The sequence below is a fragment of the Salvelinus fontinalis genome, chromosome 35 (assembly GCF_029448725.1).
Source record: "Salvelinus fontinalis isolate EN_2023a chromosome 35, ASM2944872v1, whole genome shotgun sequence".
Taxonomy (NCBI): Eukaryota; Metazoa; Chordata; class Actinopteri; order Salmoniformes; family Salmonidae; genus Salvelinus; species Salvelinus fontinalis.
In genome coordinates this window covers 41987399-42059487 of record NC_074699.1, presented here as the reverse complement: position 1 = coordinate 42059487, position 72089 = coordinate 41987399, and the positions used below count along the sequence as shown (strand labels likewise).

Sequence of the window (72089 nt, the reverse complement as noted above, 5' to 3'; positions counted from 1 at the left end):
ATGTTATCATATGCAGATGTTATCATATGCAGGCGTTATCATATGCAGATGTTATTATATGTAGATGTTATCATATGCAGATGTTATCATATGTAGGATGTCCTGCAGTATCAAACTATTTGTCACATGTGCCGAATACAGCAGGTGTAGTAGACCTTACCGTGAAATGCTTACTTACAAGCCCTTAACCAACAGTGCAGTTCAAGAAATAGAGTTAAGAAAATATTTACTAAATAAACAAAAGTACATTTTTAAAATAAAAAGTAACAATAACGAGGCTATATACAGGGGGTACCGGTACCCATTCAATGTGCGGGGTACAGGTTAGTCGAGCTAATTTGTACATGTAGGTAGGGGGAAAAGTGACAATGCATAGATAATAAACAGCGAGTAGCAGCAGTGTAAATACAAAGTCCGGGTGGCCATATGATTAATTGTTCAGCAGTCTTAAAACTTGGGGTTAGAAGCTGTTAAGGAGCCTTTTGGACCTAGACTTGGCGCTCTGGTACCACTTGCCGTGCGGTAGCAGAGAGAACAGTCTATGACTTGGGTGACTGGAGTCTTTGACAATTTTTGGGGCCTTCCTCTGACACCGCCTAGTATATACAGTAGGTCCTGGATGTCAGGAAGCTTTGCCCAAGCGATGTATTGGGTCGTATTCACTACTCTCTGTAGCGCTTTAAGGTTAGATGCCGAGCAATTGCCATACCAAGCGGGGATGCAACCGGTCAGGATGCTCTCGATGGTGCAGCTGTAGAACTTTTTGAGGATCTGGGGACCTATGCCAAGCTCCTCTGCAAGCTCCCCGCAGTTGCCGTGCTAGAGTTGGCATTCAGCCAGGAGGGATTGTGCCGGCTCAGCGCTCCTGGTCTCCGATGCGTCTCTTCTGCCCGGGTTATCCTGCGCCAGCTCTACGCACGGTATCCCCAGTTCGCCAGGAGAACCCAGTGCGGCCTGTTCCAGCTTCCCGCACGTGCCGGGCTAAAGTGGGCAATCAACCAAAAGGAGAGGTGCACGTGTTAAGCACCAGATCTCCAGTGCTCCCCCACAGCCCGGTTCATCCTGTGCCTGCTCTCAGAACCAGGCCTCCTGTATGTCTCCCCAGCCTGGTGGGCCCTGTGGCAGCCCCACGCACCAGGCTGTCTATACGTCTCCTCCCATCAGTGAGGATCCACAGTCCGGGGCCCGCAGCGAGGATGCCCAGTCCGGGGCCCGCAGCGAGGGTGCCCAGTCCGGGGCCCGCAACGAGGGTGCCCAGTCCGGGGCCCGCAACGAGGGTGCCCAGTCCAGGGCCCGCAACGAGGGTCCCCAGTCCGGGCCTGCTACGAGGGTCCCCAGTCCGGAGCCCGCAACGAGGGTCCCCAGTCCAGGGCCCGCAGCGATGGTGCCCAGTCCAGGGCCCGCAGCGAGGGTGCCCAGTCCAGGGCCCGCAACGAGGGTCGCCAGTCCGGGGCCCGCTATGAGGGTCCCCAGTCCGGGGCCTGCAACGAGGGTCTCCAGTCCAGGGTCGGCGACGGGGGTCCCCGCACCAGAGGCGCCACCAAAGTGGGGTGAGCCAGAGGTGGAGCGGGGTCTACGTCCCGCACCAGAGCCGCCACCGCGGATAGATGCCCACCCAGACCCTCCCCTATAGGTTCAGGTTTTGCAGCCGGAGTCCGCACCTTTGGGGGGGGGGTACTGTCATGCACTGACCTTAGAGAGCTTTTTATCTCTCTATTTTGGTTCGGTCATGGTGTGATTTGGGTGGGCATTCTATGTTCTATTTTCTATGTTTTTGTATTTCTTTGTTTTTGGCTGGGTATTGTTCATGTCTGGGCTTCCCTTTGTAGTCTATAATAGTTTGCAAGCCCTGTCACGTCTGACGAGCGTCAGAGCCGATGTAGTAGGATTCAATATTAGTCCTGTATTGACGCTTTGCCTGTTTGATGGTTCGTCTGAGGGGATAGCGGGATTTTTTATAAGCGTCCGGATTAGTGTCCAGCTCCTGGAAAGCGGCAGCTGTAGCCTTTAGCTCAGTTCGGATGTTGGCTGTAATCCATGGCTTCTGGTTGGGATATGGGCGTACGGTCACTGTGGGGACAACGTCATCGATGCACTTATTGATGAAGCCGGTGACTGAGGTGGTATACTCCTCAATGCCATTGGATGAATCACGGAACATATTCCAGTCTGTACTAGCAAAACAGTCCTGTAGTGTCTGACCACTTCCGAGTTGAGCGAGTCACTGGTACTTCCTGCTTTAGTTTTTGCTTGTAAGCAGGAATCAGGAGGACAGAATTATAGTCAGATTTGCCAAATGGAGGGCGAGGGAGAGCTTTGTATGCGTCACTGTGTGTGGAGTAAAGGTGGTCTAGAGTTTTTTTTCTCCTCTGGTTGCACATGTGCCATGCTGGTAGAAATTAGGTAAAATGTTCCACGACCTTCTCCCTCTGTATCTCCGCCTTTTCTTCATGCGAATGACAGGGATTTGTCCCTGGTCTCCGGAAAGCAGTATATCCTCTGCGTCAGACTCATTAAAGAAAAAATCTTCGTCCACCTTACGGTAAACCTCCCAATGACAGATGAATGAGATGGAATAACTCTTATGACATAATCTCTATTTCTCCATTTGCCTCATCTATGTGTAATTTCAAATGACAAATGAGAATGTATCCATCCATAAAAAAAGAAAGAATGAATCATGGGTCCTAAGAACAGAAAAGACTGCAGTATTTTGAAGAGCATCCCCACTCCATCGGTACTGTGGAAAGCATCAGCTGTTCAGTTACTCTGATTACCTTTTAATGTCTAAAATGAAGAGGATGAAGATGAAAACGTAGGTCCTCCTGCGTCAACAAAATATTTGACATTGTTTTCCCATTTGAACTTTTCTGTGCTTTTAAATGGTTGAAAGTGCAGTGGTAGACATTTGGGTGACAACTAAATTTAAAAGAAATCTGACATTGTTTTTCCACTGGAATTTGGTATGTTTTTAGATGGTTGAAAGCATAGTGATAACACATTGGAAATTCAACTAACTTTTGTCTGTCTTTTTGAGTAGGTGAATTTAAGTTATAATCTCATTTATCAACGTCTCAACCAAATATTTCCCCAGTTATCCACATTGAAATGACGTTCTGTACCCAGTGGGCTGTGACATCCAGGAGGATTTTCAACACCTAACTCCAACATTTCTCAACGTTGTCACCATCACTGTAAAGCCCTAGTGATTGTGTCGATTTGACAGTCACTTCTGAAGGCTATTATTTATTTCATGTGATTAGTGATTCACTTTAAGAAAATAAAAGAAACGGTCCCTCATTTTAAAGGTAGCGTGAACTGAACTCTCTGTTTAAAATAGTAAAACTATTATTTTTTTAAATATATTTTTCTAAAGAAACATTGAACATCTAATCAGTCAAATCACAGTGTAAAACAAGTGAGATGCTTTTTGGCCATCTTTTGGTGGAAAACTGAGCGGGTCGAGCACAATATGTCAACCCTGTTACCCAACACGTCAACCCTGTTACCCAACACGTCAACCCTGTTACCCAACACGTCAACCCTGTTACCCAAGACGTCAACCCTGTTACCCAACACGTCAACCCTGTTATCCAACACGTCGACCCTGTTACCCAACACGTCAACACTGTTACCCAACACGTCGACCCTGTTACCCAACAAGGCAACCCTGTTACTCCTCACGTCAACCCTGTTACCCAACACTCAAACCCTGTTACCCAACACGTCAACCCTGTTACCCAACACGTCAACACGTCAACCCTGTTACCCAACACTCAAACACTGTTACCCAACACGTCGACCCTGTTACCCAACACGTCAACACTGTTACCCAACACGTCGACCCTGTTACCCAACAAGGCAACCCTGTTACTCCTCACGTCAACCCTGTTACCCAACACGTCAACCCTGTTACCCAACACACAAACCCTGTTACTCAACACGTCAACCCTGTTACCCAACACGTCAACTCTGTTATCCAACACGTCAACCCTGTTACCCAACACGTCAACTCTGTTATCCAACACGTCAACTCTGTTACTAAACACGTTAACCCTGTTACTCAACACGTCAACTCTGTTACCCAACACGTCAACTCTGTTACCCAACATGTCAAACCTGTTACTCCTCACGTCAACCCTGTTACCCAACACGTCACCTCTGTTACTCAACACGTCAACCCTGTTACCCAACACGTCAACTCTGTTACCCAACAATCAAACCCTGTTACTCCTCATGTCAACTCTGTTACCCAACACGTCAAACCTGTTACTCCACACGTCAACCCTGTTACCCAACACGTCAACTCTGTTACCCAACACACAAACCCTGTTACCCAACACGTCAACCCTGTTACTCCTCACGTCAACCCTGTTACCCAACACACAAACCCTGTTACTCCTCACGCCAACCCTGTTACCCAACACGTCAACCCTGTTACCCAACACGTCAACCCTGTTACCCAACACACAAACCCTGTTACTCCTCACGCCAACCCTGTTACCCAACACGTCAACCCTGTTACCCAACACACAAACCCTGTTACTCAACACGTCAACTCTGTTACCCAACACGTCAACCCTGTTACCCAACACGTCAACCCTGTTACTCCTCACGTCAACCTTGTTACCCAACACGTCAACCCTGTTACCCAACACTCAAACCCTGTTACTCCTCACGTCAACTCTGTTACCCATAACTAGACAGGCTAGAAATGTTTTAACAATTATCGTCATTTTGTTTGTGAAGCTTGCATTCAATTGCCCCTCCCTGTTCCACACAACAAGCTTCCATTTCTATTGTCAAAATGGGAATCATGGCTGATTTAAGATGAAATGTTCAAACCTGTTACCGTCAACCCTGTTACTTTATTTGGCACTTAACAGGCACATACTATAGTCATTTTTTTTATTCAACCCACTTGAGATGGAAAACGTAGTTTTTTATTCAGTTTAACATTATTTTTGACCGAATGATAAAATGAGGGGAAATCAATAGTTCCACATCTCAAAGGGCACCTAATTGTTGGAACGCCCCACCTCTCTTCTCCCAATGTGTGTCTGTCTGTGGGCGAGGGACTCCAGGGCAGAACGCACATTGATCATGTTTACAATAGGATGATAGCCACACAACAAAAAGCCCCACGCCATCACCTTTTTGTGAGCACATATTCCATGCTAAAAGACCCATTGTTCTGATTCAACACATAAGGAATAGAGATAATGTAAGGTCATTCTGAGGTGGAAATACATGGCAAACCTTAAATAAACAATAATTGCCAACATTAAAACAAGAAGAAACTAAACGGCATAAAACACAGAGAATGACAGACGTTACCACTGCATCAGAATGGTTTACAAAGTGTAACATTGGTAAGAAGTGGAGTTCTCAGATCATGATGGGGAGGTCAATGACTGACTAGAATAAGAAAATGCATCAGGTCCACCCCTGACTGGAATAATAACAGTCATCAGGTCCACCAGACGTCCCTGTAGACGCACGCACGCACGCACGCACGCACGCACGCACACACACACACACACACACAAAACCTATTCTGTGAAAGTATATTGTTCCATTTCCTGTCTGACTAGCTGAATGTATTGACGTTGGTTTCCTGTCTGACTAGTTGAATGTATTGACGTTGGTTTCCTGTCTGACTAGCTGAATGTACTGACGTTGGTTTCCTGTCTGACTAGCTGAATGTATTGACGTTGGTTTCCTGTCTGACTAGTTGAATGTATTGACGTTGGTTTCCTGTCTGACTAGCTGAATGTACTGACGTTGGTTTCCTGTCTGACTAGTTGAATGTATTGACGTTGGTTTCCTGTCTGACTAGTTGAATGTATTGACGTTGGTTTCCTGTCTGACTAGTTGAATGTATTGACGTTGGTTTCCTGTCTGACTAGTTGAATGTACTGACGTTGGTTTCCTGTCTGACTAGCTGAATGTACTGACGTTGGTTTCCTGTCTGACTAGCTGAATGTATTGACGTTGGTTTCCTGTCTGACTAGCTGAATGTACTGACGTTGGTTTCCTGTCTGTTTAGCTGAATGTACTGACGTTGGTTTCCTGTCTGACTAGCTGAATGTACTGACGTTGGTTTCCTGTCTGACTAGTTGAATGTATTGACGTTGGTTTCCTGTCTGACTAGCTGAATGTACTGACGTTGGTTTCCTGTCTGACTAGTTGAATGTACTGACGTTGGTTTCCTGTCTGACTAGTTGAATGTATTGACGTTGGTTTCCTGTCTGACTAGTTGAATGTATTGCTCTGGACCTAGTTTTGTCCCATGGAATAAATGTTGTAGATCTTAATGTTTTTCCACATAATCCTGGACTATCGGACCACCATTTTATTACGTTTGCAATCGCAACAAGTAATCTGCTCAGACCCCAACCAAGGAGCATCAAAAGTCGTGCTATAAATTCTCAGACAACACAAAAATTCCTTGATGCCCTTCCAGACTCCTTCTGCCTACCCAAGGACGTCAGAGGACAAAAATCAGTTAACCACTTAACTGAGGAACTCAATTTAACCTTGCGCAATACCCTAGATGCAGTTGCACCCCTAAAAACGAAAAACATTTGTCATAAGAAACTAGCTCCTTGGTATACATAAAATACCCGAGCTTTGAAGCAAGCTTCCAGGAAATTGGAACGGAAATGGCGCCACACCAAACTGGAAGTCTTCCGACTAGCTTGGAAAGACAGTACCGTGCAGTACCGAAGAGCCCTCATTGCTGCTCGATCATCCTACTTTTCCAACTTAATCGAGGAAAATAAGAACAATCCCAAATTTCTTTTTGATACTGTTGCAAAACTATCTAAAAAGCAGCATTCCCCAAGAGAGGATGGCTTTCACTTCAGCAGTAATAAATTCATGAACTTCTTTGAGGAAAAGATCATGACCATTAGAAAGCAAATTACGGACTCCTCTTTGAATCTGCGTATTCCTCCAGGGCTTAGCTGTCCTGGATCTGCACAGCTCTGCGAGGGCCTGGGATCGGGAGAGACACTTAAGTGTTTTAGTACTATATCTCTTGACACAATGATGAAAATAATCATGGCCTCTAAACCTTCATGCTGCATACTGGATCCTATTCCTACTAAACTGCTGAAGGAGCTGCTTCCTGTGCTTGGCCCTCCTATGTTGAACATAATAAACAGCTCTCTATCCACAGGATGTGTACCAAACTCACTAAAAGTGGCAGTGATAAAGCCTCTCTTGAAAAAGCCAAACCTTGACCCGGAAAATATAAAAAACTATCGGCCTATATCGAATCTTCCATTCCTCTCAAAAATTTTAGAAAAAGCTGTTGCGCAGCAACTCACTGCCTTTCTGAAGACAAACAATGTATACGAAATGCTTCAGTCTGGTTTTAGACCCCATCATAGCACTGAGACTGCACTTGTGAAGGTGGTAAATGACCTTTTAATGGCGTCAGACCGAGGCTCTGCATCTGTCCTCGTGCTACTAGACCTTAGTGCTGCCTTTGACACCATCGATCACCACATTCTTTTGGAGAGACTGGAACCCAAATTGGTCTACACGGACAAGTTCTGGCCTGGTTTAGATCTTACCTGTCGGAAAGATATCAGTTTGTCTCTGTGAATGGTCTGTCCTCTGACAAATAAACTGTACATTTCGGTGTTCCTCAAGGTTCCATTTTAGGACCACTATTGTTTTCACTATATATTTTACCTCTTGGGGATGTTATTCGAAAACATAATGTTAACTTTCACTGCTATGCGGATGACACACAGCTGTACATTTCAATGAAACATGGTGAAGCCCCAAAATTGCCCTCGCTAGAAGCCTGTGTTTCAGACATAAGGAAGTGGATGGCTGAAAACTTTCTACTTTTAAACTCGGACAAAACAGAGATGCTTGTTCTAGGTCCCAAGAAACAAAGAGATCTTCTGTTAAATCTGACAATTCATCTTGATGGTTGTAAAGTCGTCTCAAATAAAACTGTGAAGGACCTCGGCGTTACTCTTGACCCTGATCTCTCTTTTGACGAACATATCAAGACTGTTTCAAGGACAGCTTTTTTCCATCTACGTAACATTGCAAAAATCAGAAATGTTCTGTCCAAAAATTATGCAGAAAAATTAATCCATGCATTTGTTACTTCTAGGTTAGACTACTGCAATGCTCTACTTTCCGGCTACCCGGATAAAGCACTAAATAAACTTCAGTTAGTGCTAAATACGGCTGCTAGAATCCTGACTAGAACCAAGAAATTTGATCATATTACTCCAGTGCTAGCTTCCCTACACTGGCTTCCCGTTAAGGCAAGGGCTGATTTCAAGGTTTTACTGTTAACCTATAAAGCGTTACATGGGCTTGCTCCTACCTATCTTTCCGAGTTGGTCCTGCCGTACATACCTACACGTACGCTACGGTCACAAGACGCAGGCCTCCTAATTGTCCCTAAAATTTCTAAGCAAACAGCTGGAGGCAGGGCTTTCTCCTATAGATCTCCATTTTTATGGAACAGTCTGCCTACCCATGTGAGAGACGCAGACTCGGTCTCAACCTTTAAGTCTTTACTGAAGACTTATCTCTTCAGTAGGTCATATGATTGAGTGTAGTCTGGCCCAGGAGTGTGAAGGTGAACGGAAAGGCTCTGGAGCAACGAACCGCCCTTGCTGTCTCTGCCAGGCCGGTTCCCCTCTCTCAACTGGGATTCTCTGCCTCTAACCCTGTTACAGGGGCTGAGTCACTGGCTTGCTGGTGCTCTTTCATGCCGTCCCTAGGAGGGGTGCGTCACTTGAGTGGGTTGAGTTACTGACGTGATCTTCCTGTCTGGGTTGGCGCCCCCCCTTGGTTTGTGCTGTGGTGGAGACCTTTGTGGGCTATACTCGGCCTTGTCTCAGGATTGTAAGTTGGTGGTTGAGGATTTCCCTCTAGTGGTGCGGGGGGGGGCCACAGTGTCTCCTGACCGCTCCTGTCTCAGCCTCCAGTATTTATGCTGCAGTAGTTTGTGTCGGGGGGCTAGGGTCAGTTGGTTATACCTGGAGTACTTCTCCTGTCTTATCCAGTGACCTGTGTGAATTTAAGTATGCTCTCTCTAATTCTCTCGTTCTCTCTTTCTCTCTGAGAACCTGAGCCCTAGGACCATACGTCAGGACTACCGGGCATGCTGACACCTTGCTGTCCCCAGTCCGCCTGGCCTTGCTGCTATTCCAGTTTCAACTGTTCTGCCTGCGGTTACGAAACCCCTACCTGTCCCAGACCTGCTGTTTTCAACTCTTAATGATCGGCTATGAAAAGCCAACTGAGATTTATTCCTGATTATTATTTGACCATGCTTGTCATTTATAAACATTTTGAAAATCTTGGCTCTCTCTAATTTTCTCCTTCTCTCTTCCTTTCTCTCGGAGGACCTGGGCCCTGGGACCATGCGTCGGGACTGCCGCCCGTGGTGACTCCTTGCTGTCCCCAATCCGCCTGGCCTTGCTGCTATTCCAGTTTCAGCTGTTCTGCCTGCGGTTATGGAACCGCCACCTGTCCCAGACCTGTTGTTTTTCAACTCTTAATGATCAGCTATGAAAAGCCAACTGAAAATTATTCATGATTATTATTTGACCATGCTTGTCACTTATGAACATTTTTGAACATCTTGGCATAGTTCTGTTATAATCTCCACCCGGCACAGCCAGAAGAGGACTGGCCACCCCTCATAGCCTGGTTCCTCTCTAGGTTTCTTCCTAGGTTTTGGCCTTTCTAGGGAGTTTTTCCTAGCCACCGTGCTTCTACACCTGCATTACTAGCTGTTTGGGGTTTTAGGCTGGGTTTCTGTACAGCACTTCGAGATATTAGCTGATGTACGAAGGGCTATATAAAATAAAATTGATTGATTGATATTGACGTTGGTTTCCTGTCTGACTAGTTGAATGTACTGACATTGGTTTCCTGTCTGACTAGCTGAATGTATTGACGTTGGTTTCCTGTCTGACTGGTTGAATGTATTGACGTTGGTTTCCTGTCTGACTAGCTGAATGTATTGACGTTGGTTTCCTGTCTGACTAGCTGAATGTACTGACGTTGGTTTCCTGTCTGACTAGCTGAATGTATTGACGTTGGTTTCCTGTCTGACTGGTTGAATGTATTGACGTTGGTTTCCTGTCTGACTAGCTGAATGTATTGACGTTGGTTTCCTGTCTGACGAGCTGAATGTACTGACGTTGGTTTGGTTTCGCTCACATCTGTGATATTTGAGTTGTATGATGGTTTCAAAACAAACAAGGTGAAACATTACAGAATGGAGACCAAACACTGAATCAAAGGTCTTTGTCACACCTGTCTATTTCACTGGCTGAGGATACCATGGGCCCGTTCTAAGTGGCCCCCTATTCCCTATGGCCTCTGGGCAAAAGTAGTACACACTAGTAGGGAATAGGGTGCCATTTGAGGCACCGTCCATATGTATAACACTGCCACAAGCCCAGGCACCAGCTGCACTGTTCCCACCATTCCCATCCTCTGACATTTAAACACTGTGAAATACACACTCCCTCTCATTCATTTCTCTAGGGAGGTCATTGACGGGACAGAAACCAATCCATTATACAAATATACACAGCGAACAGGGTACAGATTAGTATTTAAAGGCAGGAAGACATATTTCAGAAGGTTATGGATTACAGGTGCATTCTGTAAGTACAATTTCAGGTCAAAGTGAGAAAAAAATCGTCATAACACGCACTGCCTCTCTCAAGTCTACACCCATCAGGAAAATTATTATCGTCATTGAGAAAGTTTGAATATCAGCTGACTTCCTTTAATGAATTGTAATAGAATTGACCAACACCACTTTGTTAACACATCCAGTATTCTGAACCTGTAGGATCTCAGCCAGCTGGTCGTTGACGTTGTCGAGGGCGAGTTTACAGAACTTGCTGGTAGCGTGGATGTCCACTGGATCAGCAGGTCCACCACCTCTCTGTCGCCGTGCTGCACAGCCCAGCGGAGAGCACTCATCTTCAGCATGTCTTTAGTATTCACATCAGCCCTGTGCTGGAACACAGAGGAGAGAGATAGCGGGGGGGCAGTCAATCTATTGATCCATCAAATTGATCTCGATCAATCGAATCAAACTTGATCAATTGATCTCGATGAATAAATCAATTGTTCGAACGAAGGAGCAGAAGTCTTCTCACTCACTCATTCATTAATTTATCAATATAAACAATTAACAAAAAAAAAACATCAACATATAGCATTACTGTCCCAGACAGTTGGGACATTCATTATGCAGTAAAGAATGTCCCCTGTACAGCAGGCCTGGTCATTGACGTCAGCGGATCCCATGCTACATGCTACAGCAGAGCAGAGAGAATCAATGGGGCCATTGTCCTGTACTCCCTCTTCCCTACAGGGGCCCTTACAGTCCCTGAGAATGTCCCAAATGGCACCCTATTCCCTACATAGTGCACTACTTTTGCCCAGGGCCCTACTAGAGATCAGTCATTCTACTATTCTACCCTATGGTTCCTGGTTAAAAAGTAGTGCACTATATAGGGAAAAGGGTGGCATTATGAACGCATCCCCTATGACAGTGGATGAGTGTGTAGTTAATAACGGCATTAGCTCGGTGGCCCTGTAACAGCCGTTATTAATGGCATTAGCTCGGTGGCCCTGTGACAGTGGACGACTGTTGCTTATGGCAGGAGATCACAGGGGGATGGGTCTGTAATGGTAGAATGACTACTGATCTTCTGTAATGGAGGTCTGAACAGAGCCAGGAGTTTGAGAAGCAACATCAAAGTCCCTCCGGGTGAATCTGAATCGTGATATCTCACAGTCCTTTCTTCCATTCATAACATCATCAATTCATTTTTGAACGTCATGTTGTTTTATGAATGAATTAAACAACGTTGTTATTTTGTGAATAATTTCTGTGACATTTTATTCATATGTAAAGTTAAACATATATATTAATTAAGAGCATTATAAGCCACTAACTATGTTGTTACGCAATGCCATCGGGGGTATGACAAATAAAAACGTGATTCACATTTTATTTTTTTCAATCTTCACATTTTCAAACAGTCCCTTTATTAATTTTCCAACGGGGCTATACATTTGGGTGAGGTCTTTTTCTCACCTGAGTAGACTCGTTTCACTACCCAAAATAAAATGAAACCATCTACTGTCCAGGGAAATAACAACACAATGTCAAATATAGGTAGCCTTGTCAAATAATTAACATCCAATCACATTAACCGGTACTCTCTCGCGGGAATTCCACTAACGGTCCGTATGTAGTCAAACGTAGCTGCTGCTCATTCCGTTTATTTGAAAATTGATAAATGGTTAAAAGAAGTAAGGCTTGCGTCCATAGAGACACATACCAGCTCTACTGGTAGTACTGCTACTACCAGCAGTACTACACCTGCACCTGTCGACTACACAAGTTGTTCTGCTTCCATGAGCACATCCAAAGCTAGCATCAGTAATTCTACATTTGTTGTTAGCCCAGCTAGCATGGACACTGACCGTTGTGAATCTGATGCAGCCGAAGAGTTATACTGCCCCCTTACCCGGGAAAGCACCGAACACCAGCGAAGAGGCGCAAATATGATGAGAACTACATTGATTTGGGGTTCACTTATATTGGGAGTAGTGCCTTTCCTCAGCCACGGTGTGTTATGTGTGCAAAAGTACTATCTCACAACTCGATGAAACCTTCACTCTTGAGCAGACATCTAGAAACAAAACATGCCAATTTGAAAAATAATCCACAGGAGTTCTTTGAGTGAGAAGTAAGACGACTTTTGAGTAGTAAGACATGTATAAAAGCAACAGATACCATTAATAAGAAGGGTCTAGAAGCGTCTTATATGGTGAGCTACCGAGTGGCTAGGACAGGCAAGCCCCATACTATTGTGGAGGACTAAATTCTTCCTGCTGCCGTGAATATGGCTGGGACAATGCTGGGGGAAAAGGCCAAAAAAACTATTAAGACAATGCTTTCATCAAACAACACTGTTTCACGACGCATCAGTAACTTGGCAGGAGATGTTTTGAAACAATTACTGCTTCGCATACAAGCCAGTGAATTCTATGCGTTACAGCTGGATGAGTCAACAGAGGTGGCGGGCCTGACACAACTCCTGGTATATGTCCGTTCCGTTTATATGGGGTCAATTAAAGAAAACATCCTCTTCTGCAAACCACTGGAAACCAGGCCAACGGGAGAGGATATTTTTTAAGTACTGGACAGCTTTGTGTCATCAAATGGACTTTGGTGTTCAAGATGTGTTGGTATCTGTACTGATGGTGCAAAATCTATGACAGGGAGACGTAGTTGAGTGGTAACGCACGTGCAAGCAGTTGCTCCTGACACCACTTCGGTACACTGCAGCGTCCACCGAGAGGCTCTTGCTGCCAAGGGAATGCCTGACAGCTTGAAAGGCGTTTTGGACACTACAGTGAAAATGGTTAACTTTGTTAAAGCTCTGAACTTTGTTATAGCCCTGATCTCTCGTGTATTTTCTGCACTATGCAATGATATGGGCAACGACCATGTAACACTTTTAAAACATACAGAAGTGAGCTGGTTATCAAGGGGCAAAGTATTGACACGTTTTTTTGAATTGAGAGATGAGCTTAAAGTTTTCTTTGTCTGACAGCTTGCGTGATGACGAGTTTCTCACACCACTGGCCTATCTGGGTGCTGTTTTTTCCCGCCTGATCTAATTATAGGATTGCAGGGACTCTCCGCAACTATATTCAATGTGCGAGACAACGCACAGGCCTTTCCATCATTGTATGATGTATCCTGCTTTGGCAAATCGCGCTGTTAAGACACTGATGCCCTTTGCAACCATGTACCTATGTGAGAGTGGATTCTCGGCCCTCACTAGCATGAAAACTAAATACAGGCACAGACTGTGTGTGGGAAATGATTTAAGACTGAGACTTTCCAATACAACCCAACATTACAGAGTTATGTGCATCCTTTCAAACACACCGTTCTCATTAACCTGTGGTGAGTTATTCACAATTTCGATGAACAAATAAGGTTTTATATGTAAGATTGTTAAAAAAAGAGCAAAATTATTGATTATTATTATTTGTGCCCATACAAAAACTCACACTCATTCTTATGTTTAATAATTGCATAGTGTGTGTGTGGCAGGCTTACAATGATGGCAAAAAGCAACATTTGAGAGTGCGCTGACCCTGGTGCTAGAGTGGGTACGCAGCTTGAGGTTGAATGTTTGACGGTGTACGGGACTATAAAAAGTTTGGGAACCACTGGTTTAGAGTAACACTATTTTTGTGTGGGTGAAACTTGTGTAACTGTTTGCTGATTCTCTCGGTCAGGGCTCCCTTGAAAAAAATCATTGAAATCTAAATAGGACTCACCTGGTTAAATAGACAGTCAGCCATGTGGAGGGAGGTTGTACCTGGAGCAGGACCTCTACGATGCCTGTCCCTGCTGGAGCAGCCATGTGGAGGGAGGCTGTACCTGGAGCAGGACCTCTATGATGCCTGTCCCTGCTGGAGCAGCCATGTGGAGGGAGGCTGTACCTGGAGCAGGACCTCTACAATACCTGTCCCTGCTGGAGCAGCCATGTGGAGGGAGGCTGTACCTGGAGCAGGACCTCTACGATGCCTGTCCCTGCTGGAGCAGCCATGTGGAGGGAGGCTGTACCTGGAGCAGGACCTCTATGATGCCTGTCCCTGCAGGAGCAGCCATGTGGAGGGAGGCTGTACCTGGAGCAGGACCTCTACGATGCCTGTCCCTGCAGGAGCAGCCATGTGGAGGGAGGCTGTACCTGGAGCAGGACCTCTACGATGCCTGTCCCTGCAGGAGCAGCCATGTGGAGGGAGGCTGTACCTGGAGCAGGACCTCTACGATGCCTGTCCCTGCAGGAGCAGCCATGTGGAGGGAGGCTGTACCTGGAGCAGGACCTCTACGATGCCTGTCCCTGCAGGAGCAGCCATGTGGAGGGAGGCTGTACCTGGAGCAGGACCTCTACGATGCCTGTCCCTGCAGGAGCAGCCATGTGGAGGGAGGCTGTACCTGGAGCAGGACCTCTACGATGCCTGTCCCTGCAGGAGCAGCCATGTGGAGGGAGGCTGTACCTGGAGCAGGACCTCTACGATGCCTGTCCCTGCTGGAGCAGCCATGTGGAGGGAGGTTGTACCTGGAGCAGGACCTCTAAGATGCCTGTCCCTGCTGGAGCAGCCATGTGGAGGGTGGTGTGGTCCACCATGGTCCGGGCATCATGGCTGACCCCTGGCCTAAGTAGAACCTCCGTTGGGGAGTACTGATCGTACTGGGCAGACAGGTGGAGGGGGACGTCCCCAGCTACACTCACAGGTAGAGTAGAGAGATCTCAGTCAGTCAGGCAATCGATCAATCAGTTAATCATCCAAATGTAAAAGTTTGTCCAGTAACCCGACCCGCCTGTCCATGTAATCTCAATAGTAATTATTTAAATGGTCAAACTGATCCAAGATCAGCACTTCTAATCTGAGATGCTTTGCTGCGTACCGAATGGTCCTGGTCCAATGTAGTGCACTAAATAGGGAATAGGGTGCCATTTGAGAGGCTGGTTTTATGAATAGGGGCCCTGGTGAGACTTGGCTGTTCCACTAGCTTCCTTCACAGGTCCCCTAGAGACATCTAGTGGTGAGAGGAGAGCATTACAACACACAACACAGCACATGTTATCATCACCACCTAACCCAAACTCTGTCTCAGGCCTTATGCCTGACCCTTTATCTCAGGTCCACCAGAGACATCTAGTGGTGGAAGGAGAGCATTAAAACACATCAGCGTCAAACTGAAAACCGGATGTGGGAACTCCACTCAGGCGTTTCTTTCATGCCTGTTAAATTAGGTTAAGGGGAAGGTGTTGTGGGAGATGAGTGGGTGGTAGATTTAGCCTATTAAGCCAATGACTATGTGCTTTTCCAGGTCTTCCTGCATTGTCTGACCTGTTGGTGCACCAGACTCTTGGCACATTTGGGCAGAAGTGTCTAGGAAAGAGATGAACCTAACCCTAACCCTGGCTCTGGCCCTAACCCTTACCGTTTATACCAGGTCCAAATGTCTAAATTTCAAATTTTATTTGTCACATGCACCAGTAGGCCTCCAGTGCTTAACTTGCCAGCCCTACTCAACAGCAGTATTCAATATCAAAATAGTCAAATAAAAACATGAGAAATAAGAACTAAGAGAGGAAGCTATATACAGGGTCAGGGCATGTAGCACATTTACAATGTGCAGGGATACTGGAGTATTGAGGTAGATATATACATGTAGGCAGGGATACTGGAGTATTGAGGTAGATATGTACATGTAGAAAGGGCTACTGGAGTATTGAGGTAGATATGTACATGTAGGCAGGGATACTGGAGTATTGAGGTAGATATGTACATGTAGGCAGGGATACTGGAGTATTGAGGTAGATATGTACATGTAGGCAGGGCTACTGGAGTATTGAGGTAGATATGTACATGTAGAAAGGGCTACTGGAGTATTGAGGTAGATATATACATGTAGGCAGGGATACTGGAGTATTGAGGTAGATATGTACATGTAGGCAGGGATACTGGAGTATTGAGGTAGATATATACATGTAGGCAGGAATACTGGAGTATTGAGGTAGATATGTACATGTAGGCAGTGCTACTGGAGTATTGAGGTAGATATATACATGTAGGCAGGGATACTGGAGTATTGAGGTAGATATGTACATGTAGGCAGGGATACTGGAGTATTGAGGTAGATATGTACATGTAGGCAGGGATACTAGAGTATTGAGGTAGATATGTACATGTAGGCAGGGATACTGGAGTATTGAAGTAGATATGTACATGTAGGCAGGGATTAGGAGAAAGTGACTGGTATTTATCACACATGGGCTGGAAATCCCCACGACCAGTTTAAGCACCGCCTTTGCCCAATCCTGATTCGTCCAAATAACCAGTGAGGAAGACCCAAGCACAGGAACTAATGCTGCTGATTATCTCACACATCCCATAGCCTGATGACAGACCTGCGGTACCATTTACCCTCCTTGTGTCTCTAAAACTCTGTAGAATTATAAGTTCAGTCAGCAACAGTAAACACAACACATTTTTTGTCAGAAAAACCCACGAGAATAAGTTATTTTGTTTCCCTTTCTGTTTTATTATCATACCGATATATACACACATACATACATACTGTAGCTTCCAAAGCAAGATAATATACGAAAACACACAGATTATGAACTGCAAATACATTAGTTAAATATTTGATTATATAGACTATAACATCACAACACAGGTAAAATGAGACCTCTAAATATGTAGAGGTTGTTAAAATATGAATTTCACACCACTCATTGTTTCTCACCAAGGGTCGGGTCAATTGGAATTGAAGGCTGTTAATTCGTTAAATAAACTGAAATTCGAATTCAATATCTATTTTCAATGATTTTTCAATGAACTGAATAATAAAATATATTAATTTCAAATGTTTTTCAATTTTAGTTTAAAAAAAAAATCAAATCACTTCCTGAATTGAGTCCAATTTGAATTGACCCCAACCCTGCTTGGTATGTTTCATTTTGGAATATTGTTATGATGTGTTAAAATAGATCCTAATAAACAAACACATTTAACTTTATTATTTATATTGGAAATAAAGATGACATTTTAAATGTTATTAAAAAAAATGACAATTTATTTAAAACAATACATTTACATTACATTTAAGTCATTTAGCAGACGCTCTTATCCAGAGCGACTTACAAATTGGTGCATTCACCTTATGACATCCAATACGTTATTTAATTAGCAGTCAAGCTTGCTATCCTATTCCATCATAAGAATTTTACTAATCAATGATAGTGAATTACCAAATCACTTGTAACAGAGGAAGTTCCTCATCTCCTCACAGTCCCTGGTTCCCCAAAGCTCTCCCCCTCTGGGCAGGGTCCCACAGCGGAGGTGTTGGGCGGGGCAGTGGGGCAGCCTCCCCCCGGTCCAGGCCTGGTACTCTAGGGGGTCTCCATTCACCCACAACCAGAAACCACTGAAAAAGCGTAGACCGGTCCACACATGGTCTGTCTGGGCCCCCTTTGAATTCATCATTCTCTGCACCTGGAGCTGCTCATTCTCAGACAGCAGGCTGGTGAGGTCAGTGTAGTGCTTCCTGCAGTGATCCAGAGCCTCCTCCCACGTCTTCTTCTCCTTCACCAGGACCACGTTCAGATCAAAGCACCAGAAAGGGTTTCTTTGTTGGCACAGGCCGTCAGCCATCTCACCCTTTATCACACCGACACAGTCCAGGTTGACAACACTGTCCAGGTTTGGCAGGCCTGTACTCCAGAACCTGAATGTCGAGTTCCACCCTCCAGACCACTTCCACTCTGTTGAGTCATTGGTATCTCTGTACAGACCGATCCAAGTCAAACCAATCCAGTTGAATTCAGAAGCTAAGATTTTGGAGAACAGCTCTGCTTCCTCCTGGTCGGTGATGAAGGCCAGGTCAATGTATTTCTCTCTGCAGTACTGCTGAGCTTCTTGCCAGGTCAGTGTTTTATCCACATAGTAGAACTGTTTGGTAAGACCAGAGACCACTGCAAACAGAGCAGTGATGAGGAGCCCAGTGGAGCTGCTCTTCCTCTGCATGATGTCCCAGTACTCAGTCAGTGTGGAGTGGAGCTGAGCCTGCTGCTGCTCTTATGACCACCAATTATTACCTGGCGCTTCCTTGGCTCACCTCTACACACAAAGCAAACCAATCAGAGGCTTCATTACCTCACCTGTACACCCCACCAATGAGAACACTTCCCTAACTCACCTGTAGACACTGGCCCTTCTGCTGTCACTACCCACATTGCTCTCTCTCTCTCTCTCTCTCTCTCCCCCTCTCTCTCTCTCACTCAATCATTCATCCTCTACCCCTTTGCTCTATGTCTCACTCTCACTTATTCACTCAATCATTCACTTTCTCCCCCTTCTCTCTCACTCTGTCTCTTTCTCTCCCTTCCTCTCTTACTGGGTGGAAGGCTCATTTGATTTCCATCATTGGGTGTCCCCCCAATAGAAATGCCCACTGTGGACGATGCAAAACGAGCGTGCTCACTCACCCCCTACCCCCTTCTCTTTCTTTCTCTCTCTCTCTCTGTGTCACTTCCCATCCCTCTACAGTCCTTCGTTAGGTAAATCTCCTCACTGCCTTTCAGTCAAATGTTTCCAGCCATGCAAAGACCCTGGGTTGATCTAGGTAGGTCTGGGTTGGGCAAGGATGGTCTGTGTTGGGTTGGTCTAGATTGGTCTGGGTTGGGGTTGTCTGGGGTGGGCTGGGTTGGTCTGGTTAGGGTTGGGCTTGGTTGGTCTGGATTGGACTGGTCTGCGTTGGGCTGGTCTGGGTTGAGGTTGTCTAGGTTGGTCTGGGTTGGGCAGCAGAAGAGCAGAGAGGATGGTCCCCAGTTAAATCCCCCAGGTCATGGATCAGAGTGACTGTATTGTTTGGTTTGAGCTCACCTGTAAACCCAGCCCACCAATCAGAGAGACTTCCTCAGCTCACTTATACACCCAGCCCACATGTCAGAGAGGCTTTCTTTAACAGTGACGAGTCTTCATTGATCCCAAAGGAAAACATTTCCACAAAAAAATACAAAAACATAAAAGAATGTATCTTTCGTCTCTCTGTGCTTCATCATTTTCCTTCAATTTGCAAGAGGCTGAATGTATCTCATCATAGAAAGCATCTGAGCGAGTAAAACAGCTCCCCATCTCTGTCTGTCTGTGTAGCGCATCTGTCTGATGCTTTGTGGTCCAAAAATAGTATGATAATGTTGGAGCATTGATTGCAAGGGAAGCCAGTGAGCATTTGGCCTCCCTTGATAAAAAAAAAAAAGAATACAATAATAGCCAATCAGTGTTGAGCTAAACTGAGTGAGCTCAACTGTGAATGGTCCTGGTACACCAAAACAAAGTGTCAGACCGATCACATCACATCAAGCCAAACGTCATTGACAGAAAACAAATGGAATTGTTACATCTCGTCGTGTTGTTGTCCTCCAGTGGCTAGCTAGCTAATAAAATTATCCCTTCCGTGGACAGAGATAAGGATTTGGACATGTGGTTTTACCTAATTATCAATACTGGCCTGAGAAGATGAAAGTTCAATATGTAGTTAGATGCATTTTAGCCAGGTAGCCATGGACAACAAAAAGTAAAACCGTGTACCGGTACTGTATGACAGAGTGATAGACCATTTCAGCAACATGAAAGAGAGGAGGATGGCATTTATTTACAAGTAGGGTGAGTCAATATGCTTTGAGCAGTCCACTGGACAGATGTTGCCCTTCGGTTTTGTGATGAAACAAAGGTGTGTTTGAATATATACTTCTTATGGTCTTGGCCTTAGGCCTATACAGTATATGACAGTGGCAAGGCATATGAACTAACAGTTTATAGAGCAAAACAACACAATTATCACAGCTTTTTTACCTTGACTTCGCTTCCCCAGTGATTTTACTCACGCACCACTACTGCTTCCTCAGCTCACCTGTACACCCAGCCCACCAATCAGAGAGGCTTCCTAAGCTCACCTGTACACCCAGCCCACCAATCAGAGAGGCTTCCTGAGCTCACCTGTACACCCAGCCTACCAATTAGAAAGTCTTCTTAGCTCACCTGTACACCCAGTCTAATATTAATAATATTAACAGTAACTTCAACAATATTCTATCAGATTCTCCCCACATAACACCCTGTAGACACACCCTCTGGCTCCTGCTACCCAAATACTGTAACCCAACTAAACTCAGCAAATAAAGAAACATCTTCTCACTGTCAACTGCGTTTATTTTCAGCAAACTAAACATGTGTAAATATTTGTATGAACATAAGATTCAACAACTGAGACATACACTGAACAAGATCCACAGACATGTGACTAACATAAATGGAATAATGTGTCCCTGAACAAAGGGGGGGTCAAAATCAAAAGTAACAGTCAGTATCTGGTGTGGCCACCAGCTGCATTAAGTACTGCAGTGCATCTCCACCAGATTTGCCAATTCTTGCTGTGAGATGTTACCCCACTCTTCCAACAAGGCACATGCAAGTTCCCGGACATTTCTGGGGGGAATGGCCCTAGCCCTCAACTTCCGATCCAACAGGTCCCAGACGTGCTCAATGGGATTGCGATCCGGGCTTTTCACCTACAAAGGCAGAACACTGACATTCCTGTCTTGCAGGAAATCATGCACAGAACAAGCAGTATGGCTGGTGGCATTGTGATGCTGGAGGGTCATGTCAGGATGAGCCTGCAGGAAGGGTACCACATGAGGGAGGATGATGTCTTCCCTGTAACGCACAGCGTTGAGATTGCCTGCAATGACAACAAGCTCAGTCCGATGATTCTGTGACACACTGGCCCAGACCATGACGAACCCTCCACCTCCAAATCGATCCCGCTCCAGAGTGCAGGCCTCGATGTAATGCTCAATCCTTTGATGATGAAGGCGAATCCGCCCATCACCCGTGGTGAGACAAAACCGCGACTCGTCAGTGAAGAGCTGTCTGGTCCAGCGACGGTGGGTTTGTGCCCATAGGCGACGTTGTTGCCGGTGATATCTGGTGAGGACCTGCCTTTCAACAGGCATACAGGCCCTCAGTCCAGCCTATTGCGGACAGTCTGAGCACTGATGGAGGGATTGTGCATTCCTGGTTCGGATGTACCGATCCTGTGCAGGTGTTGTTACACGTGGTCTGCCACTGCGAGGACCATCAGCTGTCTGTCCTGTTTCCCTGTAGCGCTGTCTTAGGCGTCTCACAGTACGGACATTGCAATTTATTGCCCTGGCCACATCTGCAGTCCTCATGCCTCCTTGCAGCATGCCTAAGGCACGTTCACGCAGATGAGCAGGGAGCCGGGGCATCTTTCTTTTGGTGTTTTTCAGGGTCAGTAGAAAGGCCTCTTTAGTGTCCTAAGTTTTCATAACTATGACCTTAATTGCCTACCGTCTGTAAGCTATTACTGTCTTAACGACCGTCCCACAGGTGCATGTTCATTAATTGTTTATGGTTCATTGAACAAGCATGGGTAACAGTGTTTAAACCCTTTACAATGAAGATCTGTGAAGTTATTTGGATTTTTACAAAGTCTTTTTGAAAGACAGGGTCCTGAAAAAGGGATGTATCTTTTTTTGCTGAGATTACATTACTGACAGATCAAGTAAACACAATACGACAACATGCCTGAAGAATAAAGACAATGATCCATGACCTTGGGGAATTAACTAGGGGACATCCTCCCTGCTGTACTGCTGCCCAACCCAGGCTTGGCTGAAGAGGTCTGAAGGGTTTTTACATGGCTGAAAAACATTTGACTGAGAGGCAGAGAGGTGATTTACCTAACAAAGAAATGTAGAGGGAAGGGAAGTGACCCTTGATGAAAATGTCTCAGTTTGTCACTTTCACAAGGTTGGAGTAATAACATGTTCAACTATTTAAGACATTGTCTCCAATCATCTATGCTGAACAAAAATATAAACGCAACATGCAACAATTTCAACGATTTTACCGAGTTACAGTTCATTTAAGGAATTCTTCTTATGGTGTTTCCTTTGACATATTGCTGCAGCTGGCTTCTGGGTTAAGCTAGCAGTGTGGCTTGGCTGTGTTTCGGAGGACGCATTGCGCTCTTCCTTCGACTCTCCCGTACGGGAGTTGCAGCGATGGGACAAGACTGTAACTACCAATTGGGGAGAAAAAGGGGTTTAAAAAATAATAATTTCAACTGCAAAATCATTATACAAAGACATAGCTAGCGCCTTAGCACTCGTCAGTAGTTTTGAAAAACTGGAAAAACAGGAAATCATAAGATTGACCTTCCGGGGGAAGTGGAAAGAGATCCAACTTCCACATGCAGTGGGGCAAAATAAAGTACCCTACTCTCTATTTTTTTATTTATTTAATCTTTATATAACTAGGCAACTCAGTTAAAAACAAACTTTTATTTACAATGACGGCCTAGGAACAGTGGGTTAACTGCCTTGTTCAGGGCCAGAACGACAGATTTTTACCTTGTCAGCTCGGGGATTCAGATCTAGCAACCTTTCGGTTACTGGCCCAACGCTCTAACCACTAGGCTACCTGCCACTCTACTTCTTGCATATTTTCCCAATTTTTTTTCGGTCCTATGGCATTAAAGCTATTTAAGGAGGGAACCGATGACTTTGCAGCCTTAATGGAGGATGTTTTATTTATGAGTGGGGAAATGAGTGTAGTACTGGCTGTGCAGCTTAAAGCGATACGTTTGAGATGTTGGCAATGAGGCTCTTTATCTACTTCCCCAGAGTCAGATGAACTCGTGGATATCATTTGTGTCTGTGTCCAGTAAGAAGGAAGTTAGAGGTAGCCATAGCATATGTGATAGCCTTAATGGTACTGCCCATGCTATCTCCATTTGAAAGTAGTCAAATGTCTTCAATGGCTGATTGCTCCAATTTATAGGAATCCCTACCCAGTTCAATATTTCAATGGCGCCAGCAATGTCCATGCTAAAACGGGTTAGTCCTCTATCTGTATCTTATTAAGAAAACAAGCACAACTAGACTTTTACAAAGTGGCGGAAATGTCGTCCACTTATGTTAGTACCCTAACGACCCTGAGTTTATAAACGCGGATATCGACTCTGCCGCTCGAGCATGCTTTTGCGGCAGTCAATAGCGCGCTGGACTTCGGGCTATAATGTCCACGGTTCGAGACCTGCTCCCTGCTGTTTCAGTACAGTGAATTCATAACAACCTAACTATTACGAAACTTCTAATCGATCAAATAAGCCTCACGTAGCAACTGTTGTTGTTTAGAAAAATCGGGTTGATTCTAGCAGCGGTGCATTCTACATTGTTGGTAAAGCTTTGCCATTTTGAACAAATACGCCCCCTTGAGTTCTTCCGGGAATCAGGAGTCAGCTGACTAAGGGTCGTCACTAGTTACCACAGTCATAAACCCCGACTGTTTCAAAAATATATCTTCTTCAAATGTGATTATAAACCTAACCGTAACCACACTCATAAACCTAACCCTAAATTAATCCCCAAAAGCACATTTTTGTTTTTATAAAATGTTATGATATAGCCAATTTTGACTTTGTGGCTGTGGTAACTAGCGGAAAACACTGTCTAGAAAAAACTGATCAAGACAACAGTGCAACGTTATGGTAAGTTGTATTATTTCCTCTTTTCAAACGTATTCACTTGCTATCTCATCATTGCAATAACTGTTGGAGGTTATTCGCCGTTATAGTTACGGTTATAACGTCTTCGTCGTTACCTAGCTAAACATCCATGAGCTGACAGAGCCTGTTCGAGTAAACAACTACAGTGAAAGCTAGCTAAGCTAGTTTAGCTAATAAGCTAGCTATCCTGCTAACAAACTAACTTGACAGATGGGGGGTAGGCTAGCTACTGCACTTCCTGGTTAAATATTACTTAGGAAGCTACCTGGCTTGCTAACTTAAAGTTTTGCGAACGTACTAGCTAGTAGCAAGTCCAATGTCACATATATTATATTTACACTTTCGTCAAAGAAATTGTCTGTGGTTTCGTTCTAAGGAAGCCTTGCTAAATGCACAGTTCATGTTTACATCTTGCTTGGATGCATTACTCCATGCAGAACTGCTGAAGATAATCATACGTAACGTTACACTGGAAATTGACCAGCAGGAATACAAATCACAATACAATACTTTGCTTGGCCATTCAGAGAACAACCGCTTACTAACAAAAACGTCAAAAACCTATTGGACATGGTTCTACACTGAACAAAAATATAAACGCAACATGCAACTTTTTGTATTTTTACGAGTTACAGTTCATATAGTGAAATCAGTCAATTTCAAGAAATAAATTAGGACCTAATCTATGGATTTCACATGACTGGGAATACAGATATGCATTTGTTGGTCACAGATACCTCTAAAAACACATAAAGGTAGGGGTGTGAATAAGAACCAGTCAGTATCTGGTGTGACCACCATTTATTTGCCTCATGCAGCACGACACATCTCCACATCTCCTTTGCATAGATTTGATCGGGCTGTTGATTTGTGGCCTGTGGAATGTTGTCCCACTCCTCTTTAATGGTTGTGCGAAGTTGCTGGATATTGGCTGGGAACTGGAACACGGTGTCATACACGTCGATCCAGAGAATCCCAAACATGCTCAATGAGTGACATGTCTGGTGAGTATGCAGGCCATGGAAGAACTGGGACATTTTCAGCTTCCAGGAATTGTGTAGAGATTCTTGTGACATGGGGCCGTCCATTATCAAAAATCTTTGTCGACCGAGAGTCGTCTGTTCTTTCGACCAATCGATTGGTCAAAATTTTAAGACATGTATTTTTCCAACATCCTATGTGTTTTAAATCAACTATATGCACTGAGCTTGTCTGATGCTTTAAGCGCACTGTTTGATGAAATAATTAAGACACACGAATGACTAGATGGAGTCTGACCGCAATTGATTTGATTGTGCTCAGACTTGCTGTGTTAAAAAAATGACAGCGAGTGACTGTGTGACTAGCACCATTGTCTCTCTCTCCTCCCTGCTGCGGTGACCACCACAGAACATCAACAGTCTTTATCGCGCTGTCCATGTTGCTGAAGCTGTAACATAATTACAGCCATTTCTGACTGAAAAGTTCTGTTACCAAAATCCTTCATTTGTTTAGGAAAAACATTCCCGATTCCCTCAACCCTTGCTCTTTTTACTTGACACATGTATGCATAGCATGCACGTGAACAATAGGGAATGATCTATAGCATATCATAATCACATCAACAAATTGGTTATAACAAACGGCGAACACATGTGACAGCAAAATGGATGCAGAGGACGTGACAAATGAACTCGATGGCGGGTCATGTTTTGGAGGACGAATGACTCGACCTTCGCCTCCCGAGCCGTTGGGGAGTTCCAGCGATGACACAAGATCCAAACTGGGGAGAAAAATTAAAGCAGGATCAGTGTTCTGTAGATATGGAGGATTTATAAAGTCTGGCACATTTAGGCTATTGATTATAGACCTAATTAAGTTGGTTTCCTCGCTCCTCACTTTCCTTAGACAATTAAGGCAAGTGCTGTTTCCTCGTCTCCTCACTCCACTGCTGTCTCCGCCACATTGTTCTCAACACCAATATGCTGGTTAACTCTGCTATCATCCACATAGCAACATGGTCTAGGAAAAGGCTCCAATTCAACATGATGATGTTGATGTTTCAGAACTCTGGACAGTGACCGGTAACCAATACGGGAGAAAGCGTATTGGATAAAATACAATTTTTATTAGTGTTGCACCATTGTTCTTATGTAATGTAACCAGATAGAATTTCAGTAGCACATGTCTTAGTGATGGACTGTTCCATCCCCACGGCCTCCACAATGGATCAGTCCAATCAGACAGGCGGCAATCAGACCGGTTTCTTGTACACCATAAAATTAATTTTTTTGCTACTGCTCGACTAAATAAATCTTGGTCGACCAACAGCCTATCAACCAAACAATTGACCAGTCGACTAAATGGGGTCAGCCCTAATTATCATCCGGAAACATTAGGTGTTGGCGGTGGATTAATGGCATGACAATGGGCCTCAGGATCTCATCACGCTATCTCTGTGCATTCAAATTTCCATTGATAAAATGCAATTGTGCTCGTCTGTAGCTTATGCCAGCCTTGCCCATACCATAACCCCACTACCACCATGGAGCACTCGGTTCACAACGTTGAAATCAGAAAACCGCTCGCCCTCACGACACCATACACGCTGTCTGCCATCTGTCCTGGACAATTGAAACCGCTATTCACTTTTCCAGCGTCCCAGTGGCCATCAAACGTAAGCATTTTCCCACTGAAGTTGGTCACAACGCTGAACTGTAGTCAGGCAAGGCCCTGGTGAGGACAATGAGCAGTTGAGCTTTCCTGAGACGGATTTTGACGGTTTGTACAGAAATGATTCGGTTGCGCAAACCCACAGTTTCATCAGCTAGCAGGGTGGCTGGTCTCAGACCATCCCACAGGTGAAGAAACCAGATGTAGAGGTCCTTGGCTGGCGTGGTTACACGTGATCTGCGGTTCTGAGGCCGGTTGGACGTACTGACAAATTCTCAAAAATGACATTGTGGGCAGCTTATGGTAGAGAAATGAACATTCAATTCTCTGGCAACAGCTCTGGTGGACATTCCTGCAGTCTGCATGCCAATTGCACGCTCCCTCAACTTGAGACATCTGTCATTGGGTTGTGGGACAAAACTGCACATTTTAGAGTGGCCTTTTATTGTCCCCTGCACAAGGTGCACCTGTGTAATAGTCATGCTGTTTAATCAGCTTCTTGATATTCCATACCTGTCAGATGGATGGATTATCTGGGCAAAGGAGAAATACTAACTAACCGGGATGTAAACAAATTTGTGCATAAAATTTGAGAGAAATAAGCTTTTTTGTGCATATGGAAAATTTCTGTGATCTTTTATTTCAGCTCATGAAACATGGGACCAACACTTTATAGTATAATATGACTAACTAATCTGTTTTGCTCTACGACCCCCACAAGCCTCTTGGGACTCGTCTGAAGTCGGTACCGCCGATCTGCCTACTTCTGTCTGTAGCGTCTGAACAGTTTAGGGTACACACACATATGATCCCTCCATCGAAACGCGACTCACTAGACGTGTCTGTAGGCAGCCCGGTACCAGCCTGACTAGACGTGTCTGTAGGCAGCCTGGTACCAGCCTCACTAGACGTGTCTGTAGGCAGCCCGGTACCAGCCTCACTAGACGTGTCTGTAGGCAGCCCGGTACCATCCTCACTAGACGTGTCTGTAGGCAGCCCGGTACCAGCCTCACTAGACGTGTCTGTAAGCAGCCCAGTACCAGCCTCACTAGACGTGTCTGTAAGCAGCCCGGTACCAGCCTCACTAGACGTGTCTAGACGTGTCTGTAGGCAGCCTGGTGCCAGCCTGACTAGACGTGTCTGTAGGCAGCCCGGTACCAGCCTGACTAGACGTGTCTGTAAGCAGCCCGGTGCCAGCCTGACTAGACGTGTCTGTAAGCAGCCCGGTACCAGCCTGACTAGACGTGTCTGTAGGCAGCCCGGTACCAGCCTCACTAGACGTGTCTGTAAGCAGCCCGGTACCAGCCTCACTAGACGTGTCTGTAAGCAGCCCGGTACCAGCCTCACTAGACGTGTCTAGACGTGTCTGTAGGCAGTCTGGTACCAGCCTGACTAGACGTGTCTGTAAGCAGCCCGGTACCAGCCTCACTAGACGTGTCTGTAAGCAGCCCGGTACCAGCCTGACTAGACGTGTCTGTAAGCAGCCCGGTACCAGCCTGACTAGACGTGTCTGTAGGCAGCCCGGTACCAGCCTCACTAGACGTGTCTGTAAGCAGCCCGGTACCAGCCTCACTAGACGTGTCTGTAAGCAGCCCGGTACCAGCCTCACTAGACGTGTCTGTAAGCAGCCCGGTACCAGCCTCACTAGACGTGTCTGTAAGCAGCCCGGTACCAGCCTCACTAGACGTGTCTGTAAGCAGCCCGGTACCAGCCTCACTAGACGTGTCTGTAGGCAGCCTGGTGCCAGCCTGACTAGACGTGTCTGTAGGCAGCCTGGTACCAGCCTCACTAGACGTGTCTGTAAGCAGCCCGGTACCAGCCTGACTAGACGTGTCTGTAGGCAGCCCGGTACCAGCCTCACTAGACGTGTCTGTAGGCAGCCTGGTACCAGCCTGACTAGACGTGTCTGTAAGCAGCCTGGTACCAGCCTGACTAGACGTGTCTGTAGGCAGCCTGGTACCAGCCTGACTAGACGTGTCTGTAGGCAGCCTGGTACCAGGCTGACTAGACGTGTCTGTAGGCAGCCTGGTGCCAGCCTGACTAGACGTGTCTGTAGGCAGCCTGGTACCAGCCTGACTAGACGTGTCTGTAGGCAGCCTGGTGCCAGCCTGACTAGACGTGTCTGTAGGCAGCCTGGTGCCAGCCTGACTAGACGTGTCTGTAGGCAGCCCGGTGCCAGCCTGACTAGACGTGTCTGTAGGCAGCCCGGTACCAGCCTCACTAGACGTGTCTGTAAGCAGCCCGGTACCAGCCTCACTAGACGTGTCTGTAAGCATCCCGGTACCAGCCTCACTAGACGTGTCTGTAAGCAGCCCAGTACCAGCCTCACTAGACGTGTCTGTAAGCAGCCCGGTACCAGCCTCACTAGACGTGTCTGTAGGCAGCCCGGTACCAGCCTGACTAGACGTGTCTGTAAGCAGCCCAGTACCAGCCTCACTAGACGTGTCTGTAAGCAGCCCAGTACCAGCCTCACTAGACGTGTCTGTAAGCAGCCCGGTACCAGCCTGACTAGACGTGTCTGTAGGCAGCCTGGTGCCAGCCTGACTAGACGTGTCTGTAGGCAGCCTGGTACCAGCCTGACTAGACGTGTCTGCAAAAAATAAAATAAATAAGTGGTTAAATATTTGTTAAACAAATCCTAAAAAGTCCTCATCTGTCTTATTTCTCTCAGATATAGGACAGCCACTTCAAAACATACGTCCATTTGATTACCCCACACCGGCTTTATCACAGTTGCAACTGACAGTATTTTTCAGTTCCGAACCATTTCTGGCGGCCTTCCTCAAGTTTCCAAAAACGTACCAGAAGCGATGCATGTTAAAGTTCAGTCCGAACGTCTGGGCTCTTAAAAAAAAGTCCCCCTGGAAGAAGATGCCTCATCAATCGGTGCTAAAGGTCGTTGACCTCTATGAATGGGGCAGGCAAGGGGTTTACTAATAATAATAAAAGCTATTTGATTCAATTGTTTTTGTCTTTCCAGAGAGGTGAGGACTGGAATATGTGAACATTGTACAGTGCTGGTGATCTTTTTGATATATAACCCACCATTGAAGATGCCTGCGGTGTCCAGTGGGGTGAAGGACTTGTACCTCTCTACTAACCTGGGGGACCTCAACAAGAAAGCTGAAGTCAAGTCTGACAAAGTCAACACCAAGAGGTAAGCTATAGTTCTGGCATGGATGTCATTCAAATGGCACTTTTAAAATAATCACCTGAAAATTGGTGGTCTAAGTAAGGGTTTCCCTCACTTGATCCTGCCCCCCCCCCCCAGCACCACTCAGCAGATTCATATAATCAAAGCTTGGTGATGAGTTGGTTATTTGAATCAGCTGTGTAGCGATAAGGCAAAAACCAGGCCTGTTGTGAGCAGCCAGTGTCTGTATGGTCCTGGTAACAGGCCTGTTGTGAGCAGCCAGTGTCTGTATGGTCCTGGTAACAGGCCTGTTGTGGACAGCCAGTGTCTGTATGGTCCTGGTAACAGGCTGTTGTGAGCAGCCAGTGTCTGTATGGTCCTGGTAACAGGCTGTTGTGAGCAGCCAGTGTCTGTATGGTCCTGGTAACAGGCCTGTTGTGAGCAGCCAGTGTCTGTATGGTCCTGGTAACAGGCCTGTTGTGGACAGCCAGTGTATGTATGGTCCTGGTAACAGGCCTGTTGTGGACAGCCAGTGTATGTATGGTCCTGGTAACAGGCTAGTCTAGTGTTCAATTCTCCAGCTATGTCCAAGAGTGTACGGTAAATGTTCTATTGTGTTTTTGCAGCTATGTCCAGAGTGCCTGTAAGATCTTCAAGGCTGCGGAGGAGTGTCGTCTGGATGGAGACGAGGAGAGGGCCTATGTTCTCTACATGAAATACCTAACGGTTTATAATCTCATCAAGAAGAGGCCCGACTTCAAGCAGCAACAGGTACCAACCGTGGTCCATTAGTTCCCCCCCGTACCAAGATGTAGCCTTGTCGACAACAAGTGTTTCTTTATATGGACACGTTCAGGTTATAAACCCTCCCTGTTCTTCCATATGGTCCCTAGTGAATACGACACATGTTTTGCTACTCAAACCACAGAGAGGGTTCAAGCCATACGATATGTCTTAAAGGAGACTGGGAGCTCCCATCTCCCCATGTATTTTTCAGACTGTAGGAATGTAATGGGGAGACGTAGCATGTAGAGGGGAGAAGTAGTGGGTGAAGAGGGATTCAACCCCATGCCGACATGGGCTATGTGCTTGTAGACTGCAGAACTAGTGATGAGCCACACTCCCACACAGGACTGTTATGATACTGGCCATAGTGAGGGTTCCTACCGTGATGGCACGGTCTATTGATTTTCCGATTGGTTATAGAATAGTACTGTCTTAGTCGAAGTGGATGCTGCAGGTGTCACGTTAACCATCCATACTAAAGGTACTTTATTTTCGGTGACTTGTGAAATGTCATTCTGTTTGTCAAATGACACAGTGTATTGATTTTGGCTAGCTGTTTCTTCTGTTGTTGAGACCTCTGTCATCTGAAGCAGCTTTCCTCTCTGTTGTTCCAGGAGTTTTTCCTGTCCCTGCTGGGGCCCAACAGCTTTAAAAAAGCCATAGAAGAAGCCGAGAAGCTCTCTGAAAGCCTTAAACTCAGGTGGGTGCCCTGGCTTCTATGTTGTCGTCGGCATTTATTCACAGACATTACGTTCACTTTGTGCACTTTGTACTGGATGTTACTAAATCAACTGGTATTCTGTTGGCATAGGTTTTAGCTGCACTTCAATAGCCCTGAATGGTTGAAGGAGACCATTGACTTTGCCAAAGACGGAGATACGTTGATTTGAAGCTATAGAATCTCAGTCTAATGTTTCTACAGGTTACTGTTTCTGTTTTCCTGTGTGTGTGTTTAGATACGAGGAAGTCGAGGTTCGCAAAAAACTTGAGGAGAAAGAGAGACAAGAGGAGAAGAAGAAGAGGGGGGATAAGACAGAGAAAGATGGAGGGAGGGCATCTCCAAAAGGAGGGAAAGAGATCAAGAAGGTAGGTTCCTAAATGACGACGAGGACACAACAGCTCTGACGAAGGCTGTAAGGTCGATACGTAAACTCAGATAAGCAAGTGGTGCTGGAAAAGGACACGTCTGGGTTTGTCTTTTCTGTTAGGTCGTGATATAATCATTCCCACGAACATGAAACGAGTATGTTCACACATCTGAGTGTTTTTCCTGTGCAGATGAAAGTGGATCAATTTATTAATTTAAAAACAAAGTTTGGACCCAAAGGTTAATGTTTATTACACTGTAATAAATAGATTGTAATCCGCTTGAATTAACTCCAGGAATGTGTTCAATTGTTAACTTCTTACGGCTGATATCGGCTGGGATTCCCTTAACGGGATCGACTTGACAACAGCCAGTGAAGTGCAGGGCGCCAAATTCAAACAACAGAAATCTCATAATTAACATTCCTCAAACATACAAGTATTTTACACCATTTTAAAGATAAACTTGTTGTTAATCCCACCACAGTGTCCGATTTCAAAAAAGTTTTACGACGAAAGCACACGATCTGATTATGTTAGGTCAGTACCTAGTCACAGAAAAACAGCCATCACAAAAAGCAGAAATAGAGAAAATTAATCACTAACCTTTGATGCTCTTCATCAGATGACACTCATAGGACTTCGTGTTACACAATACATGTATGTTTTGTTCGATAAAGTTCATATTTATATCCAAAAATCTTATTTTACATTGGCGCGTTATGGTCAGTAATGCTTTGCCTCCAAAACATCCGGTGATTTTGCAGAGAGCCACATCAATTTACAGAAATACTCATCATAAACTTTGATAAAAGATACAAGTGTTATGCACAGAATTAAATATATACTTTTCCTTAATGCAACCGCTGTGTCAGATTTCTTAAAAAACTTTACGGAAAAAGCACACCATGCAATAATCTGAGTATTGCGCTCAGACACAAAAACAAGCCATACAGGTACCCACCATGTTGTGGAGTCAACAGAAGTCAGAAATAGCATTATAAATATTCACTTACCTTTGATGATCTTCATCAGAATGCCCTCCCAGGAATCCCAGTTCCACAATAAATGTTTGTTTTGTTCGAGAAAGTCCATCATTTATGTCCAAATATCTCCTTTTTGTTCACGCGTTTAGTTCAAAAATCCAAATTCATGACGAGCAGGCCAGATGAAAAGTCTAAAAATTCCATTACAGTTCGTAGAAACATGTCAAACGATGTATAGAATCAATCTTTAGGATGTTTTTAACATAAATCTTCAATAATGTTTCAACTTTAGAAACGAAAAGGAACGCAGCTACGTCTCACGGGGGCGCGCCTGAGAGAGCTCATGGCACTCTGCCAGACACCTGGTTGAAAGAGCTTTCATTCCCTCATCCTTCACAGTAGAAGCCTGAAACAAGGTTCTAAAGACTGTTGACATCTAGTGGAAGCCTTAGGAAGTGCAATATGACCCCATAGACACTTTATATTGGATAGGCAAACATACAAACCTCAGATTTCCCACTTCCTGGTTGGATTTTTTCTCAGGTTTTTGCCTGCCATATGAATTCTATTATACTCACAGACATCATTCAAACAGTTTTAGAAACTTCAGAGTGTTTTCTATCCAAATCTACTAATAATATGCATATCTTAGCTTCTGGGCCTGAGTAGCAGGCAGTTTACTCTGGGCACCTTATTCATCCAAGCTACTCAATTCTGCCCCCAGCCATAAGAAGTTAAATATAAATGCATATGATATTAACACCTGAAGGACGCCTTAACAAATCAGAGTTTAGTGAAAGCCTGGTGAAGCATGTTTCTGTTCTGTGTGTTATTGAGGTGAACGTTTACATCCTCCTGTCAGCACCAGTTGTGGTGGACACCAGTTGTCGACACCACCCCTGTCGACACCACCCCTGTCAGCACCAGTTGTGGTTTACACCAGTTGTCGACACTGCCCCTGTCGACACCACCCCTGTTAGCACCAGTTGTCGACACCACCCCTGTCAACACCACCCCTGTCAGCACCAGTTGTTGTGGTTGAGAGTTGGTCCTTTAAGATGGGGGGGTCTCAGTTGTAATGTTCTGTGTTCTAGGTAAAAGAGCAGAAGGAGTTGAAAAATGGACCTTCAAAAGGTAAGGATGGTGACCAGCAAACTGACTCAAACGCTTTTTTTTTAAAGTTTAAGAATTTGAGGTTAAACTCCCTCCCTCCCTCCGTACCTACCTACCTCCCTCCCTCCCTCCGTACCTACCTCCCTCCCTCCCTCCCTCCGTACCTACCTCCCTCCCTCCCTCCCTCCGTACCTACCTCCCTCCCTCCCTCCCTCCGTACCTACCTCCCTCCCTCCGTACCTACCTACCTCCCTCCCTCCCTCCGTACCTACCTACCTCCCTCCCTATCTCTGTACCTCCCTCCCTACCTCCCTCTGTACCTCCCTCCCTCCGTACCTACCTCCCTAGCTGCGGTGCCAGCAGGAGGGATAACAGCAGAGGGGTTGTTCAAGATGATGAGGGACCAGGCCATTACGGTCATTGTGATGGACGCTCGCTGCCTCCGAGACTTCCAGGACTCACAGATCCAGGTCCCCACCCAGACTGTCATCAGTGTCCCAGAGGAGGCTATCAACCCTGGGTACGGAGGGAGCAATGGATGGAGGGTTGTTACATGTATGGTTGATCCAGGTCTCCACTCTGAGCATACCCAAATAAATGTATTAAAAAAATACTAAAAATCACTACGGGCTACAAGCTGTCTTCTCTGGGGCCACATTCAGCCCGTGGGCCGTGTGTTGTGCACCCCTGCTCAAGGGTAACGGGTCATTATTCTGTTCCCACAGCATCACAGTGAACCAGATAGAGGCCAATCTACCTGCTGCATCCAGAGAGACGTGGAAGAGACGGGGGTTCGTAGATTACATCGTCCTACTGGACTGGTTCAGCTCTGTTACTGACCTCAAACTGGGAACCACCTTACAAAGCCTCAAAGATGCTCTCTACAAGGTAACATAACATAGGAATGTGTGTTCCCTGCAATGCTTCCTCAGTCAGTGTGTTTCCATTGAGGTAGTGTGTGTTTCCTCAGTCAGTGTGTTTCCATTGATGTAATGTGTGTTTCCTCAGTCAGTGTGTTTCCATTGAGGTAATGTGTGTTTCCTCAGTCAGTGTGTTTCATTGAGGTAATGTGTGTTTCCATTGAGGTAATGTGTGTTTCCATTGAGGTAATGTGTGTTTCCTCAGTCAGTGTGTTTCCTCAGTCAGTGTGTTTCCATTGAGGTAATGTGTGTTTCCTCAGTCAGTGTGTTTCCATTGAGGTAGTGTGTGTTTCCTCAGTCAGTGTGTTTCCATTGAGGTAGTGTGTGTTTCCTCAGTCAGTGTGTTTCATTGAGGTAATGTGTGTTTCCTCAGTCAGTGTGTTTCCATTGAGGTAGTGTGTGTTTCCTCAGTCAGTGTGTTTCATTGAGGTAATGTGTGTTTCCTCAGTCAGTGTGTTTCCATTGAGGTAGTGTGTGTTTCCTCAGTCAGTGTGTTTCCATTGAGGTAATGTGTGTTTCCATTGAGGTAGTGTGTGTTTCCTCAGTCAGTGTGTTTCCATTGAGGTAATGTGTGTTTCCATTGAGGTAATGTGTGTTTCCTCAGTCACTGTGTTTCATTGAGGTAATGTGTGTTTCCATTGAGGTAATGTGTTTCCTCAGTCAGTGTGTTTCATTGAGGTAATGTGTGTTTCCTCAGTCAGTGTGTTTCATTGAGGTAATGTGTGTTTCCATTGAGGTAATGTGTGTTTCCATTGAGGTAATGTGTGTTTCCATTCAGGTAATGTGTTTCCTCAGTCAGTGTGTTTCATTGAGGTAATGTGTGTTTCCATTGAGGTAATGTGTTTCCTCAGTCAGTGTGTTTCATTGAGGTAATGTGTGTTTCCATTGAGGTAATGTGTGTTTCCATTGAGGTAATGCGTTTCCTCAGTCAGTGTGTTTCATTGAGGTAATGTGTGTTTCCATTGAGGTAATGCGTTTCCTCAGTCAGTGTGTTTCATTGAGGTAATGTGTGCTTCACAGTGGGACAGTACCACTATCCTGCGTAGTGAGCCCATGGTCCTGGAGGGAGGCTATGAGAGCTGGCTCCTCTTCTACCCCATGTACACATCCAACGCCAAAGTCAGACCGCCCCGAACACACAGCTACAGCACCCTTCCACAGCGTGAGTACCCCTAACCTTAACCCTCACCCTAACCCCCCGAACACACAGCTACAGCACCCTCCCACAGCGTGAGTACCCCTAACCTTAACCCTCACCCTAACCCCCCGAACACACAGCTACAGCACCCTTCCACACGGTGAGTACCCCTAACCTTAACCCTCACCCTAACCCCCCGAACACACAGCTACAGCACCCTTCCACAGCGTGAGTACCCCTAACCTTAACCCTCACCCTAACCCCCCGAACACACAGCTACAGCACCCTCCCACAGCGTGAGTACCCCTAACCTTAACCCTCACACTAACCCCCCGAACACACAGCTACAGCACCCTCCCACAGCGTGAGTACCCCTAACCTTAACCTTAACCCTCACCCTAACCCCCCCGAACACACAGCTACAGCACCCTCCCACAGCGTGAGGACCCCTAACCTTGACCCTCACCCTAACCCCCCGAACACACAACTACAGCACCCTCCCACAGCGTGAGTACCCCTAACCTGACCCTCACCCTAACCCCCCGAACACACAACTATAACACCCTCCCACAGCGTGAGTACCCCTAACCTTGACCTTCACCCTAACCCCCTCGAACACACAACTATAACACCCTCCCACAGCGGACCACATTCACACATTTCTGTCTGTACCCGAAACACACCACAGCACTGAGCTATTCGCCGTTCAAGCAAGAAATACAGCCGGTAGGACTCTGCCTGCAGAAAAACAGCCGGTATGACTCTGCCTGCAGAAATACAGCCGGTATGACTCTGCCTGCAGAAATACAGCCGGTATGACTCTGCCTTCAGAAATACAGCCGGTAGGACTCTGCAGAAATACAGCCGGTATGACTCTGCCTGCAGAAATACAGCCGGTATGACTCTGCAGAAATACAGCCGGTAGGACTCTGCAGAAATACAGCCGGTAGGACTCTGCAGAAATACAGCCGGTAGGACTCTGCCTTCAGAAATACAGCCGGTAGGACTCTGCCTTCAGAAATACAGCCGGTAGGACTCTGCAGAAATACAGCCGGTATGACTCTGCCTGCAGAAATACAGCCGGTATGACTCTGCCTGCAGAAATACAGCCGGTAGGACTCTGCCTGCAGAAATACAGCCGGTATGACTCTGCCTGCAGAAATACAGCCGGTAGGACTCTGCCTGCAGAAATACAGCCGGTAGGACTCTGCCTGCAGAAATACAGCCGGTAGGACTCTGCCTGCAGAAATACAGCCGGTAGGACTCTGCCTGCAGAAATACAGCCGGTAGGACTCTGCCTGCAGAAATACAGCCGGTAGGACTCTGCCTGCAGAAATACAGCCGGTAGGACTCTGCCTTCAGAAATACAGCCGGTAGGACTCTGCCTTCAGAAATACAGCCGGTAGGACTCTGCCTGCAGAAATACAGCCGGTAGGACTCTGCCTGCAGAAATACAGCCGGTATGACTCTGCCTGCAGAAATACAGCCGGTAGGACTCTGCCTTCAGAAATACAGCCGGTAGGACTCTGCCTTCAGAAATACAGCCGGTAGGACTCTGCCTTCAGAAATACAGCCGGTAGGACTCTGCAGAAATACAGCCGGTAGGACTCTGCCTTCAGAAATACAGCCGGTAGGACTCTGCCTTCAGAAATACAGCCGGTAGGACTCTGCAGAAATACAGCCGGTATGACTCTGCCTGCAGAAATACAGCCGGTAGGACTCTGCAGAAGTACAGCCGGTATGACTCTGCAGAAGTACAGCCGGTATGACTCTGCAGAAATACAGCCGGTATGACTCTGCCTGCAGAAGTACAGCCGGTATGACTCTGCCTGCAGAAATACAGCCGGTATGACTCTGCCTGCAGAAATACAGCCGGTATGACTCTGCCTGCAGAAATACAGCCGGTATGACTCTGCCTGCAGAAATACAGCCGGTATGACTCTGCCTGCAGAAATACAGCCGGTATGACGCTGCCTGCAGAAATACAGCCGTTAGGACTCTGCCTGCAGAAATACAGCCGGTAGGACTCTGCCTGCAGAAATACAGCCGGTATGACTCTGCCTGCAGAAATACAGCCGGTAGGACTCTGCAGAAATACAGCCGGTAGGACTCTGCAGAAATACAGCCGGTAGGACTCTGCCTGCAGAAATACAGCCGGTAGGACTCTGCCTGCAGAAATACAGCCGGTAGGACTCTGCCTGCAGAAATACAGCCGGTAGGACTCTGCCTGCAGAAATACAGCCGGTAGGACTCTGCCTGCAGAAATACAGCCGGTAGGACTCTGCCTGCAGAAATACAGCCGGTAGGACTCTGCCTGCAGAAATACAGCCGGTATGACTCTGCCTGCAGAAATACAGCCGGTATGACTCTGCAGAAATACAGCCGGTATGACTCTGCCTGCAGAAATACAGCCGGTATGACTCTGCAGAAATGCAGCCGGTAGGACTCTGCCTGCAGAAATACAGCCGGTATGACGCTGCCTGCAGAAATACAGCCGGTATGACTCTGCCTGCAGAAGTACAGCCGGTATGACGCTGCCTGCAGAAATACAGCCGGTATGACTCTGCCTTCAGAAGTACAGCCGGTATGACGCTGCCTGCAGAAGTACAGCCGGTATGACGCTGCCTGCAGAAATACAGCCGGTAGGACTCTGCCTGCAGAAGTACAGCCGGTATGACTCTGCAGAAATACAGCCGGTATGACTCTGCAGAAATACAGCCGGTATGACGCTGCCTGCAGAAATACAGCCGGTATGACTCTGCAGAAATACAGCCGGTATGACTCTGCAGAAGTACAGCCGGTATGACGCTGCCTGCAGAAGTACAGCCGGTATGACTCTGCAGAAATACAGCCGGTATGACTCTGCAGAAGTACAGCCGGTATGACGCTGCCTGCAGAAATACAGCCGGTATGACTCTGCAGAAATACAGCCGGTATGACTCTGCAGAAATACAGCCGGTATGACGCTGCCTGCAGAAATACAGCCGGTATGACTCTGCAGAAATACAGCCGGTATGACGCTGCCTGCAGAAATACAGCCGGTATGACTCTGCAGAAATACAGCCGGTATGACTCTGCCTGCAGAAGTACAGCCGGTATGACTCTGCAGAAATACAGCCGGTATGACGCTGCCTGCAGAAGTACAGCCGGTATGACGCTGCCTGCAGAAATACAGCCGGTAGGACTCTGCCTGCAGAAATACAGCCGGTAGGACTCTGCCTGCAGAAATACAGCCGGTAGGACTCTGCCTGCAGAAATACAGCCGGTATGACTCTGCCTGCAGAAATACAGCCGGTATGACTCTGCAGAAATACAGCCGGTAGGACTCTGCCTGCAGAAGTACAGCCGGTATGACTCTGCAGAAATACAGCCGGTATGACTCTGCCTGCAGAAATACAGCCGGTATGACTCTGCAGAAATACAGCCAGTATGACTCTGCAGAAATACAGCCGGTAGGACTCTGCCTGCAGAAATACAGGCGGTATGACTCTGCAGAAATACAGCCGGTATGACGCTGCCTGCAGAAGTACAGCCGGTATGACTCTGCAGAAATACAGCCAGTATGACTCTGCAGAAATACAGCCGGTAGGACTCTGCCTGTAGAAATACAGCCGGTATGACTCTGCAGAAATACAGCCGGTAGGACTCTGCAGAAATACAGCCGGTAGGACTCTGCAGAAATACAGCCGGTAGGACTCTGCCTGCAGAAATACAGCCGGTAGGACTCTGCCTGCAGAAATACAGCCGGTATGACTCTGCCTGCAGAAATACAGCCGGTAGGACTCTGCAGAAATACAGCCGGTAGGACTCTGCAGAAATACAGCCGGTATGACTGCAGAAATACAGCCGGTAGGACTCTGCCTGCAGAAATACAGCCGGTAGGACTCTGCAGAAATACAGCCGGTAGGACTCTGCCTGCAGAAATACAGCCGGTAGGACTCTGCCTGCAGAAATACAGCCGGTAGGACTCTGCCTGCAGAAATACAGCCGGTAGGACTCTGCCTGCAGAAATACAGCCGGTATGACTCTGCCTGCAGAAATACAGCCGGTAGGACTCTGCAGAAATACAGCCGGTATGACTCTGCAGAAATACAGCCGGTAGGACTCTGCCTGCAGAAATACAGCCGGTAGGACTCTGCCTGCAGAAATACAGCCGGTAGGACTCTGCCTGCAGAAATACAGCCGGTAGGACTCTGCCTGCAGAAATACAGCCGGTATGACTCTGCCTGCAGAAATACAGCCGGTATGACTCTGCCTGCAGAAATACAGCCGGTATGACTCTGCCTGCAGAAATACAGCCGGTATGACTCTGCCTGCAGAAATACAGCCGGTATGACTCTGCAGAAATACAGCCGGTATGACTCTGCCTGCAGAAATACAGCCGGTATGACTCTGCCTGCAGAAATACAGCCGGTATGACTCTGCCTGCAGAAATACAGCCGGTATGACTCTGCCTGCAGAAATACAGCCGGTATGACTCTGCAGAAATACAGCCGGTATGACTCTGCCTGCAGAAATACAGCCGGTATGACTCTGCAGAAATGCAGCCGGTAGGACTCTGCCTGCAGAAATACAGCCGGTAGGACTCTGCCTGCAGAAATACAGCCGGTATGACTCTGCCTGCAGAAATACAGCCGGTATGACTCTGCCTGAAGAAATACAGCCGGTATGACTCTGCCTGCAGAAATACAGCCGGTATGACTCTGCCTGCAGAAATACAGCCGGTATGACTGCAGAAATACAGCCGGTATGACTCTGCAGAAATACAGCCGGTATGACTCTGCCTGCTTGAACGGTGACTAGCTCAGAGACACATGAAACCATGACATGACCCCAGGAATCGATAGAACAGCAGTCATAGATTCCCAAATAGGATGTAACATTCAAAATGAGTCAATCGTTCCTTTTTAAGTGTCTGTGCTACTTCAGCATGGTTCCATGTAGTGTTGATGAGTTGATCCCACATTGTGTCAGTTAGATCCGTCTTAACATGGTGTTCAACTTTGAGATCTCATTCACCCAGGGTAGGGTAGTAGTGTGTGTGTGTGTGTGTGTGTGTGTGTGTGTGTGTGTGTGTGTGTGTGTGTGTGTGTGTGTGTGTGTGTGTGTGTGTGTGTGTGTGTGTGTGTGTGTGTGTGTGTGTGTGTGTGTGTGTGTACAGGGGGAAGAAAGAGTATGTGAACCCTTTGGAAAACCTGGATTTCTGCTTAAATTGGTCATATAATTTGAACTGATCTTCATCTGAGTCACAACAAATAGACAAACACAGTGTGCTTAAACTAATAACACACAAATTCATGTCATTTTCATGCCATTTCCAGCTACAATAGTCATTTACAACATTGACAATGTCTACACTGTATTTCCGATCAATTTGATGTTATTTTAATGGACAAAAAGTAGCTTTTCTTCCAAAAACAAGGACATTTCTAAGTGACATCAAACTTTTGAACGATAGTGTACATATTCTCATTCACCCCTTTAGATTGTGTATTAGGTAGTTGTTGTGGAATTGTTAGATGACTTGTTAGATATTACTGCACTGTCGGAACTCGAAGCACAAGCATTTCGCTACACTCGCATTAACATCTGTTAACCATGTGTATGTGACCATTAACATCTGTTAACCATGTGTATGTGACCATTAACATCTGTTAACCATGTGTCTGTGACCATTAGCATCTGCTAACCATGTGACCAATAACATCTGCTAACCATGTGTATGTGACAAATAACATCTGTTAACCATGTGTCTGTGACCAATAACATCTGTTAACCATGTGTCTGTGACCAATAACATCTGTTAACCATGTGTATGTGACCAATAACATCTGTTAACCATGTGTATGTGACCAATAACATCTGTTAACCATGTGTATGTGACCAATAACATCTGTTAACCATGTGTCTGTGACCAATAACATCTGTTAACCATGTGTATGTGACCAATAACATCTGTTAACCATGTGTATGTGACCAATAACATCTGTTAACCATGTGTATGTGACCAATAACATCTGTTAACCATGTGTCTGTGACCAATAACATCTGTTAACCATGTGTATGTGACCAATAACATCTGCTGACCATGTGTATGTGACCAATAACATGTGATTTAGTTGAGACCTCTGTTGGATTAGTTAGTGAGCCATGACTTCAGTAACTACTTCAGCTACTTATTGTAGCATTACTTGTTCATGTTTTCTGTTGAGCAGTGAACTTCAACTACCCGTCACTGGAGGAGCCCAAACCTCCAACCCCCCCTCCCCTCGAGCCGGACCCTGAACCCCAGGCTGCCCCTGCATCCCTGGGTAGTGTACAGGTGAACGGTGCCCCCCTGGAGGATCTGACCCCCTCCCACCCTGAGACCCCCTCCACATGGACGGAGGCAGACGTCACAGACTCCCCCCACACAGGGTTCACTCACCCTGGAGTAGACCACAGCAAGAAGGACCCTGGAGCCGGTCCAGGGACTCCCAGACAGCCTGGAGGGACAGCCAAGCACATCCCACAGGTAACTGCACGAACTCATGCATTTGTTTGTTTTTTATCATTCATTCAATAAATATTTAGCTCTTAAATATATATAAAAGGATAGTTTACCAAAATCACAAGATGACATTGGTTTCATTACCCTATAAGCAGTCTATGGACAAGGTATGACAGCAATCCACGGTTTGGTTTCAAGTCATGGTATCCTTTATTTCAATTTTTCACACATGTCCAAAGCATCTATAAGTAACTTTTTGATGAGCTACACAATCAATTTGAGATACTTTAGGTTGATTTGGACATGATGTGTGAAATGGTCATGTATTAGGTAGTAATGATTGATTCACTTGCAATGGATTTGTGACACAAATCATAAAACGAAAGCGTTTGAAAACAGTGCCAGGGAAACTAAACTAAATCATGGATCGCTCTCATACCTTTATAGACTGCTTACAGGGTAAGGAAACCAGTTGTCATGTGGGTAAACTATCCCTTCAAATATATTTCAAGAGAACATCACAATGAGATATTGGTATCATTTTCCGAGTTCTCAATAGTTAAGAAAGACTGTGTTAATGTCACCACTTTCATTTCTGCTTTTTATTGTTCTTCAAATGTCTAATTAAAAGCTTAATCATCCCTGTTTGTTACCCCCCTCCTCCCGTTCCTCGCTTCCCCAGATCGACCGTACCAAGAAGCCATCAGTCAGAGTCTCAGACGGGTCTAAACCACCCCTGGACGCCCTCCCCAGGGACCTGCCCCCCTCCTCCCAGAATGGCCCGTCTGTACCCCAACCCAACCGCTCGGTCAAACCGGCCTTTGACCCGTCGGTCCCGCTGACGGACGAGGAGCGCGGTCAGATCCACACGGAGACGGCTGCTCTGATGGAGAAGGCCCGGAGAGAGCAGGACCAACGCACACAGGAGGAGTGGAGAGAGAGGGAACGCCGGGAGAACCAGGAGAAGGATAATGAGGAGACGGAGAAGAAGAAGAGGAAGGAGGAAGAGAACAGGACTCAGGAGAGGAAGAGGTTGGAGAGACAGAAGGCAGAGGAGGAGAACGGGGTTGGGGAGGAGCAAAGGGAGGATACGCCAACAAACGGTGCTTCTCTGGACTCGCCAGCTCCCAGCCGTGTCATCACTGAGATTAAGGTCAGTGTCTTTGTCTATCTGTGGCTGCGTTCCGATTCTCTACCCTTCTCATAGAAGGCGTTCACGAGGAGGGAGTTTCCACCATCTTCCTCACACCAGTCCTTTTAAAACCATGAGGAGTGAACACTTTGAGATAATTATTTTATACATTTTTTATTATATAGTTTTTTCTCCCCAATTGGGAGTTAGTCTTGTCTCATCGCTGCAACTCCTGTGCGTCCTCCGAAACACAACCAAGCCGCACTGATTCCTGACACAATGTCCGCTTAACCTGGAAGCCAGCCGTACCAATGTGTCGGAGGAAACACCGTACACCTGGTGACCGTGTCAGTGTGCACTGTGCCCGGCCCGCCACCAGAGTCGCTAGTGCGCGATGGCCAAACCCTCCCCTAACCCGGACGACGCTGGGCCAGTTGTTCTCCCGGTCGTGGCCGGCTGCGACTGAGCCTGGATTCAAACCCAGAATCTCAAGTGGCACAGCTAGCACTGCGTTGCAGTGCCTTAGACCACTGTTATTAGTCTGTCACCTTTATTTATACAGGTACGTCAATTCATTTCTTATTTACAATGATGACCTGTCAAACACGTCAATACACAACAATTACTCTATACACATCTATATACACATCAATTACACTATACACATCTGATCTCAGCAAAAAAAGAAACGACCTCTCACTGTCAACTGCGTTTATTTTCATCAAACTTAACATGTGTAAATATTTGTATGAACATAACAAGATTCAACAACTGAGATTTAAACTGAAAAAGTTCCACAGACATGTGACTAACAGAAATGGAATAATGTGTCCCTGAACAAAGGGGAGTCAAAATCAAAAGTAACAGTCAGTATCTGGTGTGGCCACCAGCTGCATTAATAAGTAGTGCAGTGCATCCCCTCCTCATGGACTGCACCAGATTTGCCAGTTCTTGCTGTGAGATGTTACCCTACTCTTCCACCAAGGCACCTGCAAGTTCCCGGACATTTCTGGGGGGAATGGCCCTATCCCTCACCCTCCGATCCAACAGGTCCCAGACGTGCTCAATGGGATTGAAATCCGGGCTCTTCGCTGGCCATGGCAGAACACTGACATTCCTGTCTTGCAGAAAATCACGCACAAAACGAGCAGTATGGCTGGTGGCATTGTCATGCTGTAGGGTCATGTCAGGATGAGCCTGCAGGAAGGGTACCACATGAGGGAGGAGGATGTCTTCCCTGTAACGCACAGCAATGAGATTGCCTGTGATGACAACAAGCTCAGTCCGATGATGCTGTGACGCACCGCCCCAGACCATGACGGACACTCCACCTCTAAATTGATCCCGCTCCAGAGTACAGGCCTCGGTGTAACGCTCATTCCTTCTACGATAAACGCGAATCCGCTCACCCCTGGTGAGTCAAAATCAGGACTCGTCAGTGAGAGCACTTTTTGCCAGTCCTGTCTCGTCCAGCGACGGTGGGTTTGTGTCCATAGGAAACGTTGTTGCCAGTTATGTCTGGTGAGGACCTGCCTTACAACAGGCCTACAAGTCCTCAGTCCAGCCTCTCTCAGCCTATTGCAGATAGTCTGAGTACTGATGGGGGGATTGTGCGTTCCTGGTGTAACTTGGGCAGTTGTTGTTGCCATCCTGTACCTGTCCCGCAGGTGTGATGTTTGGATGTACCGATCCTGTGCAGGTGTTAGTCCTCGCAGTGGCAGACCACGCGTAACATCAGCTTTCCGTCCTGTCTCCCTGTAGCGCTGTCTTAGGCCTCTCACAGTACCGACAATTTATTGCCCTGGCCACATGTGCAGTCCTCATGCCTCCTTACAGCATGCCTAAGGCACGTTCACGCAGATGAGCATTGACCCTGGGCATCTTTCTTTTGGTGTTTTTCAGTCAGTAGAAAGGCCTCTTTAGTGTCCTAAGTTTTCATAACTGTGACCTTAATTGCAGTTTCTCACATGGAATAGGCTTCATTTCTCAGAACAAGAATAGACTGACGAGTTTCAGAAGAAAGTGCTTTGTTTCTGGCCATTTTGAGCCAAACCCACAAATGCTGATACTCCAGATACTCAGCAGTCTGAAGAAGGCTAGTTTTATTGCTTCTTTAATCACAGTTTTCAGCTGTGCTAACATAATTGCAAAAGGGTTTTCTAATCATCAATTAGCCTTTTTAAAATGATAAACTTGGATTAGCTAACACAACGTGCCGTTGGAACACAGGAGTGATGGTTGCTGATAATGGGCCTCTGTACGCCTGTGTAGATATTCCATTTCCAGCTACAATAGTCATTTACAACATTTAACAATGTCTTCACTGTATTTCTGATCAATTTGATGTTATTTTAGTCTTTCAAAAAGGACATTTCTAAGTGACCCCAAACTTTTAAACAGTAGTGTATCTACAGTTGAAGTGGGAAGTTTACATACACTTAGGTTGTCATTAAAACTCGTTTTTCAACCACTCCACAAATTTCTTGTTAATTAACAAACTATAGTTTTGGCAAGTTGGTTAGGACATGTACTTTGTGCATGATACAAGTCATTTTTCCAACTCCACCAACTTTAAGGAGTTTTGATGAGATCAAATTCCCATGAGCGGTGCCAAAGCACTAAAATTAGATTTACGTAACTCGGTGGAGATTGATCTCCAGGGTTAGCCGTCCCTGAGTCCAGGTCTGGTAACTTGTACGTCTGAAGGTTACCAATGAGGTAAGGTATGGCGGAAGTTAGGGGGCTTTATAGCCGAAAAGAGCGCAATGCATCATACTACGAGGTTTCAAGGAGGGCCAGCCTACTTTCTCCGTCTGTCTGTGGCAGTGAGTCTCTGTTTCTGTGATGTTGAAAGAGACACTAAGCATCTAACCATTTCTCCCAGTCTCTACTGTACCTTTCCAGCCCAACACCAGTAAGCCCATCCCATAGCCAACCCATTTCTTAATATAAACTCCATCCATCTCACCCGTCTGATAATATCCACAATGTAATACTATCCATTAGCCACCAGTTAGTTAGTAGACTGTCCCCAATGACCAGCGGAAATCCCATCCCATGTGTAACCCATATCCTACTACAGTGGTTCTCAAACCTCTCCTCAGGGACCCCCAGCCGGTCCAAACCTCTCCTCGGGGACCCACAGCCGTCCCAAACCTCTCCTCTGGGACCCCCAGCCGTCCCAAACCTCTCCTCGGGGACCCCCAGCCGTCCCAAACATCTCCTCAGGGACCCTCAGCCGGTCCATGTATTTGATCTATTCCAGAACTAGCACACCTGATTCAACTTGTCAACCAATCATCAGGCCCTTGACTAGGCGAATCAATCATCAAGCTCTTGACTAGGCGAATCAATCATCAAGCTCTTGACTAGGCGAATCAATCATCAGGCCCTTGACTAGGCGAATCAATCATCAGGCCCTTGACTAGGTGAATCAATCAGGCCCTCGACTAAGTGAATCAGTCATCAAGCCCTCGACTAGGTGAATCAGTCATCAAGCCCTCAACTAGGTGAATCAGTCATCAGGCCCTCGACTAGGTGAATCAGTCATCAGGCCCTCGACTAGGTGAATCAGTCATCAGGCCCTCGACTAGGTGAATCAGTCATCAGGCCCTCGACTAGGTGAATCAGTCATCAGGCCCTCGACTAGGTGAATCAGTCATCAGGCCCTCGACTAGGTGAATCAGTCATCAGGCCCTCGACTAGGTGAATCAGTCATCAGGCCCTCGACTAGGTGAATCAGTCATCAGGCCCTCGACTAGGTGAATCAATCCTCAGGCCCTCGACTAGGTGAATCAATCATCAGGCCCTCGACTAGGTGAATCAATCATCAGGCCCTCGACTAGGTGAATCAATCATCAGGCCCTCGACTAGGTGAATCAATCATCAGGCCCTCGACTAGGTGAATCAGTCATCGGGCCCTCGACTAGGTGAATCAGTCATCGGGCCCTCGACTAGGTGAATCAGTCATCGGGCCCTCGACTAGGTGAATCAATCCTCGGGCCCTCGACTAGGTGAATCAATCCTCGGGCCCTCGACTAGGCGAATCAATCATCGGGCCCTCGACTAGGCGAATCAATCATCGGGCCCTCGACTAGGTGAATCAATCCTCGGGCCCTCGACTAGGTGAATCAATCCTCGGGCCCTCGACTAGGCGAATCAATCATCGGGCCCTCGACTAGGCGAATCAATCATCGGGCCCTCGACTAGGCGAATCAATCATCGGGCCCTCGACTAGGTGAATCAGGTGAGATAGTTTAGGGTTACATTTGTGACACACCTGGGGGGTTCCTGAGGAGAGATTTGGAGAACCACTGTCCTAAAATACAGCCCATCAATCTCACTGATACCCATAAAGCTAATCTGCATAGTCAAATGATGTGAGCTGCACTGTGTTGTGTCCCTCCCAAACCCCAGGCTCCATCCCCCCTGAAGCTTAGTGGTGATGTAAAGAGGAGCCATCAGCCTGGGATGTTAAAGCATAGAACAGTTGATGACTATGTCATACCCAAGGTATATAATCAACACTCTAAACCACCACATCGTTATGGCATGTTGTTGTTTTAGAAAAAGCTTCAGTTTTTGTAACATTTTATTTATTAGTTATTTCTGCATCCAGAGTGCATGTTCTCGCCCGCTCTTGGAAATGGTGGGACACAAATGGCACTTGGGACGTTTGATCCCCAAGTTTTTGAGATTTTTCTTTTCTTTTTTTTTTGTTCTACCATCGCCTGCCGGGAACATTCTAGTGAAGCAACAGGAGAAGCCTGCATTTCAATACTACCGCTAGCTACCCCCCTTTGACTGAGCAGAATTCTCCTTACATTGGCTGCGCTCTATACACTGTGTGTGTGTGTGTGTGTGTGTGTGTGTGTGTGTGTGTGTGTGTGTGTGTGTGTGTGTGTGTGTGTGTGTGTGTGTGTGTGTGTGTGTGTGTGTGTGTGTGTGTGTGTGTGTGTGTGTGTGTGTGTGTGTGTGTGTGTGTGTGTAATGTGTGTGTAACGTATGTAATGTGTGTGTTGTCCCACAGCGGGAGCTCCTAACCAGAGCCAGGAGTGAGGAGATGGGCAGGAGTGTACCAGGCCTGCCTGTTGGCTGGATGAAGGTAAAACACTAACACTAAACTGACATCAAACTGTTTCACCTTTTACTTTCTTGATGTTTAAAGAGAACTGCTAAGTAGCCAGCAAGGAGAAAGCATTGACGTGTACATATTCTATCAGTGTAATGGTTAACTACATCGCATGCAAATACGATGGAGAATGTTTTCACACACAACCATCAGTTGTGAGAAAAAGAAAATGGAGAACGAAAGAAAGAAACTCTCCCCTCTCCTCTCTATCCTCTCTCCACCAGTTCTTGGACACGGTAACCGGTACCTACCGTTACTACCATTCCCCAACCAACCGGGTGGACTGCTACCCCCCTGAGGTCAGCGTACCCCAGACGCCCCCCTCCACCCCTCCTACGGCCAAACAGAAGCAGCCCCGCCCCGCTGAGCCCGACCAGACCATGGACCGCGACCAGGAGCAGTCCAAACTGAAACGTTCCTACTCTTCTCCAGACATCAGCCAGGACCTGAGGGAGGAGGGGCTAAAGAAGGTTACCGCCCCTATAACTGCAGCCACGCGCCCAACCTTTAACAGGGAGACCAAGTAGGTGACATCATCGTCACATGGATGGGCCTGGTCAATATATACGTTTCACTCACTCTGATTAAGCCTACTACTGGACTAAAAAGCTATTTTTCAATGAATAATATGTTTTTAAATCCTGGGGTGTATTCATTAGTTGGATTCCGTTGCAAAGAGTTTTGTCTTATTACAAAACGTTTTTCAACGGAAACCGTTTCCCGTTTTACTCTAGGAACCAAACGGAAGCCAACAGAGAAAACAGAACGAAATGGGGAGGGACCTAGCTGAATTTATCCAATCGAAACAGTTTCGTTACAAAATGTTTTGCAACAGACAACGTTTTGAAATGGAATCCGACTAATGAATACACCCCTGGACTACACTTAATCTGAGTCTGGGGTTAAAATCAGTCCTTGGACTAAGTTGCATTTAAATGTTTCTAGATCATTTCGATTCATGGATATGATAAAAAATACTTTTGGATTATAACTTTTGGATTGAGTTATAAGGTTTGAGTCTCCATAAGTATTTAATCCACATTTCTGGATGAAAGTTGATGACGTCACAGTAGCTATCTGTTTTATAATCCAGTTTATTTGACTGTACTGTTTGTAACTTGTCACATCCCTCTCCCAGACCATCCACTGCTAGCGTCTACACCAAGGTGGAGATCGCCCGTCCGTCTGCGGCTAAGATCCGTAACCTGAACCCTGTGTTTGGCGGTCTGGGCGCCTCGCTCACCGGCCTGCGTAACCTAGGTAACACCTGCTACATGAACTCCATCCTGCAGTGTCTCTGCAACACACCGGCCATGGTGGACTACTTCAACAAGAACCTCTATCAGGAGGATATCAACAGGTCAGTCGTCTAGTGGTAAGGATAATGTAGTGGTTTATAATGTAACACACCGGCCATGGTGGACTACTTCACCAAGAACCTCTATCAGGAGGATATCAACAGGTCAGTCGTGTAGTGGTAATGATAATGTAGTAACGATAATGTAGTGGTTTATAATGTAACACACCGGCCATGGTGGACTACTTCAACAAGAACCTCTATCAGGAGGATGTCAACGGGTCAGTCGTGTAGTGGTAATGATAATGTAGTGGTTTATAATGTAACACACCAGCCATGGTGGACTACTTCAACAAGAACCTCTCTCTGTCTCTCTCCCTCTGTCTCTCTCCCTCTCTCTCTGTCTCTCTCCCTCTCTCTCTCTCTCTCTCCCTCTCTCTCTGTCTCTCTCCCTCCCTTTCTGTCTCTCTCTGCCTGTCTCTGTCTGTCTCTCTCACTCCCTCCCTCTCTCTCTGCCTCTCTCTCTTCCTCTCTCTCTGCCTCCCTCCCTCCCTCCCTCATGTGTCTATCTGTCTGTCTGTCTCTCTCTCTCTCTCTGTGTCTATCTGTCTGTCTGTCTCCCTCCCTCCCTCTCTGTGTGTCTGTCTGTCTCTCTGTGCCACCCTCTCCCCCCCTGACAGGGCTAATATCCTGGGTCACCGAGGCGAGGTAGCAGAGGAGTTTGGTGTGATCATGAAGGCTCTGTGGTCAGGCCTGTATAAGTGTATCAGCCCGCGTGACTTTAAGTTCACTATAGGGAAGATCCATGAATCCTTCTCTGGCCAGGAACAGCAGGACTCCCAGGAGCTGCTGCTCTTCCTTATGGACGGACTCCACGAGGACCTCAACAAGGTAGGGAGACCGGAGAGCGAGCAGGACAAAAGTGATTAACAAGGAAAATAGTTTGAAGATTACCTAGTGCCTCCAAGGTTACATAGTAGGGTAGAATTCTGGAATGGAACAATGACGACTCCTGTCAAATGGGCCTAGTTAAAGCTGAGCTGTCTTCATGTCCTAGAGACAGACTTGTCCTGTCCCATCTTCATGTCCTAGAGACAAAGACCTGTCCTGTCTTCATGTCCTAGAGACAAAGACCTGTCCTGTCCCATCTTCATGTCCTAGAGACAAAGACCTGTCCTGTCTTCATGGTCTACAGGAGTAAATGTCCTAGAGACCTGTCCTGTCCCATCTTCATGTCCTCGACCTTTCCTGTCCCATCTTCATGTCCTAGAGACAAAGACCTGTCCTGTCTTCGTGGTCTACAGTAGTTAATGTCCTATCAATCAAGTTTATTTTTTATATAGCCCTTCGTACATCAGCTAATATCTCGAAGTGCTGTACAGAAACCCAGCCTAAAACCCCAAACAGCAAGCAATGCAGGTGTAGAAGCACGGTGGCTAGGAAAAACTCCCTAGAAAGGCCAAAACCTAGGAAGAAACCTAGAGAGGAACCAGGCTATGAGGGGTGGCCAGTCCTCTTCTGGCTGTGCCGGGTGGAGATTATAACAGAACATGGCCATGATGTTCAAAATGTTCATAAATGACAAGCATGGTCAAATAATAATCAGGAATAAATGTCAGTTGGCTTTTCATAGCCGATAATTAAGAGTTGAAAACAGCAGGTCTGTGACAGGTAGGGGTTCCATAACCGCAGGCAGAACAGTTGAAACTGGGACAGCAGCAAGGCCAGGTGGACTGGGGACAGCAAGGAGTCATCATGCCCGGTAGTCCTAACGTATGGTCCTAGGGCTCAGTTCCTCCGAGAGAGAAAGAAAGAGAGAAGGAGAGAATTAGAGAGAGCATACTTAACTTCACACAGGACACTGGATAAGACAGGAGAAGTACTCCACATATAACCAACTGACCCTAGCCCCCCGACACATAAACTACTGCAGCATAAATACTGGAGGCTGAGACAGGAGGGGTCAGGAGACCCCTCCTGTCCTGTCTTCGTGGTCTACAGGAGTAAATGTTCTAGAGATGGAGGAGGGATAAGTGTGGGTAGAGAGAGAAAAGAAGAGGAGATGGTGTGGGGAGAGAGGAGAGGAGATGGTGTGGGGAGAGAGGAGAGGAGATGGTGTGGGGAGAGAGGAGAGGAGATGGTGTGGGGAGAGAGGAGAGGAGATGGTGTGGGGAGAGAAGAGAGGAGATGGTGTGGGGAGAGAAGAGAGGAGATGGTGTGGGGAGGGAAGAGAGGAGATGGTGTGGGGATAGAGGAGAGGAGATGGTGTGGGGATAGAGGAGAGGAGATGGTGTGGGTAGAGAGAGAGGAGAGGAGATGGTGTGGGTAGAGAGAGAGGAGAGGAGATGGTGTGGGTAGAGAGAAGGAGAGGAGATGGTGTGGGTAGAGAGAGAGGAGAGGAGATGGTGTGGGTAGAGAGAGAGGAGAGGAGATGGTGTGGGTAGAGAGAGAGGAGAGGAGATGGTGTGGGTAGAGAGAGGAGAGGAGATGGTGTGGGTAGAGAGAGAGGAGAGGAGATGGTGTGGGTAGAGAGAGAGGAGAGGAGATGGTGTGGGTAGAGAGAGAGGAGAGGAGATGGTGTGGGTAGAGAGAGAGGAGAGGAGATGGTGTGGGTAGAGAGAGAGGAGAGGAGATGGTGTGGGTAGAGAGAGAGGAGAGGAGATGGTGTGGGTAGAGAGAGAGGAGAGGAGATGGTGTGGGTAGAGAGGAGAGAGAAGAGGAGATGGTGTGGGGAGAGAGGAGAGGAGATGGTGTGGGGAGAGAGGAGAGGAGATGGTGTGGGGAGAGAGGAGAGGAGATGGTGTGGGGAGAGAGGAGAGGAGATGGTGTGGGGAGAGAGGAGAAGAGATGGTGTGGGGAGAGAGAATAGGAGATGGTGTGGGGAGAGAGGAGAGGAGATGGTGTGGGGAGAGAGGAGAGAGAAGAGGAGATGGTGTGGGGAGAGAGAAGAGGAGATGGTGTGGGGAGAGAGAAGAGGAGAGGGTGTGGGGAGAGAGAAGAGGAGAGGGTGTGGGGAGAGAGAAGAGGAGAGGGTGTGGGGAGAGAGAAGAGGAGATGGTGTGGGGAGAGAGAAGAGGAGATGGTGTGGGGAGAGAGAATAGGAGTATGGTGTGGGGAGAGAGGAGATGGTGTGGGGAGAGAGAAGGAGAGAGAAGAGGAGATGGTGTGGGAAGAGAGAAGGAGAGAGAAGAGGAGATGGAAGACTTAGGTTTTCTTTACTGGTGTCTGTGGCCCAGTCCCATTTGACCCCTAGTACCTAGCCCCCCTTCTCATACTCCAGATGGGGAAGGGTTTAGGGACTGAATTGGAACAGGGCCTTTTGTAGTGTGCTCATCTCATGACTTCATATCCTGCCGTGTGACCTGTGGATGTGTCTGTGACATCATCGTCCTTCTCCAGGCCCAGACCACCCCTCTGCGTCTCAAATGGCACACTATGTCGGAGTCTGAAAAGTAGTGCACTATAGCAGGAATATGGTGCTATTTAGGACGCGGACTCCGTCTTTACATCAACACTAATTAATGTCATATGAATGAGTTAATTAACTCTTGTGCCTGTTGAACCTCTCCCCCCACCGTACCGTACTGGACAGCGCTCTAGACAAACTGCATGGGAGGGAAGCTGATAGTTTAGACTGTGTCTGGTGTGGTTGAACCTCCCAAAAGAGGGACTAAGTTGAGGCAGCAGCTGCAACCTAATGGTTCTTCCTCGACCGCTTTAACAAAGGGCCGCTCCTCCTCTTCATCTGTGCTGATCAGGAAAGTCTTAACAGGTGGAAATAATATGGTGGAGGAAACCTTTAGTCTGTATAGCTTTCCCCTGGTCAATGAGTTTTGTCCCAAATGGAACCCTGTTCACTAACTAGTGCACTACAGCCCATAGGGCTCTGGTCAAAAGTAGGGCACTATATAGGGAATATGATGACATTTGAAACTGACTCTCTCTCTCTGTCTCTCTCTCTCTCTCTCTCTGTCTCTCTCTCTGTCTCTCTGTCTCTCTGTCTCTCTGTCTTTCTGTCTCTCTGTCTTTCTGTCTTTCTGTCTCTGTCTTTCTGTCTCTCTTTCTGTCTCTCTTCCTTTCTGTCTCTCTTCCTGTCTGTCTCTCTGTCTTTGTCTGTCTCTGTCCATGTTGTATTGCCCTGTCCTCTCTCTCTCTGTCCATGTTGTATTGCCCTGTCCTCTGTCTGAAGGTTGCTAACCGTAAGCGTTACACGGAGGAGGAGAATGACGATCTGGACGACCAGCGGGCTGCTGACCAGGCCTGGAGCAAACACAAGCTGCTCAACGAGTCTGTCATCGTAGCGCTGTTCCAGGGACAGTTTAAGAGCACAGTTCAGTGTCTCACCTGCCACAGGAAGTCACGCACCTTCGAGACCTTCATGTACCTGTCCCTGCCGCTGGCCTCCACCAACAAGTGTTCCCTGCAGGTAAGACAACACGCGTGTGTACACACACGGCTCCTTCTTCCAAATCAATACCTTTTTTCTCTCCCTTTTTGATATTTTAAGTAGAAATTGGTCGGAAATATAGCATTTTAAAAGCCTGTTATATTAAATTAAGTGCCCATATGGAAAATTCTATAAATATATAATATGTATTTTTTATATGACTAGCTAAAGTGCCACAATTCAGCGTTGTGACATGTCCCTCTGAGCGTCCTCTGACTGATTTTAAACCCAGTCCATTTCACCATCATTGTAAAGCCCTGTTTATTCTGTTGCTTTGACAGTCATTTCTGAACATCAGTATTCATTTAATGTGATTCATCTAATACCGTGAAATGTCTGTCCCTCATTTTAAGATTTCTGTCTGATTTTAGGAGGAAATGGTCAACCCTGTTATTTTTTAGTTGTAACCTAATGTAGCAGGCGGAAACCCCAGAGTCCCCACACCTGGTTTTCAGGGGAAACCCCAGAGTCCCCGCACCTGGTTTTCAGGGGAAACCCCAGAGTCCCCGCACCTGGTTTTCAGGGGAAACCCCAGAGTCCCCGCACCTGGTTTTCAGGGGAAACCCCAGAGTCCCCGCACCTGGTTTTCAGGGGAAACCCCAGAGTCCCCGCACCTGGTTTTCAGGGGAAACCCCAGAGTCCCCGCACCTGGTTTTCAGGGGAAACCCCAGAGTCCCCGCACCTGGTTTTCAGGGGAAACCCCAGAGTCCCCGCACCTGGTTTTCAGGGGAAACCCCAGAGTCCCCGCACCTGGTTTTCAGGGGAAACCCCAGAGTCCCCGCACCTGGTTTTCAGGGGAAACCCCAGAGTCCCCGCACCTGGTTTTCAGGGGAAACCCCAGAGTCCCCGCACCTGGTTTTCAGGGGAAACCCCAGAGTCCCCGCACCTGGTTTTCAGGGGAAACCCCAGAGTCCCCGCACCTGGTTTTCAGGGGAAACCCCAGAGTCCCCGCACCTGGTTTTCAGGGGAAACCCCAGAGTCCCCGCACCTGGTTTTCAGGGGAAACCCCAGAGTCCCCGCACCTGGTTTTCAGGGGAAACCCCAGAGTCCCCGCACCTGGTTTTCAGGGGAAACCCCAGAGTCCCCGCACCTGGTTTTCAGGGGAAACCCCAGAGTCCCCGCACCTGGTTTTCAGGGGAAACCCCAGAGTCCCCGCACCTGGTTTTCAGGGGAAACCCCAGAGTCCCCGCACCTGGTTTTCAGGGGAAACCCCAGAGTCCCCGCACCTGGTTTTCAGGGGAAACCCCAGAGTCCCCGCACCTGGTTTTCAGGGGAAACCCCAGAGTCCCCGCACCTGGTTTTCAGGGGAAACCCCAGAGTCCCCGCACCTGGTTTTCAGGGGAAACCCCAGAGTCCCCGCACCTGGTTTTCAGGGGAAACCCCAGAGTCCCCGCACCTGGTTTTCAGGGGAAACCCCAGAGTCCCCGCACCTGGTTTTCAGGGGAAACCCCAGAGTCCCCGCACCTGGTTTTCAAGGGGAAACCCCAGAGTCCCCGCACCTGGTTTTCAGGCGGAAACCCCAGAGTCCCCGCACCTGGTTTTCAGGGGGAAGGGAGCCCCAGAGTCCCCGCACCTGGTTTCAGGGGGAAGGGAGCCCCAGAGTCCCCGCACCTGGTTTTCAGGGGGAAGGGAGCCCCAGAGTCCCCGCACCTGGTTTTCAGGGGGAAGGGAGCCCCAGAGTCCCCGCACCTGGTTTTCAGGGGGAAGGGAGCCCCAGAGTCCCCGCACCTGGTTTTCAGGGGGAAGGGAGCCCCAGAGTCCCCGCACCTGGTTTTCAGGGGGATGGGAGCCCCAGAGTCCCCGCACCTGGTTTTCAGGGGGATGGGAGCCCCAGAGTCCCCGCACCTGGTTTTCAGGGGGAAGGGAGCCCCAGAGTCCCCGCACCTGGTTTTCAGGGGGAAGGGAGCCCCAGAGTCCCCGCACCTGGTTTTCAGGGGGAAGGGAGCCCCAGAGTCCCCGCACCTGGTTTTCAGGGGGAAGGGAGCCCCAGAGTCCCCGCACCTGGTTTTCAGGGGGAAGGGAGCCCCAGAGTCCCCGCACCTGGTTTTCAGGGGGAAGGGAGCCCCAGAGTCCCCGCACCTGGTTTTCAGGGGGAAGGGAGCCCCAGAGTCCCCGCACCTGGTTTTCAGGGGGAAGGGAGCCCCAGAGTCCCCGCACCTGGTTTTCAGGGGGAAGGGAGCCCCAGAGTCCCCGCACCTGGTTTTCAGGGGGAAGGGAGCCCCAGAGTCCCCGCACCTGGTTTTCAGGGGGAAGGGAGCCCCAGAGTCCCCGCACCTGGTTTTCAGGGGGAAGGGAGCCCCAGAGTCCCCACACCTGGTTTTCAGGGGGAAGGGAGCCCCAGAGTCCCCACACCTGGTTTTCAGGGGGAAGGGAGCCCCAGAGTCCCCACACCTGGTTTTCAGGGGGAAGGGAGCCCCAGAGTCCCCACACCTGGTTTTCAGGGGGAAGGGAGCCCCAGAGTCCCCACACCTGGTTTTCAGGGGGAAGGGAGCCCCAGAGTCCCCACACCTGGTTTTCAGGGGGAAGGGAGCCCCAGAGTCCCCACACCTGGTTTTCAGGGGGAAGGGAGCCCCAGAGTCCCCACACCTGGTTTTCAGGGGGAAGGGAGCCCCAGAGTCCCCACACCTGGTTTTCAGGGGGAAGGGAGCCCCAGAGTCCCCACACCTGGTTTTCAGGGGGAAGGGAGCCCCAGAGTCCCCACACCTGGTTTTCAGGGGGAAGGGAGCCCCAGAGTCCCCACACCTGGTTTTCAGGGGGATGGGAGCCCCAGAGTCCCCACACCTGGTTTTCAGGGGGATGGGAGCCCCAGAGTCCCCACACCTGGTTTTCAGGGGGAAGGGAGCCCCAGAGTCCCCACACCTGGTTTTCAGGGGGAAGGGAGCCCCAGAGTCCCCACACCTGGTTTTCAGGGGGAAGGGAGCCCCAGAGTCCCCACACCTGGTTTTCAGGGGGAAGGGAGCCCCAGAGTCCCCACACCTGGTTTTCAAGGGGAAGGGAGCCCCAGAGTCCCCACACCTGGTTTTCAGGGGGAAGGGAGCCCCAGAGTCCCCACACCTGGTTTTCAGGGGGAAGGGAGCCCCAGAGTCCCCACACCTGGTTTTCAGGGGGAAGGGAGCCCCAGAGTCCCCACACCTGGTTTTCAGGGGGAAGGGAGCCCCATAGTCCCCACACCTGGTTTTCAGGGGGAAGGAAACTGTCTAATCTAACCACGTCTTACTGTGTTCCAGGACTGTCTGAAGCTGTTTTCTAAGGAGGAGAAGCTGACTGACCAGAACAAGGTGTTCTGTCGACACTGTAAAGCTCTCAGAGACTCCATCAAGAAGCTGGAGATCTGGAAGGTCCCGCCCATCATACTGGTTCACCTTAAACGGTACCTATTGACAACACCGTGTGCATTTCAAATGACACGTGATGACCAAGACACACACACACACACACACCGATAACAATGTGTATTAACCCCAGTACTGCCGTCTCTTGTAGGTTCTCGTACGAGGGCCGTTGGAAGCAGAAGCTGCAGACGGCAGTAGACTTCCCTCTGGAGAATCTAGACCTCAGTCAGTATGTCATCGGACCCAGAGCCAACCTCAAGAGATACAACCTGTTTGGAGTGTCTGTAAGTACTATTAGCATCTGCCTGGAAACACTGCAGTCAAATACTTTGCTGTGTGTCTTCTGGTCCTGTGTGGCTCCGTTGGTAGACCATGGGTCTGGTAACGACAGGGTCGTGGGTTCCATTCCCCCAGCGGCCACTCATACCAAAATGTATGACCCCATCAACTACTGTCGCTTTGGATAAAAGCCTTTGGTAAATTACATGCACTATATATACTAAAGTATGTGGACACCCCTTCAAATTGGTGGATTCTGCTATTTCAGCCACACCCGTTGCTGACAGGTGTATAAAATCGAGTACACAGCCATGCAATCTCCATAGACAAACATTGACAGTAGAATGGCCTTACTGAAGAGGTCAGTGACTTTCAACGTGGCACCGTCATAGGATGCCACCTTTCCAACAAGAGCTTTCCCGGTCAACTGCAAGTGCTGTTATTGTGAAGTGGAAACGTCTAGGAGCAACAACGGCTCAGCCACGAAGTGGGAGGCCACAAGCTCACAGAACGGGACCGGTGACCGGGACCGGTGAGTGCTGAAGTACGTAGAATGTAAAAATTGTCTGTCCTCGGTTGCAACACTCACTACCAAGTTCCAAACTGCCCCTGGAAGCAACGTCAGCACAATAACTGTTAGTCGGTAGATTCATGAAATGGGTTTCCATGGTTGAGCAGCCGCACATAAGCTTAAGATCACCATGGGCAGTGCCAAGCGTCAGCTGGAGGGCGTAAAGCTCGCCGCCATTGGACTCTGGACCAGAGGAAATGCATTCTGTGGAGTGATGAATCACGCTTCACCATCTGGCAGTCCGACGAACGAATCTGGGTTTGGCGGATGCCAGGAGAACACTACCTGCCCGAATGCATAGTGCCAACTGTAAAGTTTGGTGGTGGAGGAATAATGGTCTGGGGCTGTTTTTCCTGGTTCGGGCCCTTAGTTCCAGTGAACGGAACTCTTAACGCTACAGCATACAATGACATTCTAGATGATTCTGTGCTTCCAACTTTGTGGCAACAGTTTGGGGAAGGCCCTTTCCTGTTTCAGCATGACAATGCCCCCTTGCACACAGCGAGGATACAGAAATGGTTTGTCAAGATCTGTGTGGAAGTACTTGACTGGCCTGCACAGAGCCCTGACCTCAACCTCATCGAACACCTTTGGGGTGAATTGGAATGCCGACTGCGAGCCAGGCCTAATCGCCCAACATCAGTGCCCGACCTCACTAATGCTATTGAGGTTGAATGGAAGCAAGTCAACGCAGCAATGTTCCAACATCTAGTGGAAAGCCTTCCCAGAAGAGTGGAGGCTGTTATAGCAGCAATGTTCCAACATCTAGTTGAAAGCCTTCCCAGAAGAGTGGAGGCTGTTATAGCAGCAATGTTCCAACATCTAGTGGAAAGCCTTCCTAGAAGAGTGGAGGCTGTTATAGCAGCAAAGGGCGAGGACCAACTCCATATTAATGCCCAGGATTTTGGAATGCGATGTTTGATGAGCAGGTGTCCACATACTTTTGGTCATGTAGTGTATATTAATGACACATAATTAATCAGTGCTTGACTTATTACAATGGATCCAATGGAGAAAAAGTCCCCAAACTCCAAGCTCTGAAAGAATTGAACATGTACTTCACCAGGTCTGAAGGAGTTATCAGATTTATTATCTCAATGTTGTGTGATATCTGTTTTGTATGTATGTGTGTATGTATGTGTGTAGATACAGTACCGGTCAAAAGTTTTTTCACACTCCTACTCATTCAAGGATTTTTCTTTATTTGTACTATTTTCTACATTGTAGGACTTTTGACTGGTACTGTGTGTGTGTGTGTGTGTGTGTGTGTGTGTGTGTGTGTGTGTGTGTGTGTGTGTGTGTGTGTGTGTGTGTGTGTGTGTGTGTGTGTGTGTGTGTGTGTGTGTGTGTGTAAATGAACAGGCCGTTAACCCTCCTCCCCTCCTGTAACAGAACCATTATGGCGGTCTGGACGGGGGTCACTACACAGCCTACTGTAAGAACGCCATGAAACAGTGCTGGTACAAGTTTGACGACCACGAGGTGTCCGAAATCTCCACCTCCACCGTCAAGTCCTCCGCAGCGTACATCTTCTTCTTCTCCTCCCTGTGAGGGCAGAGCTGCAACACTGCTACGAGCTATGAGGCTACATAAAGGCTACATAAAGGCTAGCTAACATGCAGGCTGCTTTGACTCCGCTTCCTCTGCTGGTGGGAGAAAGGAACTGAACTGCCGATGTTTTTCTGAACTGAACTGAACTGCCAGGGGTCATACTTGTGGTTTAAACCATTAGTCTAAAATAGCTGCTAGCTTTTTCTCTCAGGCCAACCTGGCCAAATTAGCCACGATGCTAATTAGCCACCACGCTGAGGAAGGCCAGCTAAGCAGATGATTTATATCCGATAACAAATCAACCTATCAGATAACTTAGAGCCACCATCCAATCACATTTGTTCATGAGGTAAATTTGCTTCCAACTGATTGGTTTAATTTGTTACCCATGGTCTAAGTGGAGTTTCCTCAATATATGTTTTGCATGATGCTTCCTTGACTAGGCAAGTGGCATCATAACTAATGACGGTTTTCGCATATATGATCAAGTTCCGTGTTTTTTCTTCTCCATTTAACACACATCCATGTACTTTTCAATTAACAACGTAGGAGGATTATATTGTAACTTTGTTATTCATACATTGTAAAAGGCGATGACTCTCGTGGTGTTGTCAAATAGCAGTCATTTACCATCCACTGCTTGTCCGGGGTGGTGGCGTGATCTCCACGGTGATGTTTTCAATACCATTGGGAGCCAGATTTATTTTTAAGGAGGAAAATCATGGTCTGAGCAAAAATTCACTAGTATGTCCACGCAAGGTTTGTAGGTTTTGGATAACTGAACTGGCAAGGTTTGGTGGTTTTGGTAGACTGAACTGACAAGGTTTGGTGGTTTTGGTAGACTGAACTGACAAGGTTTGGTGGTTTTGGTAGACTGAACTGACAGAGGTTGACATGTGGATGTGTGGAGAGAGAGGGACATACTGTAGTGTGTGGTGAAAGGGTGGGTTAGTGACTGGGTGGGTTAGTGACTGGGTGGGTTAGTGACTGGGCGGGTTAGTGACTGGGCGGGTTAGTGACTGGGCGGGTTAGTGACTGGGCGGGTTAGTGACTGGGCGGGTTAGTGACTGGGTGTGTGCAGGAAAGGGAGTGACTCAGGCACTCCAATACTTCAACTCATAGAGGACTCAACAGCTGTTAAAACACAACATCTATTCTTATTAAACCAGAGAGCAGGGAGAGGGTTCCCTGTTCTAATCACCGCAGCTTAAACCCTGTTCTTAACACAACATCTATTCTTATTAAACCAGAGAGCAGGGAGAGGGTTCCCTGTTCTAATCACCGCAGCTTAAACCCTGTTCTTAACACAACATCTATTCATATTAAACCAGAGAGCAGGGAGAGGGTTCCCTGTTCTAATCACCGCAGCTTAAACCCTGTTCTTAACACAACGTCTATTCATATTAAACCAGAGAGCAGGGAGAGGGTTCCCTGTTCTAATCACCGCAGCTTAAACCCTGTTCTTAACACAACATCTATTCATATTAAACCAGAGAGCAGGGAGAGGGTTCCCTGTTCTAATCACCGCAGCTTAAAACCCTGTTCTTAACACAGCAATGTTGTAATTCTGCTAGTTCTGGGTTTCAGTTGAGTCTGTGTGGAGTGGACAGACTTCTGTTGGTATACACAGACCTTATTTAAGCTTCCATGTACTGTGAATCTTCTAGTGAAGAGTGACGTACAGGGACGTTTAGTGTGACGTTTAGTTAGGACGAGTGACGTACAGGGACGTTTAGTTAGGACGAGTGACGTACAGGGACGTTTAGTTAGGACGAGTGACGTACAGGGACGTTTAGTTAGGACGAGTGACGTACAGGGACGTTTAGTTAGGACGAGTGACGTACAGGGACGTTTAGTTAGGACGAGTGACGTACAGGGACGTTTAGTTAGGACGAGTGACGTACAGGGACGTTTAGTTAGGACGAGTGACGTACAGGGACGTTTAGTTAGGACGAGTGACGTACAGGGATGTTTAGTTAGGACGAGTGACGTACAGGGACGTTTAGTTAGGACGTACAGTGCCTTTGGAAAGTTTTCAGACCCCTTGACTTTTTCCGCATTTTATTACGTTACAGCAAATGTATTCAATTGTTTGTTTTTTTCCTCATTAATCTACACACAATACCCCATAATGACATCACAATACCCCATAATGACATCACAATACTCCATAATGACAAAGAAAAAACAGGTTTTTATAAATGTTTGCTAATTTATTCCAAATAAAAAAACTGATATCACATTTACATAAGTATTCAGACCCTTTACTCAGTACTTTGTTGAAGCACCTTTGGCAGCGATTACAGCATCAAGTCTTCTTGGGTATGACGCTACAAGCTTGGCACACCTGTATTTGGGGAGTTTCTCCCATTCTACTCTGCAGAACCTCTCAAGCTTTGTCAGGTTGGATGGGGAGCGTCGGCTCACAGCTTTTTTCAGATCTCTCCAGAGATGTTCAATCGGGTTCAAGTCAGGGCTCTGGCTGTGCCACTCAAGGACATTTAGAGACTTGTCCAAAAGCCACTACTGCGTTGTCTTCGCTGTGTACTTAGGGTCGTTGTCCTGTTGGAAGGTGAACCTTTGCCCCATTCTGAGGACCTGAATGCTCTGGAACAGGTTTTCATTAAGGATCTCTCTGTACTTTGCTCCGTTTATCTTTGCCTCGATCCTGACTAGTCTCCCAGCCCCTGCCACTGAAAAACATCCCCACAGCATGATGCTGCCACCACCATGCTTCACCATAGGGATGGTGCCAGGTTTCCTCCAGACGTGACACTTGGCATTCAGGCCAGAGAATCTTGTTTCTCATGGTCTGATGAGAAACAAGCAGGCTGTCATGTTGTCTTTTACTGAGGAGTGTCTTCCGTCTGGCCACTCTACCATAAAGGCCTGATTGGTGGTGTGCTACAGAGATGGTTGTCCTTCTGGAAGGTTCTCCCATCTCCACAGAGGAACTCTGGAGCTCTGTCAGAGTGACCATCGGGTTCTTGGTCACCTAAATAAAGTATTTCAGTTTTTTTATTTGTAATAAATTTGCCAAAATGTCTAAACCTGTTTTTGCTTTGTTCTAATAGTGTATTGTGAGTAGATTGCTGTTTTAATTTAATAGATTTTAGAATAAGGCTGTACTGTGACAATGTGGGAAAAGGAAAGGGGTCTGAGTACTTTCCAAATGCACTGTATATGGACGTTTAGTTAGGAAGAGGGACTTATCTGTACATACAGTAATATGAACAGCTTTCTACTGATGTTGCACATGAAACAGTAAACACATTGTACATGAACATGGTGATGAGGGGGATTCTCCTCTTCTATTTAAACTCATCTCCTTTTATTTTCTCCTTTTGAGAGAAGCAGCTGGCATGATTGATGACTAACTATTTGATAAAGGAGTATTCTAAACTACATACTTAGGCTTGTATCCCAAATAGCACCCTATCCCCTAATAAAGAGCACACCTTTTGACAGGGCCCTGGGTTAAAAGAAGTGCGCTTTTTTTATAGGGAATAGGGAATCATTTGAGACTCAGCTTTCTCCTGGTGAGGTGTTGAGATGTTTTTGGTGTGCCCTAAAGAGGAGAGGTTTAAAAACACTTCCCTTCACAGTGCACTGCTTTTTGGCACCGGTCTTCAGATGAACTCTTTGCGTTGTTTGGGGAGTTCTTGCTTGTTTTATCCTGGCTGCATTCTATGAAACCCAACAGCACAATGCACTTGCAGTGTTTGTATAGAACACATTCATTTATTCAAATCAACCAACTGACTTTTGATTTGTAGCAAATGGCACCCTATTCCCTAAATAGTGCCCTACTTTTGACCAGAACCCTATTCCCTAAATAGTGCCCTACTTTTGACCAGGGCCCATAGGGTAGTGCACTATTAAGGGAATGGGGTGCACACGTAGCCTTTTGTGACCGATTTGAAAATGGTTGAGCCTGATACTGAGACATAAATCATTAGGCCTAATCAATAATGTCATCTATCAGTGTAATTTTACGACCCTGGAAAATAATCTCTTCAGTGTACACTAGTCTACTGCACTCCCTTGCTAATAAAAAAACCTGTTTTCATCTAAAATACATTCAATTCCAAAGTTAAGATCTATAATCTATACATGACTTTACCGATAATACCAATGTTATGATCTATAATCTATACATGACTTTACCGATAATACCAATGTTAAGATCTATAATCAATACGTGACTTTACCTTCAATACCAATGTTAAGATCTATAATCTATACGTGACTTTACCTTCAATACCAATGTTAAGGAGCTCTATAATCTATACATCTATAGGTTAAGCCGTATCAGTAAATAAAGGTAAAAATGAAAAAACGACCTCATCTGTTTGTTTTGACAACGTCAGCTGATTATTTGTGATATGTTGATCTTCTGTTGTCCTTTCTTCCAACTTGGTCCTGGAATAAGCTCTTATTTTTAAGTGGGGATGTACGCTTATGATTTTGACATTTTTAAAACATGTCTCGAGCTGAATTAGACTGTTTTTCTCAATGTGTTGGGCTGTCTGGGGGTCTAGGTTTAAGCACAACATTCAGTATGTGGAGGGAAGGGGGCTGTCTGGGGGTCTAGGTTTAAGCACAACATTCAGTATGTGGAGGGAAGGGGGCTGGCTGGGGGTCTAGGTTTAAACACAACATTCAGTATGTGGAGGGAGGGGGGCTGGCTGGGGGTCTAGGTTTAAACACAACATTCAGTATGTGGAGGGAAGGGGGCTGGCTGGGGGTCTAGGTTTAAACACATCATTCAGTATGTGGAGGGAGGGAGGCTGTCTGGGGGTCTAGGTTTAAACACATCATTCAGTATGTGGAGGGAGGGAAGGGGGCTGGCTGGGGGTCTAGGTTTAAACACAACATTCAGTATGTGGAGGGAGGGAAGGGGGCTGTCTGGGGGTCTAGGTTTAAACACATCATTCAGTATGTGGAGGGAGGGAAGGGGGCTGGCTGGGGGTCTAGGTTTAAACACAACATTCAGTATGTGGAGGGAAGGGGGCTGTCTGGGGGTCTAGGTTTAAGCACAACATTCAGTATGTGGAGGGGGGGAAGGGGGCTGTCTGGGGGTCTAGGTTTAAGCACAACATTCAGTATGTGGAGGGGGGGAAGGGGGCTGTCTGGGGGTCTAGGTTTAAGCACAACATTCAGTATGTGGAGGGAAGGGGGCTGTCTGGGGGTCTAGGTTTAAACACATCATTCAGTATGTGGAGGGAATGAAGGGGGCTGTCTGGGGGTCTAGGTTTAAGCACAACATTCAGTATGTGGAGGGAGGGGGGCTGTCTGGGGGTCTAGGTTTAAACACAACATTCAGTATGTGGAGGGAATGAAGGGGGCTGTCTGGGGGTCTAGGTTTAAACACATCATTCAGTATGTGGAGGGAGGGAAGGGGGCTGTCTGGGGGTCTAGGTTTAAACACATCATTCAGTATGTGGAGGGAGGGAAGGGGGGCTGTCTGGGGGTCTGGGTTTAAACACATCATTCAGTATGTGGAGGGAGGGAAGGGGGCTGGCTGGGGGTCTAGGTTTAAACACATCATTCAGTATGTGGAGGGAGGGGGGCTGGCTGGGGGTCTAGGTTTAAACACAACATTCAGTATGTGGAGGGAAGGGGGCTGTCTGGGGGTCTAGGTTTAAACACAACATTCAGTATGTGGAGGGAGGGAAGGGGGCTGGCTGGGGGTCTAGGTTTAAACACATCATTCAGTATGTGGAGGGAGGGGGGCTGGCTGGGGGTCTAGGTTTAAACACAACATTCAGTATGTGGAGGGAAGGGGGCTGTCTGGGGGTCTAGGTTTAAACACATCATTCAGTATGTGGAGGGAGGGAAGGGGGCTGTCTGGGGGTCTAGGTTTAAACACATCATTCAGTATGTGGAGGGGGGGGAAGGGGGCTGGCTGGGGGTCTAGGTTTAAACACAACATTCAGTATGTGGAGGGAGGGAAGGGGGCTGGCTGGGGGTCTAGGTTTAAACACATCATTCAGTATGTGGAGGGAAGGGGGCTGTCTGGGGGTCTAGGTTTAAACACATCATTCAGTATGTGGAGGGAGGGGGGCTGTCTGGGGGTCTAGGTTTAAACACATCATTCAGTATGTGGAGGGAGGGAAGGGGGCTGTCTGGGGGTCTAGGTTTAAACACAACATTCAGTATGTGGAGGGAGGGAAGGGGGCTGTCTGGGGGTCTAGGTTTAAACACAACATTCAGTATGTGGAGGGAGGGAAGGGGGCTGGCTGGGGGTCTAGGTTTAAACACATCATTCAGTATGTGGAGGGAGGGAAGGGGGCTGTCTGGGGGTCTAGGTTTAAACACAACATTCAGTATGTGGAGGGAAGGGGGCTGTCTGGGGGTCTAGGTTTAAACACAACATTCAGTATGTGGAGGGAAGGGGGCTGTCTGGGGGTCTAGGTTTAAACACATCATTCAGTATGTGGAGGGAGGGGGGCTGGCTGGGGGTCTAGGTTTAAACACAACATTCAGTATGTGGAGGGAAGGGGGCTGTCTGGGGGTCTAGGTTTAAACACAACATTCAGTATGTGGAGGGAGGGAAGGGGGCTGTCTGGGGGTCTAGGTTTAAACACAACATTCAGTATGTGGAGGGAGGGAAGGGGGCTGTCTGGGGGTCTAGGTTTAAACACAACATTCAGTATGTGGAGGGAGGGAAGGGGGCTGTCTGGGGGTCTAGGTTTAAACACAACATTCAGTATGTGGAGGGAAGGGGGCTGGCTGGGGGTCTAGGTTTAAACACATCATTCAGTATGTGGAGGGAGGGAAGGGGGCTGTCTGGGGGTCTAGGTTTAAACACATCATTCAGTATGTGGAGGGAGGGAGGCTGTCTGGGGGTCTAGGTTTAAACACATCATTCAGTATGTGGAGGGAATGAAGGGGGCTGTCTGGGGGTCTAGGTTTAAACACATCATTCAGTATGTGGAGGGAGGGAGGCTGTCTGGGGGTCTAGGTTTAAACACATCATTCAGTATGTGGAGGGAGGGAGGGGGGCTGGCTGGGGGTCTAGGTTTAAACACATCATTCAGTATGTGGAGGGAAGGGGGCTGTCTGGGGGTCTAGGTTTAAACACATCATTCAGTATGTGGAGGGAGGGGGGCTGTCTGGGGGTCTAGGTTTAAACACATCATTCAGTATGTGGAGGGAAGGGGGCTGGCTGGGGGTCTAGGTTTAAACACATCATTCAGTATGTGGAGGGAATGAAGGGGGCTGGCTGGGGGTCTAGGTTTAAACACATCATTCAGTATGTGGAGGGAGGGCGGCTGTCTGGGGGTCTAGGTTTAAACACATCATTCAGTATGTGGAGGGAAGGGGGCTGGCTGGGGGTCTAGGTTTAAACACATCATTCAGTATGTGGAGGGAATGAAGGGGGCTGGCTGGGGGTCTAGGTTTAAACACATCATTCAGTATGTGGAGGGAGGGAAGGGGGCTGTCTGGGGGTCTAGGTTTAAACACATCATTCAGTATGTGGAGGGAGGGAAGGGGGCTGGCTGGGGGTCTAGGTTTAAACACATCATTCAGTATGTGGAGGGAGGGAAGGGGGCTGGCTGGGGGTCTAGGTTTAAACACATCATTCAGTATGTGGAGGGAAGGGGGCTGTCTGGGGGTCTAGGTTTAAACACATCATTCAGTATGTGGAGGGAATGAAGGGGGCTGTCTGGGGGTCTGGGTTTAAACACATCATTCAGTATGTGGAGGGAGGGAAGGGGGCTGTCTGGGGGTCTAGGTTTAAACACATCATTCAGTATGTGGAGGGAGGGAAGGGGGCTGTCTGGGGGTCTAGGTTTAAACACATCATTCAGTATGTGGAGGGAGGGAAGGGGGCTGTCTGGGGGTCTAGGTTTAAACACAACATTCAGTATGTGGAGGGGGGGGAAGGGGGCTGGCTGGGGGTCTAGGTTTAAACACAACATTCAGTATGTGGAGGGAGGGAAGGGGGCTGGCTGGGGGAGGTTGAGAAGGGAGGGGGTGACAACAGTCCCAAGATTATGTTGCAACATCATACGGGGCGGCAAGTAGGCCAGTGGTTAGAGCGTTGGACTAGTAACCAGCAGTTAGCCTAGTGGTTAGAGCCTTCGACTAGTAACCAGCAGGTAGCCTAGTGGTTAGAGCGTTGGACTAGTAACCAGCAGGTAGTCTAGTGGTTAGAGCGTTGGACTAGTAACCAGCAGGTAGCCTAGTGGTTAGAGCGTTGGACTAGTAACCAGCAGGTAGCCTAGTGGTTAGAACGTTGGACTAGTAACCAGCAGGTAGCCTAGTGGTTAGAGCGTTGGACTAGTAACCAGCAGGTAGTCTAGTGGTTAGAGCGTTGGACTAGTAACCAGCAGGTAGTCTAGTGGTTAGAGCGTTGGACTAGTAACCAGCAGGTAATCTAGTGGTTAGAGCGTTGGACTAGTAACCAGCAGGTAGCCTAGTGGTTAGAACGTTGGACTAGTAACCAGCAGGTAGTCTAGTGGTTAGAACGTTGAACTAGTAACCAGCAGGTAGCCTAGTGGTTAGAGCGTTGGACCTGTAACCAGCAGGTAGTCTAGTGGTTAGTGCGTTGGACTAGTAACCAGCAGGTAGTCTAGTGGTTAGAGCATTGGACTAGTAACCAGCAGGTAGCCTAGTGGTTAGAGCGTTGGACTAGTAACCAGCAGGTAGCCTAGTGGTTAGAGCCTTCGACTAGTAACCAGCAGGTAGCCTAGTGGTTAGAGCGTTGGACTAGTAACCAGCAGGTAGTCTAGTGGTTAGAGCGTTGGACTAGTAACCAGCAGGTAGGCTAGTGGTTAGCGCGTTGGACTAGTAACCAGCAGGTAGCCTAGTGGTTAGAACGTTGGACTAGTAACCAGCAGGTAGCCTAGTGGTTAGAGCGTTGGACTAGTAACCAGCAGGTAGTCTAGTGGTTAGAGCGTTGGACTAGTAACCAGCAGGTAGTCTAGTGGTTAGAACGTTGGACTAGTAACCAGCAGGTAGCCTAGTGGTTAGAGCGTTGGACCTGTAACCAGCAGGTAGCCTAGTGGTTAGAGCGTTGGACTAGTAACCAGCAGGTAGCCTAGTGGTTAGAGCGTTGGACTAGTAACCAGCAGGTAGTCTACTGGTTAGAGCGTTGGACTAGTAACCAGCAGGTAGTCCAGTGGTTAGAGCGTTGGACTAGTAACCAGCAGGTAGTCTAGTGGTTAGAGCGTTGGACTAGTAACCAGCAGGTAGCCTAGTGGTTAGAGCGTTGGACTAGTAACCAGCAGGTAGTCTAGTGGTTAGAGCGTTGGACTAGTAACCAGCAGGTAGCCTAGTGGTTAGAGCGTTGGACTAGTAACCAGCAGGTAGTCTAGTGGTTAGAGCGTTGGACTAGTAACCAGCAGGTAGTCTAGTGGTTAGAGCGTTGGACTAGTAACCAGCAGGTAGTCTAGTGGTTAGAGCGTTGGACTAGTAACCAGCAGGTAGCCTAGTGGTTAGAGCGTTGGACTAGTAACCAGCAGGTAGCCTAGTGGTTAGAGCCTTCGACTAGTAACCAGCAGGTAGCCTAGTGGTTAGAGCGTTGGACTAGTAACCAGCAGGTAGTCTAGTGGTTAGAGCGTTGGACTAGTAACCAGCAGGTAGTCTAGTGGTTAGAGCGTTGGACCTGTAACCAGCAGGTAGCCTAGTGGTTAGAGCGTTGGACTAGTAACCAGCAGGTAGCCTAGTGGTTAGAGCGTTGGACTAGTAACCAGCAGGTAGTCTAGTGGTTAGAGCGTTGGACTAGTAACCAGCAGGTAATCTAGTGGTTAGAGCGTTGGACTAGTAACCAGCAGGTAGGCTAGTGGTTAGAGCGTTGGACCTGTAACCAGCAGGTAGCCTAGTGGTTAGAGCTTTGGACTAGTAACCAGCAGGTAGCCTAGTGGTTAGAGCGTTGGACTAGTAACCAGCAGGTAGTCTAGTGGTTAGAGCGTTGGACTAGTAACCAGCAGGTAGTCTAGTGGTTAGAGCGTTGGACTAGTAACCAGCAGGTAATCTAGTGGTTAGAGCGTTGGACTAGTAACCAGCAGGTAGCCTAGTGGTTAGAACGTTGGACTAGTAACCAGCAGGTAGTCTAGTGGTTAGAACGTTGGACTAGTAACCAGCAGGTAGCCTAGTGGTTAGAGCGTTGGACCTGTAACCAGCAGGTAGCCTAGTGGTTAGAGCGTTGGACTAGTAACCAGCAGGTAGTCTAGTGGTTAGAGCGTTGGACTAGTAACCAGCAGGTAGTCTAGTGGTTAGAGCGTTGGACTAGTAACCAGCAGGTCGTCTAGTGGTTAGAGCGTTGGACTAGTAACCGAAAGGTTGCAAGATCGAATCCCCGAGCTGACAAGGTAAAAATCTGTCGTTCTGCCCCCTGAACAAGGCAGTAAACCCACTGTTCCCCGGTAGGCCGTCATTGAAAATAAGAATGTGTTCTTAACTGACTTGCCTAGTTAAATAAAGATTAAATAAAGGTTAAATAAACAACAGTCCCAAGATTGTTACATCACAACAGTCCCAAGATTGTTACATCACAACAGTCCCAAGATTGTTACATCACTACAGTCCCAAGATTGTTACAACACAACAGTCCCAAGATTGTTACATCACAACAGTCCCAAGATTGTTACATCACAACAGTCCCAAGATTGTTACATCACTACAGTCCCAAGATTGTTACATCACTACAGTCCCAAGATTGTTACATCACAACAGTCCCAAGATTGTTACATCACTACAGTCCCAAGATTGTTACATCACAACAGTCCCAAGATTGTTACATCACAACAGTCCCAAGATTGTTACATCACTACAGTCCCAATATTGTTACATCACTACAGTCTCAATATTGTTACATCACTACAGTCCCAAGATTGTTACATCACAACAGTCCCAAGATTGTTACATCACTACAGTCCCAAGATTGTTACATCACAACAGTCCCAAGATTGTTACATCACAACAGTCCCAAGATTGTTACATCACAACAGTCCCAAGATTGTTACATCACTACATTCCCAATATTGTTACATCACTACAGTCCCAAGATTGTTACAACACTATAGTCCCAAGATTGTTACATCACTACAGTCCCAATATTGTTACATCACAACAGTCCCAAGATTGTTACATCACTACATTCCCAATATTGTTACATCACTACAGTCCCAAGATTGTTACATCACAACAGTCCCAAGATTGTTACAACACTACAGTCCCAAGATTGTTACATCACTACAGTCCCAATATTGTTACATCACTACAGTCCCAATATTGTTACATCACTACAGTCCCAAGATTGTTACATCACAACAGTCCCAAGATTGTTACATCACTACAGTCCCAAGATTGTTACAGCAGTCCCAAGACTATGTTACAGCATCACCGTGAACATTGGAGCCAAATGATTTCTAAGGTTAAAACCCAAATGGCACCCTATTTCCTACTTAGTGCACTACTTTTGACCAGTGCCTTGGCACCCTATTCCCTACATAGTGCACTACTTTTGACCAGGGCTTTGGCACCCAAGTCCCTACTTAGTGCACTACGTTTGATCAGGGCCTTGGCACCTTATTCCCTACATAGTGCACTACTTTTGACCAGGGCTTTGGCACCTTATTCCCTACATAGTGCACTACTTTTGACCAGGGCCTTGGCACCTTATTCCCTACATAGTGCACTACTTTTGAATGGAGCCCTTTGGGTGACTATTGGAACCCTAGGGTGCCAGTTGTGGTGCATTCTAAAGATAGATCACTCAAGGTAGGTAGAAGTTGCTTCTTACCACAGATCTAGGATCAGGTAACTATCCCAAATCCTAACTGTTACCATAAAGGGAACGTAGATAGATCTGCACC

General features: G+C 47.3%; 1 protein-coding gene across 2 annotated transcripts; it reads left to right on the top strand.

The window, feature by feature from the left end:
* The first annotated feature begins 23933 nt into the window (after positions 1 to 23933).
* Positions 23934 to 64603, top strand: LOC129834903 (ubiquitin carboxyl-terminal hydrolase 8-like). Of its 2 annotated transcripts, XM_055900273.1 has the most exons (20): positions 23934 to 24199; positions 29850 to 30026; positions 30629 to 30773; positions 31403 to 31488; positions 31745 to 31874; positions 33955 to 33994; positions 34322 to 34493; positions 34699 to 34861; positions 35914 to 36055; positions 42247 to 42545; positions 43204 to 43674; positions 48070 to 48165; positions 48683 to 48757; positions 49009 to 49307; positions 49923 to 50144; positions 50762 to 50972; positions 54271 to 54507; positions 57756 to 57898; positions 58012 to 58144; positions 60103 to 64603. In XM_055900273.1, the coding sequence occupies exons 2-20, from the start codon at positions 29923 to 29925 to the stop codon at positions 60259 to 60261; spliced, it is 3327 nt and encodes a 1108-aa protein (XP_055756248.1). In that variant the 5' UTR covers positions 23934 to 24199; positions 29850 to 29922; the 3' UTR covers positions 60262 to 64603. The 2 variants fall into 2 exon arrangements, with proteins under 2 accessions (XP_055756248.1, XP_055756249.1); XM_055900274.1 differs by lacking the exon at positions 48070 to 48165 and having other exon boundaries at positions 23935 to 24199.
* Positions 64604 to 72089: the final 7486 nt, after the last annotated feature.

What these genes read in the sequence shown, in the direction of transcription:
- LOC129834903 (XM_055900273.1), top strand. Translation starts at nt 29,923, where the DNA reads ATGCCTGCGGTGTCCAGTGGGGTGAAGGACTTGTACCTCTCTACTAAC. An exon ending in GAGGGAAAGAGATCAAGAAG is followed by an intron (nt 31,875 to 33,954) that starts GTAGGTTCCTAA and finishes TCTGTGTTCTAG; the next exon opens with GTAAAAGAGCAGAAGGAGTT. An exon ending in GAAAAATGGACCTTCAAAAG is followed by an intron (nt 33,995 to 34,321) that starts GTAAGGATGGTG and finishes CTACCTCCCTAG; the next exon opens with CTGCGGTGCCAGCAGGAGGG.